A 60,948-nucleotide genomic window follows, 5' to 3' on the forward strand; every position below is an offset into this window, starting at 1 on the left:
GGCATGCCAGCCCATGTGGCAACTTGCCCCGATCTGCAGTTGATTTGCTCTGATTGATCGAAGTAGCACAGCCAGGATGAAACGTACCCGGGGCAGGGACTGCCAGGTGATGCCAGGACAGTCGAGGCTGCAGAGGCGGGTTGGAGTAACACTAGAGCAGAGAGGAGGACATGGGCCTTTCTGAAACCTGCCAGGGGAAAATCCTTGGCCCAGAAAACACCTTCTCATGTTCCCTTTGTGGATTGTGTTACCGTGGGGGACCGCGGCCAAGTCGGGGCACAGGGACACAGGTTGCTGCCATGGAAGCAGAGGGGAGGAGGGGAACTTGACACTACCAAGCTCTGGCTGTGCTGAAGGGCTCCCTGCCACGGACCTGCGGTCGGAGGACACCACCATGAGGACCTCAGGAAATTTGTGTCATGGCACCCAGTGGCTGAAAAAAGGAGGGAGGGTCCCCAAAAGAGTCAAAAAACAGCAATTCTGGGGTCATTCCTTGTAGAAACACCTGCTGTGATCCTGTTGTCCTCCCCAAACCCTGTCTTTGGTCACAGGACACAAATATCAAAACCCTCAACTGGCCACTGGCTTTCCAGAAGGTATATCTGAGCTGGAGGTGATCTCAGTTGTGGCAATAAAACAAATAAATGAAAACAGCAGCCACGGCAGTATCAGAGGTCGCATACTCCCAGAAGAGCTCCCTGCAGCTGCCTAGACCCTACGGGAAGGCTGCCCACTCTGAGCCCTGGTGACAGCACCAGCCCCACTCATTTTAAAGCGTACTGCCTCCAGACTGCAGCTAAATCAGCTCCTCTAAAAGCACATTTCAAATAAGTTTCATTTCTGCTGCTCTGCCTATTCCTTTTATTTATGAGCTCTGCCATTTTGTAGGAAACAACCCAAGACATTTGTGCATGAGGCATCTTTAAAGCAGAAATCACATTAAAAAAAAAAAAAAAAAAGTCACAGCCAAAAAAAAGTTGTTCAAATTGCAAGGTTGTCACACTGCTTAGTAAAAAGGGGTGCACCTTAACCATATCGGGTGTGATTTTTTCCTCTCAGTGAGGTGAGAAAGACATTTGCTATTCACATCTTGGAAGCAAAACAAATAGAATAATTATTTCTTTTCCAAGCAAAGGCAAATGCAGTTGAACTTAGAGCTCTGTGCTTTTTACTTTTATGCCATAAGCCAACACATTCCATTGCAAACTGACATTTGCAACACACCACAAACACGGTGCTATACCTGGCACCAAATTTGTGTTTGGGGTCAGAATTGAAACATTCAGATGATAAGGTGAAGAATGCTCCTCCTCTGGACACTCTGTCCCAGAAACACTGTAGCTAAGTTTATCACAGGATAATTCCAGTTTAATTCTTAGGAGGCCTTTTAGTGGAAAACAAATGTTTTGCTTATTTTGGGATCATTCTTCAAACATAATTTTGGACCCAAGCACCAGATTTCCTTGGTCCTCTTTTAAAGTTGCTGAGTGCCTCCATGTCTCACTGAGTACAGCTAGAGTCACTGGTGTTCACTGGTTTAGAAAGACAGGTCTGAAATGAGTGGGCACTGGCTGCATGAAGTAGGGTACGTGTCCAGAACACGAAAGTGATGACCGTATGTGACTAAACCCTAATCCTCCTCTGCACTTCATAAATCTTAGCCTGAAAATAGAAAATAGCAAAATCTCCTCTGCATTAGGCCCATACCTATCCATGTTGTGTGGGTCAGGAGCAAGTGCAACACTGTTTCTGCTTCTTTGTTGTGCTGCACAGACAACACCATACAACTGAGAGTATCAGCTACCATATTTCTGTATATCATTTCAATTTCACCTTCTGAGCAAAATGGCTTGAATTCCAAAGAGGCTGCATACAGGGGCAGCTGCCTCTCTGTGTGACAGAGTCAATGTGACATGGTACAGAGCAAACACCTGTGCCTTGCACTTCCAGAGCTGCAAGGTGCTATGCATTGCCTCCTCTGCACATGAGCTTACACTCGTCCTTTGGCTTTCATGAGACAGAAGTTTGAAGCTGCACCAGTGGGTGTCTGCCAAATAGAAAGTACATGCATGTGTACAGATACATGCAGTGTGTTTACAGAAAACGATAGAAAACAGGCCTGGGTGGTTTTTTAGGGGCTACCTGGAAGGTTTTGTCCCTGCCCATGGCAGGAGGGTTGGAATTAGATGATCTCTTAGGTCTCTTCCAACCCAAAGCATCCTATGGTTCTATGATCAGTTATCTCACCTGTGCACTTGTGCAATCACCACAAATATGTTTTTATTAGAAAACAAAAAGAGGCTGAAACTTCAGGTGTGTGCATCTTATTAAGCACACTATGCCACTTTAAAAATACAATTTAGATGGCAGGTGATTGTTTCCATATTATGGAAGGCTTGAGAATGACTGACAAGATCTGCTTTTGCAGCTCTTATTTCTGCCAACCAAATTACTGAGGACAAGAGTGAATAGTGCATATTTAGAAAATGTATTTTTAAAGTTGGGCTTTGGCTGAACAGTAACTTCATGAGAAAGTGAAGCCTCCCCTTCCCAACTAGCTGTGACTAAAATACAGCAAATGAAACGGGGAAAAAAGAAATGTAGTAAAGAACTGAAGCTATATAACCAAAATGAAGTTTCACCAGACATGCGCCAGCACCCTGCACCCTCTTCACAGGCTTGGGATCAAAGCTGGGTGCTCATATCCAAGGGCTGATTAACCCTTTCCTGATTAATTCTTTCCTCCCACCCTGGCTACCTCCCACACATCAGATCTTTGACAGTCCCCTCCTTATCTGCTTTTGCTGCCAGGTGGTCTGGCATTCACTTATCATGGCCTCAGAGGACTCTATGCAGCACGAGGGATTGGAAAAACAAACCAAATTCTTCTTCTGAGCCAGGCAGGTAGGTCCCAAGGTGCCTGTCCTCATTACAGAGATTGCTGTGGGAGCTGGATCCAGCTGGCAGAGGTTTCTCATTAGGATGGCAAGGCTGCAAATGTGAAGCTGGAGGGAAAGTATGTAGTTGTTGAGCAGAGGCGGCCTTGAGGCTGGGGTTAAAGAGGTGGTGGAAAGACTTTTACTCTTTTTAAATGAAGTGCTCAGCGTCGTGGGGTTCTGTTAGTTGTGGAAACAGCAGCATATCTTCGGGTGTGTTCAGGTTTGTTTGGATTCCGCCCCCCCCCGTTTCCCCTGCTCTGAAGACATTATAATCTTGCAAGTGTTAAATTTTGACTAGTTCTAGCATAGACTTAGGACAGGAAAAAGCCTGTTTTAGGGCTGCTGGAGTCTGGATCTCATGCAATATGTGGGAGTTGTGCTCCAGCTATTTTTCTATTAAGTATATGAGGAAAGGCAGGGAGAGTGGGAAGAGCTCAGACTCCGCTTATTTTTGTGCTAGCAAACAGTGTAGCTCTGGCAGAGGGGAAAAGATTTGAAGTGTTGACCTGGCATATGAAAGTCATGGGTAACTCCTGGCAGCATTTTCTGTCTTAGAAGTGTCACAGACATATAAGAAGGTGGTCGAGAACATGGGCTGCTGATACTGCCCTTTTGACTGGAAATAGTAGATACCAATAGAATAAAAATAGGGGAAATAAATAAGATGCGGGGCAACAACAGAAGCTTTAGGGGTCTTGGAGACCTCGTGCTTCAGGTCTGCCAGCCCTGCAGAAGCTCTTTCTTGTTTAACATGGTTGGCTCTGTTGCCTGTGTGACAGCTCCCCGAGCAGCTGCTGGGCTGCCTGAGGCACTTTTACAAAAAGCACTTTGTGGGGCTAGTTGTGAGCTATGCAGCACTCTTACAACTGCACAATATTTACTCGTTGGCATTGCTGGGCCAGCTGGACCATTATATATACAGCCACGCGTCTTCCCAGAAGTCGGTGAGGCATGTGTTTGCACATCCAAGGAAGCTTTGCTTGGAGTGCGACTCCAGCGTGATTATTTCAGTGGGTTCTCTCTCCCTTGGCTTTGTGCACAGAAGGAGATGTGTTCTGTGTGACTCGGCCAAAAATGGCCAAACTCTGCTCTACGTAAATTTCAAAGGATCAATAAGTCTAGCAGTTGCACTTACTCCGTGATAAATGGCGATAAACACTAGCTGAGGAAGCTATCATCTGTTGAGACAACGTCCTTGTGTCCACTGGCTCCTGGTATCTCTTATTGTGCTCTTTGCTCTGATGGTACCTGCCAGACCCAGCGTTGCCTCCATGCCAGCTGACCGCAGGATCTATCCATCCGATTGCTTTGCAGTAATAAATTGCTGTATCTGCTGCTGGCTGCATATGGCAGGCCAGTGGCGGTGCCTGGCTGCACGTGGTGAGTCCGCATTGCAGCTCCTGTTTTCTAAAGAATATGCCTGGATAGAGGGGATTTAAAATGTGAGAATAAAAAAAGGACATCCACACAGGTGAAATAATAACGGGGAGAAAAAGAGAGGAGTCTTTTAGTCCTCAGCTCTGTAGCTTAGTTCAGCCGAGGGCATAGGAAGCTGGGCAAACACAAATGAACGGCCAGGCTTCAAAACTAGCCCACCTCGCCCGTCCCTATCCCCGTCCATTGCAGGGAGGTTTAAAATCCCCATGAAGAAAAATGATTATCGTTGAGTCACGCCAATAGCTGCGATGCTGGCTGCCTGCCCCTGCCAGCCTGCTGCACAACTTGTGTGCTAATGTTTGGATTTTAGTGGTGGGAAATGAATGTCAGCCTGTACTCTCTTCATGCACCATTGAGCTGTGCTTATGGTTGCTCTTGGCAGCACCAAATCATTAAACAGATAAAACCATCAGTCTTTTTATTTCCAAACATTAACCTAACTGCTAATAAAGCACAGCCCATGTCATCCTTACGGACTCTGCAGAGCTGAGTCACATTGAAAACAGGATCTGAACGTGGGGAAACGCCTCGTCCTCCTTCCCCGCGCCTCCTGCGTGAGCAGAGCCCGCCTGGAGGAGCTGTGCCTCGGGGCTTTAGTGCAGGAGCCGCGTGGGGACGCTGGCAGAGCTGGGCTCCAGCTGTGTGGTGTGGGTGCCCGGCCTCCCTGCCTCTCCTCTCGCTCCCAGCACCCAGCAGAAAGCCCCTCTCGGCCCCCCAGGCAGGTGGGGAAGGTCTGCCGGGCCCGAAGGTGGGGAGGAGATGGAGTCATTCTTCCCCTCAGTGGACTTCGCCCTCCGTGGCTGAACGTCTTTTTCCCCAAACATCTCCCAGCAAAACCGGAGGGGTTTTGTAAATTCATTATGTCACAGAGGAATCTGTTTAATCAGCTGCCTTTCCCCGGAGGCGCTTTACACTTAATGAGACACTTGATGGAAGGAATCAAAATTGGTTTATACAAGTTGAGCCTCAAACCCCCCAGCTGATGTATTCCTGAGAGCGCTGTAATTTAGAGGAGCAAACTGAGAGGCCGAGCAGTTATCACTCCGTTTGTACAGTCAGTGGAAGAGGTGAGAAGTAAAACCTAGAGCTCTGCACTGCATCCTTCCTTTCCTAGGTGTCGTCACGATAAATAGCAAAGGTCTCCATGCTACCAGGAGCCTGATCTATGCCCCGGTGTAACTTGCCGAGCACTCTTCCTCCCCGTCACAGTTTGCCAGTTATGCACTGAGGCATATCCTCGTCTAGCTTACCTGTGGCTGAGGGTGTCCAACTAATTCAAAAGGTATCCAAACGAGGAATATTGCATGTACGTGGGAAGGGCATCAAGAGCCTTGTGAGCTAGGTAGTGGGACTACGGAGCTGGAAAATGTAGCAGTTCCCACTTTAGTCTCAAAATCCATTACTAAAATCTTCATGCATGAGGTTAATGCAGAAGGGAAGGGCACATCTTTGTTCCCTCTCCTTGTTTGCTTTCTCCAGCTGCCCATGCTATGCTGAGTCTTGTGTTAACTTGTGGCCTGCCTTCTTAGCATGGTGTAGGCTGGTGTGGCAGCTTTTCCACTACCAGGCTATGTGTACAGGTGCAGGGTCCTCAGAAAGCTCGCTCTGAAGGACCCTCTACAAACCTGTACATGATGTTGTGCCCTTAGAAACATGCAAAGTATTTTATTGCTGTAAAGTAATTCCCTTTTCCAGTATTTCATTAGCCTTCATCTTGTAGCTTTTTTTTTCTTATCCTAAGTAAAGACTAAATTATTTGGAAGCCAATTTTTCAGCAGCGTAATTGCTGTGCTAGCAACAGCAGAATGCTTTCCCTACAGAGGAGGGGATCAAGACACTCTGCCGGGAGTAGAGGGGTGGTTCATCCCTGGTTTTCAGACCTCTCAAGCAGCCAGCACCTGTGTTTTTGCAACACTGCCCTGCTGCACCCCTCAGGTGGCTTTCAGGGAGATGATAGCCAAAAGCCAGAACCTGCAAAAACACTGGCTGCCTTTTGATCCGCTCTGGGTGCTAGCACTCTGAATGTTGAACGGTCCTATATTATGAAGATGCTGTCCCGAATTACACCCCAGAGCTGCACTTATTGAAAAAAAATTTGGAATTTCACAAGGACGAATCCATTAAATTACCTGTCCAAGCATCCAGATGCACACCTGAGGCATCTTTTCTCTGTGGAATTCTGTTTAAAACTTTAGTGGTTTATTACTCATCCGTGCATAGTTTACAGTACAGTTCTGTGCAATTGCTTGTTTCTGGGTTGTAGATGTTTAGATTTTTGATACAGCTAAAATATACGGTTTGTTTGTGTTAACTTTTTAAAATAGCTTAGAATAAAAAAAAAAGTATTTTTCTCACAAAGATGATATGTAACGGATGGTAAAGTAGAAGTACATTCATCACAACGCATTTATTTTACTTTCAGCTGCTACAGTTGATAGTTTATGTAACGTATGCATATGAGGTTTTTTAATATAAATATGGGTTTGTAAGAGTGCCATTTACCATAGGTCTTTAACACATTATCTAGAGATTATTTATGGACCATTGGCATCTTTTCTTTTCTTCTTTTTCTTTTTTTTTTTTTGGTTAAAGTTTAAAAGGACTGAAGATGAAAGCATAATTTAGCATGGAATTGATTTTACATCATCTGGTTTTACAAGAAATAATATTAAGGTATTAAAGAATTGCATTGTCATCTCTTGCTGTGAAGTTGCATTATGTTCTGTAGCCTTGGCTCACTTTTAATCCCTCAGTAACGCACACTTAATTGTTCAGCAAATGACATAACATGTGAAGAAATAATACCTAGAATGTGATTTATATCATTTCAGGCAAAGACACTGAGAACTGGATTATTTGCCTTTGTTATTCATACCAGAACAGAGAAAGAGCCATAGGATCTGAAAACGGTGGTCAGTTCAGACATCAAACATATTCAAAACGCACCCTGGAAATAAAAGGTATGTCTGCTCTATCAGTCATGCTCAAGCCCAAACCTTGTCTTAAAACTAAACACACACACGATGTATTTACATAGGCATCCTGTGGAGGAGAGGTTCCTGGTGTCTGTGAACTCATGTATTCTGAGCAGGTCAAGCACTGGTGGGATCACCAAAGCCCAACACGGGTGCTGTACACTCACCAAAAGGAGCAGACCTACAGCCAGGTAAATACAGACCGATTCCAGTGGGATACAGAGACACTGAGGCTGCAGGACTTGTAGGGGGAGAGGGGAGGAGGGGCTGGATAAAGAGAAGTGTTTTTTACAACAGATGGGGTTTCCCACTATGAGTCTACCTGGAGTAGAGAAGCCACCTTGCCAACACAAGCATCGGTTCACAGGTTCCTAGATAGTGGCTAGAAGTGGTGGAGAACACAGTGTACTAGAAATAGTTTGAAACAACTGGTTCTCCCACAGCACAAAGATTGCCTCCAGGCCAATCCCAAACTTTGGCATGCCAGACTTTGAGTCTCCCCAAACACAGCATGAATTAAAGAGGGACTGCTGCTAAGATCAGTAGAGTATGTAAACTGTGTGGCTCTTTATAATTACATCTCCTTGTGTCTGCTCTCTGCCTTGGAGGACAAAGGGTACAGATCTTCTGGTGCAACCTGCTGTAGAGGGTAGAACCAGCTCAGTCCCTTTGTTCTCCCTTCAGCCTCCAGAAATAGCTCAAGTGCAGAAACCTGGTCTCCACCATCTTCCCTGATTGCATGAGTCATTTGTTTAATTAATTCAAACTCATAGCTTTTATTTTTCTTGCAACTCCATTGCACCCATTCCCCTTGCCTTTTCCCCAAAGTAATTAAAACAAACAAACAAAAAAATACACACACAACTTTTTTTGCAGAAGCAAATTAGGAGAGAGATGTATTAGAAATAGGACTGTCAGCAAAACAGGCTGCCAGGTATGCCCTACACATTTCACAGGATCAAGGCTTTAATGATGTTGCATATTAGCATTTTGCATGTGCAGCACATTGGCTTGCTATATCTTTTGGGTTTATTTGATTTTTTTTCTTTCTGTGACATTTTTTATTAGTCCCCTCTATTTCTCACCTTTTCCTTTTGTCAGGAAGAAAATAAGCACGCTGTATAGAACCAAGTGAAATATCCTGAGATTGCATGAAATGCTGTCCCCGGAAGGCACTCCTTGGAAAGTGTTAAGGCAGCGGTAACCTAGTTCAGCCAAGTTTCTAAAGTGTCTCACGTGGTATAGTCCAACTATCTGTAAGAGGTTCTAAGCTCGTTCACAAGTTCAAACCTTGTGTGCCATCTACACAGCTTTTGAGTCTAGCTTGGTTGCAGGCTAGGCTCTAGAAGATGTCTGAAGGGAAGTGCCCAAGCTCTCTGTTAGGTGTTCTGGATGACTCAGGCATGGGCAGACCACAGATCAGGCTACTAGCAAGTTCAGAAAGACCTGAGTTTCATTTGTAGAGTGTGAATGCCCGAAAACAAACTACCTACATGATATACAGAGCTGACAAAGTGGACAGTATAGAAGGAAGGTTGGAGGAGTGGATCACAGAACAAGCAATACTCTTCACCTCACAGTGCTTTCAAACATCATAGCGCTTGAAAACCTTTCGAGGTTCCTTCCCGCAGTATGGGACAGTCCCGAAATCCCATGAAGAATCCTTAATGTTGCTGATTTTCTTGATTCATCTGCTTTGAATCATCAAGCTGCATGGTATTGAGGAAGCAGGATAGTGAGGGTCTCTCATTTGATGTGATTCAGGTGCACAATTGCTTTTTACTTACATTTCTACGGGAAGCAAAAGTTGAGAATCTTTTGCTTACAAAATGGTGGAAAAGCAGAGATTAAGAGCCATGAGGAAATGTCTAGGAACTGCTGGCAGTACAGTTCAGGAAGGAAAGCACAGGGTGTTATGCTGTTCCTGTGTATGGTCATCTGTTGTATGAGCTACAAACTCTATGGACCTTAACGATGTCTCCTTTGAATTCTAAAATCCTGTAACTAATCTGAGTCATTTGCACAGCTGAACAGACTCAAGGTCTCTTAAGTAAATTGGAAATACCTATAATTCTGCAGGAAATTAGAGAACAGTTAGGTAGTCCCATAGCAGAGGAAGAAATAAAAAGGAGTCATAAAACCTCTGGTCTCTGGGAAAGCTCTGGGTGAAGATGAATTTCTAATAGAATTTTCAAAACTCTTTCAGTCTCACTTGGCTCCTGTCATACGGAAAACATTTCAGAAGACCAAAGAAAAAGGGTTCCATTTCAGCATTAATTGCAGTGTAGGGTTTTCTTAACTCTCTTTCCTAGGAAGTAACTCATTGATGCACCATTTGCAATAATTAAATTACAGGCCAATTCTTTTGACTAATGTGACTCAGAAGACATAGGTTAAAATAGCATCCAGAAAATTTCTAAACAGCATACCTTATGGATGAGAATTTAGCATATATCTTGAGGTTCACATTAATCAGAAAGCTGCTACAGAGTCTATAGGCCTGTTATTATAATTTGCTATTTTTAAAATTCTCTGAAGTAATCAGAAAATCAACCAGCTCAACATCCCTAAAGAGAGCTGCTTCCCACCCACCAGCAGTGGCTGACTTCACTGTTGACATAAAAACCATGAAGATCTCAGTCTAGTATTCTGCCATGTAATTGTATCCTTAATTTTGGCCTTGTTGAAAGTCTGCTGGAAAACTGAGCTTGTGTGTCCTCATTAGAAGCAATTCATATGTAAATCATTGAAGATTTTCTTTTAACTTGAAGAAAGAAAATGTCCCTGTGACTCAAACATTCTGCAGGCTCTTGCTCCTCTTGTGGTTCCCGTGTGGCTGTGACTCTTGGCAAATCCGATGCAGTGTGAGAGGGTTGCTGGCCACACTCCTGGCTGCTCTTGCCTTAGCTGCTGGGGAAAGCATCTGTCAAGAGACATTACCTTTTGACAACCTTGGCTTAGTCATTGAAAGGACATGAGGTGAACTACGCTATCTTCTGCGCTCTTGTGCCTGGCATATACCCACAGAAGGTGCTTCCTTCTCTTTGGTCAATACTAGCCATCTAGAATCAGCTTTTCTCCATATTAGAAGGCCTCATTTTTCCTCTTTTACATGCAAAAATAAGCTGAAGGGGCAGCTTAGCAGTAGTGGAATAATATCCTAGTGTTAAAAGGGAGTAATGTGGAAAATACATTAAATAAGAAATGGTGAGATGAGTTCTCTGGACAATAAAATTGATAAATATGAGGTAACAGCCAAGTGCTTGATAAGAGTACAGCTTTGATAAAGTTTGAGCACCTCTTTCTTCTGAGCATTTCTGGGTTTGGAAATGGAGGTTATCATAAGTATACTATTGAATATGTTGATATCAATTTGAAGGTGGAAAGGAATGGTGAGTCCTTGCCATGATTTCTGTGCTCTTCAGTTGGATGAGCTCAATCCATTCACATTCTTAACTGTTCCTGAAATATAACGTGTCTGAGGTATTTGTTTGTAAGAAAGGTGAGTCTTGTTGCTCATGAACAAATTTCAAACTATTGGTGTTCAGAGAATCCCTTTGGCATCTTCTTACTATAAATATAAAAAATGCAGAAGAGGACTAGGTAGCAGATGATGAAATTCAAGTAAATGAAAAATTGTGTGTCAAAACCTTCTGTTTCCTGTTGTATAAATAATTCTACATGAAAAGGTTAAAAACAAAAGCTAGAGTCCAAGGTAATCTATGAGGCAGGTAATTGTTTATTGTTCATGACATGTCCAGTTCATTGCAACAAAAAATTATGGCTGCTAAGAATCTGACCTTGTGCCCAGAAATTGTGTAAAAGCACAGCTGGCCCTGTCTAGGCTGGAAATCTTTAAAACTCATGGCAAAGACTTTATTTTGAGAGAGTATTTAGCTTTAAAAATGAATAGGGGCTGCATGTTCCAAATGTCACCTGTCAATTTAACAAATGGCAACTATATACGCATCTCAATGCCAGATTGCTGTTTCATTAGGCTCATTGTGGGTTATCGCTCTGTAGGAACTGGCATTATTCTAACAGCAGCAGCAGAAATACAGGAGGGCAGGGGCTCCTCATCACTGTTGCTCTCAGCTATATGGTGCGGCTGTGTATGGCTTTTGGAAGGCGGGAAGGGAGAAAAAGGGCACAAAATGAAAAAATGTGCAGCAAGACGGAGAGGGAGGCATGTGCTTCAGTATGGCTGCGTCGAACTCAGCATAGCACCAGCCACAAAGGCATCCTTCAGTTAGTTTTGTAGCTAACTCAGCATGCAGGAAAAGTCCTGCTGGCTGCTGAATAGCCCTGTCTAACAGTGGTCGGAAACATGAAATGAGCAGGCAGGTGGCTCGAAATGGGAGCATTCTGTAACCCTGTCTTAGGGTATAGGTAGCAGGAGGATTTACAAGTTGCCCTACCTTGAATACGCCCTGCAGGAATGAACCAAACGAACTGCCAGTACAACACAGTGAAGCGAACGAGCACTGAGGAAACAGCCATGGCACAGGATTCAGGTGAAGATGGGAAAGGGATTCACCTGAGCCGATCCACTTGGCCCAGCTCCAACCCACCAAAAGGCAATCCCCTAGCTGCCCTCTGCTGCACAGGAGAGCAACAGTTCTGCAAGGACTATGGAAATCCATACTTTAAAACTCCCCAAGCTGCAGCTGCCCACGCCAAAGCTGCCAGATCTTCCTGGTGGTGGAAACGCTACCGAAGTTCCCTACGGTGTAAGTAACCAGGGTTTTGTTGCCACCGTTGCAGAGAGCTTTCAGCCCTCCCTGCTGTAAGTGGCAGCTCAAACGTCCTGATGGAGCTCCCTGACAGGATAAGCGCTCAACTATTAAGAAGTGCACTTGCCAGGTGCCGTTCTGAGTGACTCATTCAGGCTGCTACTGCTGCTGCCAGCACAAGTGCTGCACAACATGACTGGAAATAAGTTGCAGAGGATGAGAAAATGGATTTCTTAGAAAAGAATTCCTTGCTGTCTGCAGGGTCAGGTTTAGCAATAACAGACTGGCCACGACACAAGTGGAGGGTTTCCTTGCTGGGTAACTCTGAGTTCACAGGTGAGGCCAGAGCACGGGAAGGCAGCTAGGTAATTTTGTTCCCAGGCTAAACCTACTTCATTTGCTTGTACCACAGCTTTCATGGGAGTTCACTCGGAGATTTGTAAATCACAGATTACACAACTTACTGTTGCCCTGTTCCACAGCACTCCAGCAGGAAGCTGCTTCTCCCTGAGAGTCCCCCTGCTCCAGACAGTGGTCGCAGCCACAGCAGCGGGGCCGCTGCCATCCCCTGCACGCCAACACGCATCCCGTAGGGCGAGGGGTAAGTGTGCTGCTGTACCGAGCACCTTGCTGGGAGTCTTGCGGGAAAGGAAAACTGCTCAGGGCCTTCACAAAGCGCTGGCCTGACCCATCTGTGCAAAGGCAGCAGAGGGGGGCTGCTGGGGATTCCAGAGCAGTTTGCCACGAGTCCACAGACTCTTCCAACTTCTTTTCTTAGTCAGACCAGGTGATAGTCAAATTTGTCGAGATGTAGGTGTGCAGGGAGATAGTATGTGGATACATGTACTTATTTTCATTTTACTTTCATTAGGTGTGGGGAAAAAGCTGGTAATCTATTGAACGCAGTGTCCCCATGGCTGGTTGTTGAAAAGCTTGCCTGTTTTTTCCAACTGTATAATTTGGCTTAGCAAAAGATATTGCCTCTCCCTACAAATCTTGTTTCTCTCACCCAATATGGCTGCACTGATAATGGCAGCTGTTTATAACCTCACAAATTAATGCAACTTTAATGGCTACCTCTCAGACTTCAAAAGGAGACAGTAGGAATCAAAGTCATGTCAATTTTTATTACACTGCTTCTTTTTTGTAGAGAAAGCTCTGAAGATTACAAAAGTGCCCCCCAAAACCTTCCACCATATGTAAATGTGAAATCCTGACACCATAAAAATCGGTGGCTGAACAATCCCTCCCCAACAGCACTAGCATCTGAGTCATTTCTTAATTTCAGAAACTGCCCCTACTTTATCTAGCAACTCGAGCAGCCCACACAAGCACCACACGAGCTGAAGCTGGCAAGGGTAAGTGCAGCTGAGGTCTCTGCGCCTCTCATCAGCGGTGAGGAGCCCAAGTTGCTGCTCTGGTTCCCCGCTTGCACAGACAGGGAAGGGCAGAGTTAATTACACCATGCCACACATTCAGGTCTGCAGAGCCCTTCATTTTATGTTATCGTCCTTTTTTAAACCGCTTAGATTTTCAAAAGACAAAAGTAAGGCACCATGTAAAAACATCGCTATGGAAACATCACAGGCTCACTTGCACTTGACTGCCAAGCGACTACCTAACTGAAGTTTTACATCCTATTGGATCACTGCTGGCCATCTGCTCTCCTTCAAACTTCTCTGAGTTCTTTATATCCCTGAAAAGTTCATTTTTAGAAAGGAAGGAGGAGGAGGCAAGGGGAGAATCCGGCATTCTTGGCTATCACAGAGCTATTGTGAAAAAGGAAGATAAACTCATTTTGGGGCAGCCCCTTAAAAAGACAAAGATCCATGTTTTGTGAAGTAATTTTGTAGAAAACACCCCATTTTGAGATGCACTCTAATGATAAGGGTATATATTGGCAGCCACAAGGCAAAACAAACAAACAGCTGCTTCTAGTACTCTAGCACTAATTGTCTTCCTCTCTCCTTTCTCATTTAGTGTCAAATGTATTTTCTTCTAAAATGTAACAGTTACTGCCTACACTGGAGTTGTTGGCTGCAGGCTCCCCAGTCTTGCTCCAAATAAAACACAGAAATAGATTTCCTGCCAAGCGCTGGGGAAGTTTGAAGACTTTAGTTTTTAAAAATATAATCTTTTTATCAGTGCCCCAAGCCTGCCAAAGGTAATTATGGGCCATGGCACATTTACATTAACGCATAGGACCTACAGACATTTCAAAAGCTTAATGGAGAAACTCCATAAATGTACATATTGAAAAATAAATTAATTAAACTGTCATGTAAAGATATCACTTAATTTTGCAGAGCGGAAGGCGCTCTTAATAGGAGTGGAATGGATCAGTGAGCATTTCAAAACCCAAAGCTATAATTTAAATTCAGCCTCTCTTCTAGTGTGCAAGTCACAAGACATATTTATTATAGCCTTGGATTGTCATTGTAATTGGTTTAGCAGAGACAAAGCCGTGTTGTTTTGCTTCCTTGCCCTCCTAGCTGGGTCAATATATTTTGATGTCAGACTATTGACAAGCAAACCAAATGCTGAAATAAAACCATGCATGCCTGTGATGAACTGGCAAAAATACAGTCCAAGGTAAATGTAATGCTGAAGCCTACATATTTATTTATCAAGTAGCAAGGGAAAAACTGTGATGTGAGGCATTTAAACCTCTTTAAGTAAACCAGTTGAATATATTTACTGCTGCTCTTGAGGCCTGCTATGCAGCAACAGACACAGATATAAATAAGTAAAAGCATCGTGAAAATGAATAGCAGCATTTATAAGCTGCTGCTCTGGGTTTTCCAGGTGGCAGCAACAATTAAGGTTGTTGCACTTGACACTCTTTTAGGGCTAGAGCCAAAGTCTTAGGTCCAGGCCCCTAGCAAGCAGACAGCAACACTTGTTCCACGTTGTGTATCAATCAGCTATTGATTCCTGGGGTGCCTCCGGCTTGGTTTGCTGCAAGATCTTGTTTGGTAGCAACAGTTATAAACCAAGCCTATGCTTCTGCAGCCATGAGCAACTGTCTCCTTCTTGCTAAATAAGCAATCCAACAACAATTTAATTCTTTTTCTGACATTCTTCTTTCTCTATTTCATTAATACTGTTTCTTGTAAGATCATTTTCTGATCTGGGCCAGCATAGCTGGTCAGCTGATCTGGTTGTAACAGTGGTGGCCACCTTCTACCTTCTTCCAGCCCATGTGTACAGGTTGGCCATGGAGATGTTACTCTGAGCCTGAACCGAGAGCTGGTTGCCCAGGATCTCAGACGTCCTTCTTGTGAAGCATTCAGGTTTGTGAATCTTACTCTGAACAACAAACTCGAAACTTACTGTAGAAGTTTAAGGGGGTTGTGTGCTCTGTCTTCTTGATGCATATTGCAGGAAAACATGTTTCTGATAGAGGGAAATAGGGCCAAACGAATTGCGGCCCTAGCTCGGAACAAGACATCTCGCTGTCTGGCTTTGAGAAGGCTCAGATCAGACAGAAGCAGTCACCTGCCCACAGAAAATAATTGGAATGATTTCCCCTTCTGAAAAGGCTCTCGGTCCACTCGTACTTAGGAAGAGCTGCAACATGTCTGAGACAGGAACAACTGCCCCAGGCACACCTCTGAAGGCAGTGGCAGGTAGAGACCAATAGGACCAGCCTCTCTGGGTGCCTGCCCACAAGAAGAGCAGCAGGAGCTGCCGCTACCATTGTGGGAGCCTGGCGGTTTACAGGTAGAGAGGAATAGCACTGAGGAATAGGTGGAAGAGAGAGCGAGAGGGCTGCACACATGCAAGTTGTCAAGATGTCATGCTATGGCTCTGCTGAGTGGCTTGTCTTCAAACACAAGTAGTTTCTCTTATAAAAACACCTGTGCATCTGCATTTGTTCTTGCTCACGTAAGTAGTAGGATGTTAAGGAGAATGGGCTGCATTTTTGCTTTCAATGTAATCTTTTAGCAGTCTGTTCCCTAAGATAGTTGAGTATTGTACTTAAAAACCATGCATCTGCATGCGTCTTCCAATACTACTACTACTACCGCAAATAGTAAACAGAAGAATCTTTTGTAAATTTTCTGTAATACATTTTTTACTTTGCTATGCTATTCTTTCTTGTCCATTATCTAAAATGCACGCTGTTATCCTTGATTGCTCTTCACAGAAATTTTTGACACCCTCTTCAGTCTCCCTGAGCTCAGAGCAGGACTTAAACTGCTTTTTAAACAACAGGTTACCACCAATTCCTATTAAAAAGTATTTTTTATTCCATATGTAAGGATTGTGGAATTGGACACAGCTTTTAAAATGTTTTTTCTATTACCAATAATGTCTGCTTTTTTATGTGGCTCCTACTGTCATAATATGCAAATATCAACACCATTCTTCTTTGAAACAACACAGTGGGGAAGGAAAGTGTTCTTAGTCACTCTGCAGAAGAATAGGTGCCAAGAGACTTAGGTTCTGGTCCAAAACAATATGTAGCTTCCATTTCCTACTGTCATTGGTGTCTGTGAGAGTCTAGAAGCCTAAAGTCTTCCTTTAATTTCAACTTCTTCAAGATATGGAAAAATTATAGTTCAGCTGAGAATTGAATGTATGTATCTGTATGCAGAAATAGCTACCTTGTATTACTAACCAAACACAGTAACCACAGGTGTGACCATTTCTTGGTCATCACAGTCATTAAAAATGGTCTTTTTCTAAATAGCTTTTCCACCATTCCTGTCTGTTTCATGAGCCCTTGCAGCTCTGAAGGGGAAAGAATCTCTATTTGTAGTCATAACTACTTTTCCTTATGGAGGGGAAAATATCTGAGTGTTGTAAGTAATGGTCATGGGGTCAGGAGGACAGGATAGGTCACAGATGTAACTTAAGGGGCTCACGTTAAAGGAAGAGTATTTCTAAACTCTGAGATTAGATATTACGGTAAAAATGCTCCTTTCCCTTTTCACTGTGTAAACAGTAAGTAAATACAAAAATATAAATTCTAGACTATTAGGAGCAATGGTGACAAAGTAATGATTTTAATGCTCTTAAAAAAAAAACTGAACAAACTCATTTGAAATATCTAAAAGGTTTAATTGTACTCAGTTTTTATAGTCATAGAATTCTAAACCACTCTTCCACATTAAAAAAAAAAAAGTTAAGGCATTTCTCAAATTTTTGAATATCAATGATTTAAACTACATTTCGTGTTTAAGATAACTATCCACTAAGAGCAACATAATCAAGATTGAACTGGGCTTGTATTCTTAATTCATTAGTGGAACTGCAAGGCCCTCTTCTGGATTATAAATTACTGCATGGCTAAGCAAAGTACATGGAAATGACAAAAACAACCAGCACTATGAAAAGATACAGTATCTCAAATATTTTATTCATTCTATTAGCAATTTCATGTCCTTGTTTTCACATGTATCTGACCATTTTAATTAGTATAATGCAGTAGCTGAGAATAACTCTTAGCAGATTCTTAATGATAAAGCATTTCTTGTGCTAATATTCATGAGAGGAGTGGATAGTCTGAGATTTCACATTCTCCACAACTTTGTATGAAAATGCTGCTGTATGAAAAGCCAAGTGATGTCTGTTTATGCTTATTAGCAATAGCATATGCAAATTGAAATGCGCTGTTTTGCATATATCCATGTCTAGATATCTATATGACTTTTAGAACTTGTTTGAAATTTTGGTGTACGCTAGAGGGGGTGTAAAAAACAATGAAGAACTGTTACAACAGTCTTATCTCAAATCTTCAAGGAACATACAGTGCCTTATAGTCTTTTGATTAAACATATGCACCAGGACTGTGAAGGCCTCACAAATGTAACCTTCCAAGAGATTTACGTACTTCCCTAAGCAAACATTTGCTATTGAAATGCAAGATGCTTCTCCAGGCAGAAGAAAATATCCTAGAATGTGCTGTACAGAATGGCTTCATTTTAGTGGGTCCATCTGGCTGTAAACATCTCAACCGGAACCATAAATCTTCCCCTCACCCAAGAAGAGTCACTTATTCTTCTGCTTGGTAATATATAATAACAAGAAATCACAGACATAGGCAGAGACGCAGGAACAGGTAGTATCTCCTTAGTAAAAACACCACATAGAACATATTTAACATAGTTTAATTTGACCATACATTCTGAAAAAGAAGGATGCTGAAGAAACCTTCACACACAATGTTTTTGTAAACTTCTGTTTCACATCAGCGTAGGCCTACTTACGACGGTCTTTTTTCCGTACTTTTGATTTTGGTGCTGCCATGAAGAAACAGAAAGGGAGAAAAAACATCAGAAGTGAATTGCAAAATATGAGTGCCAGCATTGCTTTAAGTTGGGAACAAAATAGATCCATTAATGTGAAACCTACCATTAGGATTTTCTTGTCTGTAGAAAGCTTTTAACAGTTCCACTGCTTCTTTGGCATAATAGCCAGAAATGCACTGTTCAAATTAGAATAATGTTTATGAGTGCATCTGAAAATAACATAGTCCATGCTTCAAAATAATGCCTTAAGTATAGAGTAATTGTAAACAACCGTACTGTCTATTCTGCTAACTTAACATGTGCCTTTAACTATTTGGGGGTCAGAAAATCATCTTTCCAGGCTGAATACCTAATATATTTTAAAAATACAATGTCAAGACTCAGTAGAATAAGCCATTTCCCTAGTAACTTAAAAGTTAGGTAAAACTCTCTTAAAAATTAATGCATAAAAATTTTACTTAAGTTACTTTCATACATTTTCAACTTACACCATATACTTGGCAAGCACTTGGAAATGTAAGAGATGTATATTTGGGTATTTATAGAAATTACCAGAAAACATTCTTTCACACACCATTTTTTATTCCTAATAGTCACCTCTTAGACCTTTTTGGTCCTTCCAAAATATTTTTCCCATCTATGAACATTAATGACAAAGCATTTAAATGTCACTAACACTAAAGGAAATCCCCATCCACAATAGAAAGGAATTCATTACACCTATGCATCCCATTGCAGCTGCCTAAAGAAACAAATGAATGATCTGTAGTATCATGAATCTTCTCCTTTCTTTCCTCAGAACATATAGAAAAATTAAATACCACATGCCAATGTTAGCAAATGAACGCTCCTGCAGTATGGACAATACAAATTAATTCAGATGATAGTCTCACAAACACCCTGACAGAAAGATGCTTACTTAATATGTTAACAGTAGACTGCCAAACTTAAATTCTTTCTGAACCTAGAGCCTTTAGTGTTTATTTACAATGCTGAAATGTACCACCTTTTACATTCATTAAATCATAACTGTTAAGTGCAGAAAAAAATTCTAAGAACTCTAACCTTAAATGACAAAGATGTCTCTTTCTCCCCACTCTGTTCCAATGCTTCATTATCCCTACGGTTCAGGAAAATTTCCTGATACCTAAACCTCTGCCGCTTTTGCGGTCCATATTTGTTTTGGGATTTGAACTATATGAAGTCAATCTAAGGTAATGCATTTCACCTCATGTATGAATAGACCAGAAGCATGAATGCAATCACTTCCAGTGGTTCAGCTAAAAAAAAAAACTAGTAAGTTGCTGCTACCTGATTTTTATTGATTATATGTTTATATATTCTACAGCTTAAAACAATTTTTCCCTTGTCTCCTCCTGCAGCTGTTACTGTTCTGAGTACTGCCCATCTTTTAGATATACTTATTCTTCACCTTGTACCATGAGTATAATTCTTTCCTCTCTTCTTTGATGCATCCTTTTAAATAATTTATGATTATCAGGCTTTCCCTCAATTTTCTTTTCTTTAAGGACTTACAGTTTTCTTGTTAAGTCAAGTTTACTTGACATCTGATCGTCTTTCATCTGGAACCCCTTAAACTGATCCATAACATTCTCAAAGCATAGTACCCTAAGCTAGGCATATTACCCTAGCTCTAAACAAAGGAAAACATTTTATAGCTTACTTCAAATGGTTCTCCTGTGTCTACCATATCATCAGATGAGATGCTCAAAACTGAGCCACAGCCTCCAAATCGCTCATTTTGACAGCCATATATGACCCGTGGAATTTATGTGAATGAGTTAAGGTATTAAGTGAAAACCAAGCAGGAAGTAAAGTAGCCTGATTAAAGTAGTCATTAAATTTCACTAAAATGTACTTGTGCTTTTCAAACTACATTAATCTGCACTGTAATTCCTCCCTCCTAAAATCAGAACTTATTTCTGAATAATCTAAGATGCGCTGCCGAAGATGCATAACGTTCCTCAGAAGCATGAATCCCAAAACAGAGACATACAAAGCCATGTTTTACTACCTCTTACACTGTTCAAAACTGAACACTGAACTGAGACTAGCTGATTTTATGTAATAGCAATTATTTCTAAAGTGTATTTTTATATCCCTAAGAGAAATCATTGTTTGTCGTAACTGCAACATTCCTCTTTTGTTCTTGAATCTCTCATTACTTACCATGCAGTAAATGGAGGATGGCACAGATTCTCAACCAATAAAATGGTAACCCTGTTGGCTTTGCCTGACAGTGTCCAGCCCCACTCTGTAGGCTCGCTACCAAACAACTAACATTTGGACGTGTGGTTTCCCAGCATGAAAACCATTAAAGGATACTCATCAAGCGCACGGCAGCCGCACACATGATACAAGGCTCTACGGTTACGTACAGTACTGAGTTTGAAAACACTTCCTCGTGATTTTTATTGTTTTGCCGGCACCAGTCCAGGACCTGATCAATTGCCACCATTTCTGCATGTCGAGTAGCCTAAGAGATAAAAATAAACATTTTCTTAAAAGTTTGTATTGATTCAGAGCTTTAAACTTCTCACTTATACAGACACAATGGAAATAGAATACAGTGTCATAAAATTATTCGTTCAAATCAAAGGCGCAATAGCCTGATGTCTAATTTATTAGTAGTGCAATTATTTTCACTTCTGTTGAAGAAGTAACATAAGGCTTTCTTGAGAAGTCCCATGTTAGCACACCACTTGGCTTGTCAAGTTGCAGAAGAGATTTTATGAGAAAACATTTTCAATTCTGTGCAGCCCAAACTGCAGAAGAAATACGTAACCCAAGTAAGAATACATTCAACTTCAATCTCATATGCAGCACATCAAGATCCAAAAGCACACACCTGTTCTTTCTTCTACCTGTTTATAGACAGAGGAGTCTGCTTGGAAATTCTCCTCTCTGTCAAGCCAGCATAAGAAAAGCTCTATTTGCAGATCACGGGACACACAAAGCCCACTAGAACAACTCATCCAGCCCACAGCTTGCTTCCAAGACCAAGAATGCAGGTCAGGTGAATTTCTCTGGCAATAGTAAGAAACTGCTCTTAGCTGGTACCTTTCCCTCTGACAATTTTAGTGCGCCTGCACAGAACTGAATATATTGTGACTACTTAATAATTTCAGTGCATTTCTGGAATTGATTGGCCTACTATGTAGGCACAGCACTTTCAGTTTGCATGAGGTTTAATACTGGTCAGGAATACATACATACACAGCAAGTCTCTCACCTAATAGGCAGGGACTGCAGCACATGCCTGATTACAAGAATATTGATTTCTCTTTCTTCTATCCAAGATGACTAAATGGTAAGTAGCACAGAGGTCATAGCAATAGGTATGGCACAAAAATGTGAACACAATAGACGTGCTGAATTTAATCGCAGATAGCCCCAGAACAATCTCTATTCTCCCAGTATTGCTCCGTAATGGCCACAGCAGCGTGTTTTGCCGATCAAATGTTGCAGTAAAAACATGACAAAGTACTAGCTATGAAAGGAGTCTCCGGTTACAGAGCCTGATATGTATTTGAACTAAGACTGTATTTTCCTTCTTTTTAATCTTCTTAGGAAAAGGGATGTTTCTGATCTAGGAGCTAGATTAAGACTTCAGCAATACAAATTCTACTTCTGCTACGTGTCTGTGTGATCTTAGATAACTTGCTCTCAATACATGAATTTGGGTTAGTTTCAGTACTGCAAAGATAAGTGGTGATAACTGCAAGTTGCTGTACACTATATGGCAAAGGACTCATGTATAAGTAAGTTAGTGGCAAGTTTAATATTGTCTAAAAATGTTTTAAAACTCCTACAGAGATCTATGTTGCCTGTGCCTACATTAACAACAGGAGCATGTCCACAGAGCAGAACAGTGCTGAGGACTTGACACCAATTCAAGGGAGTTCACACTGGACTAGCTCCAGTTTAGTCGCATGGAGTATATTCCCATCAACAGCTGCAGAGCATTAGGTATGCTCTTTGAGTGCGTCTTTTCAGTATAGCTTCAGCTGAAAGGAAGAGTTTGCTGTCTCCGAGACACAAACCAAAGCCTGGTAAGCACGCAAGAAATTTATTCCAGGCATGCACTTGTAATTTCAGCTAACAGTAATGAGCCCACTAGGAATAAAAACATGGATCTGAATCAATATGCAGACATGATTCCTCCAGACCTACTAGTGAAATGGTGTCGTGAAGGTTCCCTTGTTGAATAAATAGATCACATCAGCTGAAGTCTCAGTGCAGACACATTATGGAGATACCAAATGCAATGCCCTCCTGCAGAATGATCCCTCAGAACTACTACAGCTCCTGTAACTCAAAAGTGTAAGTTGAGGCTACTCTAATTTTGTGCCCCTCAAATCAGAGACGTAAACATCATGGTAGCTTTTCAACTCCTGAGCATGAATTAAAAAAACACAAGCAATCAGCCCTTGTTACCAGAGCACAACATGACTCCAGCCTACAACACTGCTTTGTATAGTAAGTAAACAAAGTGGCTTTTAGGCCTCTGCTGATCTTGGGAGCAAAAGTTAAGAAGAGCCACGCAGTCGGTGTAAGTCATACCAGCTTCTGTGGTAACAGAAAAGAGAGACACAAAAAAGATTATTGCATTACTATAACACAAAACATTACTAGTTCCCAGTGCAGCCACAACTTCAGTGACGCATACTGTTCTGCTGTCCTCACCTCATCAAGTTATGGGAGTGCCAGAACAGATTTGCCACAGGGTGGAAAAAAAAGGTGGTCAAAGTTGCAGAACAGTCTCCGAACAGAGACTAACGAGACTATGTCTCTTAAATCACCAGATGACACCACTAGTTTTCCAAGTAAAGAAAACTATGGCAGAGGTTTATAAAAATAATGAAAAATGTGGAAAAACACAGTAAATTTTGATCTATTAATTCCCCTAACAAGTGGGGACCCAATGAAATTAGCAGGCAGCAAATTTAAAACAAACAAAAGGAAGTACTCCTTCACAAAGCTCGTAATTAAATTGAGGAACTCATTCCCACAGGATGCCATGGAAGCCAACAACATAAGAGATTCAAAAAAGGTTTAGACAAATTCATGGAGGATATCTGCACAGACAGCTATCAGAAGCAATGATCCAGACACAGTCTTGGGCTCTGGAAGTCCTGAAGCTATTCACTTCCAAAAGTGCAAAGGATATGCAAGGGAAGACTGTACACTAGTCTTTCTTGTTTCTTGAGCTTCTTCCCTAAGCATCTGCTAAAGGTCACTCCTAAAGACAAGACACAGGGGGAAAAAAATGGCCTTCTAGGTCTGTCTTAAGGTTTTAATTTATATTGAGCTGTGTCTAGATACTCATTTTTTACTGACATGCTGTGTGTAAAATAACATATGAAAAAAGATGATTTTCATCTTGAGTCACTGACTCAGTTCAACGTGTTCTATAAGCCCTATAATTTTTTAATTTGCCCCAGTCTTTTATGTTACTGTAAAGCCAAAACGACAAAAGCAGGTAAAAGTAGAAAGGGGAAAAGAAAAGAAAACTGTTAGAGAGTGGTGAATGGTGTTCCAAGGAGGAATGAGAAGCTGATGTCACCAGGGAAAAAGCCTTGACACTATTAAAATAGTACCCCAAACTGTACAAATGTCTTTACAGACAAATAAAGATATCGTCAGCACCCTCTGAAACTCAGACAAGCATTAACAAGTGAGAACAAAGGGGGCCAAAGCTCCAATTTCTATATTGTCCTGCGGCTTCATTAGTAATTTAAGAGTGCAAACAATACTTAATTTCCAATTATCATGTACTGTACATGCAAGATGCTGTGGGCAAAGACATATGCTACAATGACCCAACAGGAGATAACAAAGATGAGAAGCCTGCATGTATCAACAAATGACCTAGAAGAAAGAACATTTCAGTGAGAAACATACGATTGCAACATACATGGAAATAAACATACCAAAAGACAAAAAAAGCTCTAGTTGGGAGGGTTCACATACATTATAAGGAAGAAAATTTTAAGGTTGGTCTGAGGCAAGACTGCGAACAAGCAAACGAATGTGGGAGCTGCCAGAGGGAACACAGAACTGGCACAAGCTCAAGAACTATCGCCAGGCCGTTGAAAACGAGCGTCTTACACAGACATTCGTTGCACTATTGCCCAGTAAATACAAGTAGTGACATGCCTAACTATTTTGAAGTGCTGACGCCACAGCCATGCTCCTAAATAAATAAATAAATAAATAAAAATAAAAAACCAGAACTGTATGTAAACTCCCGTCTTCCAATATCAACTTTTTCCAGAAGAGTATGATGATGATCAGTGATTTTGAAAATTACTCCCACAGAGTAAGAAGTAGTATCTCTAATGTTAGTGTGTTCTGCTATGGACACGCAGGGCAGAAAAAGTATGCAAGGTGACAAGAAACAGACTGAAAAAATCTGAAAGCTTTCAGCAACTACACCTTTTTGACAAAACAAGCAGTTTAGGAACTGGATGAAGGCGTAAAGGAGATACTACCTGCACCTAACGCCAGTCAGTTACATCAGAGGACGCAGGGACTTACAGAAGGATACAGGAAGATTATCTGACACAAACCTTAGTCGTAATTTGACTTCTGAGCAAGGGCAAAGCTGTAGGGAAGGACTGCAGACCTAACTGGATAAATGACTCTTTTTTCAAACGTGGAAAAAGTTTTCTAGGGATGAAGAATGCCATCATGAATCTACATTTTGGATGTCAGCAAGCAAAGACTAAAGTAAGAATCACCAAAAGTCGACCATGTAATATAAATTATGTAAATAGTAAAAATGTCTTGAGACGAAACATGTAAAAAGGTTAGAGCTACTATAGTGACTTTGGCGTGAGACTCAAATATAACACTACTCCAAAACAAAATTAATATTTTGGCTCTTCAGTAAAGACGACACTGAGAATGGGGTGGAAAGGCAGAATAAGAGTACAGAAATTACAGTATGTGAGATACAGAACTGAGACATTAAAACGCTGAAAATACCTGAGGCACAGAATAGGGGCAAAAACCAAGTTGACAGATCATATCCATCACAGAAATACCAAAGAACAGATGCAAGTGGCTGCCAGTCCATAGCTATGCTTTTAATACATCAAGGGAAGAGTATCGCATCACTGAAACCTGTCAGAGCAGAGAGAGTCACTGCAACAAAAAACAGGAAGGACAAACAATTCTGACGACTACAGATCCGGGCTGGTCTCAAGAGGAGAACAACCAACGCAACAAACTTTGAGCATATTATAAGGACTAGTCTGTAAAAGGGAAACAAAATAAAATACAATGTGGATTTGCATCCAGTAGTTGGCACTAAATTAAACTAGTAACTTTCTCTGACAAATGTTTTTTTCTAGGCAAAAGAAATATCGATCCCTACTCTCTGGGCTTCAAAAAAGTATCTGGCATAGCACAACATAAATAAGTATTGTCAGTCTGGGGAAAACAGCACAGTATGAAAAATCTAAGGTGAGCAAGCAAAGAAGAGAAGTTGCACCGAGAGGGGAAATCTTTGCACAGAGGAAACTTATCAGTAATGACGCTCAAAGACTATTTTGATATAAACATTTTGATTATAAACATTTTCAGCTGGGACACTGGCATTAACTGGAAAAACACCTAGATAAAATAGCTAGCAACATGTGATGAAGACATCATCAGAAGAGACAGTGTCAGAGTATCACTCAAGAAGTGGATGGTCTTAAAGACAGGAGTGGGGAGAAAACAATACACTAAGTATAACAAAATGGCACTAAAGACAAAGGCAGCTCCAAAAAAGAAGGGCAGACTTACTTCCAGGAAGAGTGGAAGTATTACTGCTATCAAACAAGGCCCAAGAGAAAGTCCATCTGGAATAAAACATACAGTTCTGGTTAACTGAATTCCAGAAAGATGAATCAAAACTGGCATGGATGTACAGAAGAATTAGAATGAACACAAAAAGAGAGCTTGTCTTCTCAGAGCCTTGGGAAAAACAAAAGCTGAGAAGGGTTATGACTTTAAATACATCCAAGCTATGTAAAACAAAGGACGATGCTGGCGGGAGAACAGATATAAATGGATCTTAAAAAGTTTAAACTGGAAATCAGACGTTTTCTAGCCATCTAAGGAATGATGTTCCGGAGAAGTCCTCCAATATGAGATGAGGCAAAAAATTAGATTTAAAGTGGAACTTGACAAATTTATGATGTCTGCTGGAACTGCCTCAGTGGTTCCAAAGTTGTTTTTTTTTCCCCCTTCCTCTCCAGGATTGTTCCTAAACAATGCCAGAAGTCCTCACGAGAAAACTGAAAACACTTTCCCACATCCACATTTCCCAGTAAGTGCCTCTCTGGAGCTCACAATTTCTTTCACACTATACGGAGCAATTAACTGCATGATCTGAAACTTGGATGCAATGAGCACATCCAGCATTTCCTGTCACTATAATGCAAATGTTTATGAGAATTAAGTTACAAAAGAATTGCAACTTGAGCTAAACAGAAACTTAAAACTGACTTGGCTTTCAAAGATACTAACAGCTTACTGTTTCCAAAATGCAGCTGGAATTTTTGAAATCAGGCCACTTGGATTTATGTATGTACATTCAAGCAAACCTAATGCTAATATAAAAAAAAAGGCAGAAAACTTTCCTAATATTTTAAATTGATTATGATTTTGTTGTCGGTCTCACCAGTTATGTTCTGCTCATTTATTATCATATGATTTGTATGCAGCAGTAACTCTGGCACAATTTTCCCAAAAAGTATCTGCTTTCCTATGGTGTTTACACGGACAGAATCTGAAATACCTATCTTCTATGCCACCTAACTTTCTTGAGTTGTAAAAAAAATATTTTAATACGTTATGAATGTCTTATAACACAAATTAGTATAATATTTCATCTTTACTGGTATATTTTTGAACCTACAAGACTTATTTGCACCTTTTATCACATTTTGAGAATAGAGACATTAAATATAAATTTCAGCCAGATCCTGCAATCAGATCCATTTACACAGATCTTCCAGCTGCACAAAATCCTCGCTGACTTTAACGTGTCTCTCAGCATGCATACGATCTAACTTTATAGCTAAAACTGCAAGCATCGTGTCTAAAATCTAAAGGTAATACTTTTCAAAAATAACAGCTTTATGAAAGGAACAAGAGTGGAAATCAAACATCAGGTTTTGTTAGCCTATGCGCTCTGCAACCGCACACAACTTCCCAGCTCCTTGTCTTCTCCTTTTCCCCTCCAGAACGATTCCTCTGTTTGTACGGGAGTTTTCCTAGAAAAGCAAGAGAGCTGGATTTCCAGTTTACATTTCATGACCTTTCAAGAAGCTTATAGCGTAATACGAAACTGGGAAGCACTTCTTTGCGGAGAGGCAGTGGAGCAGGAGTCCTCGGGTCCCCGGACAGGCACGAAGGGAGGCCGTTTAGCGACGGGACCCGGCAGGTCGGGCTGGCGGGTGGCCGTGACGATCCCGGAGGCCTTCCCATCCCAGACGACGGCTCGGTGGCACCAGGAGGCCAGCCTGCCGGCAACACCAACCTCTCCCGGCCCCGCTGGGGACAGCGTGCCGCCGGGACGGCCTCGCAGCCTCCTCCCCCCGACCCTCCCCGGCCTCCCCGGGACGCGGGGCCGAGACCCCCCCGCTCCCCCCTACTCACGTTTTTGGTCTCGTTCACCTCGTTCCTGCCTTCCCCCAGCACCCGGCCTTCGTACACCAGCAGGCAGCCCACGGGCACCTCCCCGACCTCCAGCGCTCCTCGGGCCTGCGGGGGGACACACACGGCCGGGATGAGCCGGGAGGCGGCGGGGGGGGGGAGCACGCGGAGCCCGCCCGGCCGCCCCCCGCACCGACCACGTCGAGGGCCCGCTCCATGAAGGCGACCCGCGTCGCCTCGTCCTCCATGGCGGCCCCGGCGCAGCGCGGCGCCGTTTCCGGGGGACGCCCGGCGAGGCACCGCAGGCGGAGCCGGGGCCGCCGCCGCCGCCACCTCCCCTTCCGCCGCCGCGGGGAGGCGAGGGGCGGCCGTGCCGAGCCGAGCGGGCAGGATGCTCCGCTCCCTCTGGAGTTTCCTCAAGCGGCACAAGAAGAAATGCCTCGTCCTCGGCACCTTCCTCGGCGGTGAGCGGCCGGGGAGGGGTTCGTCCCGCGCGGGGGGGAGGAAGGAGAAACCCCCTCGGGTCCCGCTGCTGGCTGGCTCCGGGCCCCTCGGAGCCCTCCCGGCCGGCACGGGGTTATTGGTAGCCGGGATCGGGTTTGGAGCGGCGCCTCGGGTCTGTCCCTGTGCCGTGTAAACGTCTGGTAACGGGGGGGTCTCCCGAGACTGGGCGCTTCTCACGAGGTACAGCCCCGGCTCTGCCTGCTCAGGCGTCACCTCTGCGCGTGTTTCCTGCGAGTGGCACGGGTGTAAATGTTACTGAGCTGCCGAGGAAGGCTTGGTTTGCTTATGCCCCCCGGAACATGCCCAGGGGGTTAAATATAGGGGGCTGAAGTATTTCTGCAGCACATCTTGGCTCTCAGCTTTTGATTCAGGTGAGGGCTCTTGTGGAGGTGACTGGATGTAATTCTGACTCCCCGTGGCTGTTGTGGCCTCCGCAGCCTCTCAGCGTGAATTCCTTCAGTAATAAGTTAGGCAGTGGTTACTGAAAGTAGCTGTCGAGCCCCTTTACCCCTTCTCCTGCACGTTTTCTGGCTCTACAAGTACAGCAGAAAGTAATATTTATCAGCTTCTGAGCCACCCCGCTTACAGCCCACTGTGGCAAGCTGAGCTGATTTACTTTAACGTGACAAGCTGAAGACTGTGCCTGCTCCCCTTAACTGCCCGTGTGGGAGTGCCAGGTGGGCAAATGGGTCTAGTAAAAGCATAAGTTGGCCTGGTTTCAGCTAGCCAACGTGCAACAGTGTCTGGATGGGCAAGCAGATATCATGGGGCTGATGGCTCTCAGTAGTCCTGATAGCCAGAAATCCTAAATTCATCACACATAAGTGGCCTTCTGTCAGCCCGGGAACCATCCTAGTGTCACTGAACTTGCAGTTTTTTGCTTACGATGGATGCTGTTGAGGTACAGTTTGGTACGACTGTCACTGACATGCTATTGACTGTGTGAAGTACACTGAAAAGATAAAAATTTGGGACTCTGTAGTAAATTGGAGCAACCACGAGCAGGAGAACATCGTTAGCTGCCATCAGCTGCAACTTGCACTATAATGTTTTAAGGCAACTGGGGAGATGGAGGGATTTACTGCAGAATGCTATACTACACTTGTTTTGCAGCTGAATCACGTGTGCTTTGGCCATCTGTATGTTAGTTATGGATCAGACCTTAATCTAACTCGAGGAGTTATGTCATGTCACTGCTAACGAATGAGAACCCCAGAATCCACAACTGATTCTTCAAAAAACATTGCTTAATGCTGAACGGTAGAATGCAACTTCACCTGATTACTTTTATTTAAAGACATAATATTCCTAAATTGGCTGAATGATGTGAGAAAAGCAGCCTAATCATCTGCTGATACAATGTCAGAGAGTGGAGGCTACATCTCTCTGATGTATTTTTCTTAAGAGCTGTAGTTGCAGTTTCTGGGAAGGAGGATGTAACAAAGGAAAATGGGACATCGCAAGCTTAATGATTTTAAGTCTTTGACTGGCAAGCGTTCAGAGATTGATGTGAATATTTAATTATTCATTAGACAACACAGGAGAATCTCTACATTATTACTGGTACAATGTTTTATCAGTGTTGCATTACTGAAGAACCACAAACATCTGAGTTGGTTGGTACCTTTTCTCTGCTTACAAATTCCATGCGTGTTATCAGTGGCTGTTGTTCTTAATGTAATTTGTGTGACTCCCAACACTCATATCTTCATAAATAGAAAAATCTCTTGCAAAACCCTTGAGGTAAGAGCTCAAACTGATGGAAAAGCAATTGAACTGTGTGTAATTTTCGCTTTGATTAAGAAGATCTCAACTTTGCGAAGACCTTAGACAAACCCATTCTTCAGGGGTTTGTTCTTTTAGCAAGAACATCCTTGAATCTCTTCCAGCAGGTAAAAATCTAGTGTTCAGGGATCAGAAACATTATTTAAAGAAGAGAGAGTTAGCATGTCTGAGTTCCAAGGACACGATAGATTCACTTGTTCTTGATGGATGGGTAGATTTAAAGTGGTTTATATGTCAGTGCCCAGCGCTGAAGGCAAGTTAAAATGGATACTACAAAATGATTCACTGTTTAAATCCTCGTTGCTGTAGAAGAGCAAGTTCAGCGTGTTCGAAATGCATGGTTCTGATTTCAATGGTGAATGAGTTGTTACTCAATTTCATCTGTTGCAACCTTCAGCTTGCAGAAAGGGCATTTCAGTTCAGATGTCTGTCTGCTTGCCCAAGACAGTTGCGTTGGCTTGTGAACGAGTGAAAGGGCATTACATGGGTTTTGGTAGAAGTCAGTGGTGCCAACAGAATAAGGCTTTGGTGCTTTCCTGTTTTATACATAATTTTTAACCATAATGAGATGATTGTATGTCAGTTGATGCATGGTCTACTTGAACATAAGAACAAGCCACAACTTAGGGAGCTGCTGATGTTCTGAAAGGATCCAGGCTTCTGTGTGTTAGCACCGTTTCTAAATAATGAAATTGTTGGAACTGAATTTGGGGGGTACGGGAGGAGGGAGATATGGCAGCGAGAGTGAAAGTTGCACAGGGGCAGAAGGAGATTTCCTGAAACTTGATGCCTCCCAGTTGCTGGTTCCACTCTTCTGCTCACCTTTCCATCCCACCTGTGAAGAAAGGAAAGGGCTGAGGGAGAAAGTCATAACTTACACGATGTAAGAGAGATCCCACCTGTTCGAGGCCACTGGCATGAACATGTGAGAGCTGGTGGATTTTGTAAGCTGCTTCCGTTACTTATGTTTGAATGGGAAGAAACTACACAGCAGTGATAATTATCTCAGTTCGCTGCTAAGAGGAGAAACAAAGTGTCACTTCTGCAGAAGATGGGTATTGTAGACCCCAGATATTCATGTGGTGTAGGACAGCCAATACAAACGTAAATGCATTTCACTTTGTAGATCAATTTGAGTTCAGTGTGAAATGTAGTTGGAGAGCCTTGCTGAGGTTCCTGTACCTGAATTCATCGATGTCAGCTGCCATAATCCTTGTTTGTATTTTCCGAACCGTGCGTGGTTCAGAAATGCTGGGACTACAGTTGTTTGTGTAGTTCATGAAGAAGAAAAAAAGATTTACGTAGAAATTATCCTTTGCGCAGTCTCATCATTGCTCAATTTTCTTAACTCCTGGTTCTGTTTGGGTCATAGGGGAAAGGTACTGCAAGAAGTTCTATCTGTACAGCTGTGTAGCTAATAAGACATGAGCAAAATGTTGCTGCTGATACTTTTTGCTGAGTTCCTATCCCATACTGAGAGGTAAAATTGAGATGCCTTACCTATTGTAAAAAAATGGTGTTTCCTCTGCTCTTAACAGAGACTTTCAACATGTCAGTTTAGTTTCTTACCATCACGTTAGCTGATGTTGACGTTATGGCAGTTCTTAGGACGTGGCTTCCTCTGGTCCCGCTTCCAACTCTAAGCGATGGTACCGTCATGTAATGCATTCAGCCTGGACTTCGAAGTCTGCATGATTTTCTCGTCTTCCGAATTACTGTTCTGTATGTCCACACAGATACACACAGTAGTTCTACAGCAAAACGTGAACACATGCAGACTCCCAGGCTGGCAGTTCCTTAGATATCCCACGATCAGGAAGCTTGCAGGGGCTCTGCTGCTGAGTGCAGGCAAGAGTGACCTGTGTGCAGGCATCCCTTGTCTCGGGGCTGGAATTTCCCAAGTGCACTGTCAAGTTCTCCCAGCTGCTCGGAGGCGCTGAGGAGAGCCCTTCCAAGCCATGCAGTTAGTAACAGACTCAGCTTGCTGCTCACATGCATGTTGTGGGTTTTTTTTGTCTTTTTTTGTTTTTTTCCTTAAGCTGCATGCGTGATGCAGCTTTGCCCTTGGCTAGCTTATAATGTGTTGCGTTCTCAAAGATGAAACTGGAGTGTGTGATACCGATTAATGATGGGTCAAAGTTACCACTTCGTTCTGGGCAGGAGGAGAGAAATGCAACTGCCGATATCTGGTGTTGCATCACTTGAACTGAGTGTCTTTTTTTCTGGAAACTCCTTGTTAAACCTGGGCGGCTGCTAATGCAACTTTGGACCCTCGTGAGACGCAGCAGCTGGTAGTGCAGAACACTCTCACTGCTTTAACAATCAACTGTTAAGCAATTAGCTGTCTCAATCTTAATTATAAAGGTGCTGCTCCAGCCTATCTCTCTAGGGCATGCGCATGATTCCTCTCCGGTTGTTTTGCTTCTTGTGGTCTCATGACTGCCTGTGCCCTGTATACATACAAGAGCCTTTTTTTTTTTTTTTAAACCTGTGTAACCTTTCTGCCAAAAAAATGGAGGTACATGATTTATTTGGGGCAGAAAAATGAAACGAATGTTGTCTTTTGGATGAACGGTTATGTCTGAATGCATTGTGAAAAATGAGGTGGAAAGAAATGATTGGAAAATATTGTTTTGAAAAACTTTGCTTATACTAAAAAAAGCTAATCGTTGCTGTTTCAGTAAGCAGCAAAAATAAAATCAGTACACTGAAGGTCATGTCCAAGATACACATTCTTGGCAGGAGTGGATTATTCTTTGGAGAAAAGTAATTGTTAGTTTTGAAGTCTCGTTTTGGTTAACAGTTTACAGTGGTGAAATTGTATTTAATGTCTATGGAGCCGTAATATTGAGTTTGTGTCTGATGGGGTGAATCTTCCACTTGTGACAAGTGGTCAGTCTGCTGAAAGGTTGAGGCAGGAGGGACTGATTTCCACTTCTTTTTATTCTGAGGCTTTGAGAAAATAAATGAAAGTGATTACAGTTGTTCTGAACCGATCTGGTTTGTAGCTGCCGATGAGGAAGCACACTACTGACACAAATTACCAGATTTGTTTTGTGACCATAAATATTAGGGCACAGAGTTGGCAAGCCTCTTGAAATACTGATGATAGTTCTGGAGAACATATTGAAAGGTTTTAATGATCTAAAAATGTAGCGGAACTCAAAATTGGGGGTGGTGGTGTTAGTTTTTGTGGATCGGGTTATAAAAATAGTTCCATAACTTCCAGGGTGCAGTAACTGTTAAAAGCCACCTTCATTCAGATAATGATTTTGGATCTTGAAAAGTGGATTTCAAACTGTTTATGACTTTTGAAAGTGCTTGCTGGACAAAAAAACTCAATTTGATACTCGGATTTCTTCTATGTAGCATAATTGACTTGAAAGAGTCGGATCTGGCACTCTGTGGAGGGATGTCAATATTTAGGGGATTGCCCAACTTGTACAGCAGCCTTTTCTGCTTGTTTCTTTTTCTCCCCTTTTTCTCCCCACCCTCTCTGCAGCGGGCAAAGGTGCTGATAGGAAGCACAGAAGGCATAGCGGCACCTCGAGGGATGGCTCAGAAAGGGAAGTGGAGATGAGGAAGGATAAGAGGGCTGCGGGCCGGCTGGGGACGCCTGCAGACCCCCAGAGGTGTGGGAAGAGCGGCTGGGGGAGTCTTCAAAGGGATGTGTGGTGGGAGGGGAGGAAGTGAAGAGCAAATATTTTTGGTGGGTCTTTGTGGAGATTCATAGTGAGGGTGAGATAGGGTGATTAGATCCTCAAGGGTTGCAGGAGATTGGAGCTGGAGAGTAGGAAGCAGGCATGGTAAGAAGTAAGACCTGAGGATGGGAAGAGGGAACGGAGGAGTCCTTGGAGTTGGCGGTGCGCTGAGGGCCACGCTCAGGCCCTGCTAGCCAAGGTTCTTCCTATGTACACATTACGGACCAACACTTCCTCTGTTTGGTCCTGAAATGTTTTTCTTATGTGATTTTTAAGACTTGAGTTTTATCTTTAACTTATGCTGCTAATTTTAGAAAGATATCTTGCAAGAAAAACCTTTCTTTTCATCCTTTTCCAGGCTTGTGCATTTGATTTTCTTTTCTGTTCCTTGTTTCTGTTACCCTACACCTTTCTCTTCATTATATTTTCTTCAGTCCCTTCAATCCTAGTTGCTCATATTGCCGTAGTACCAAAAATACCTTGTTTGAAAGGAAACATATCTCTTAGAAATGTTTCTTATACTGATTAAAGGCCTTACCCTTTACATTTTACTTCATTTTGAAAATGCTATTTCTGATTATTACCTTTGCTAATTACCGTAAAAATACTTGAGACTTGCTTATCTCCCTCAAAAACACTCACCCTTATGGTTTAAAACCAGTGAAAAGGGCTGAAGGGGGGGCTTTGCTCACGTTTTTAAAGCAGGTTGTAATCTGAAAATCTCTCTGTAGGAGTCTATTTACTGGGAAAATATGGACAGAAGAAAATCAGAGAAATCCAAGAACGAGAGGCAGCTGAATACATCGCCCAAGCACGAAGGCAGTATCATTTTGAAAGTAATCAGAGGACGTGCAATATGACAGGTAAGATAAGGAAATAGTTACTGTTCTCAATAGGTGGAATTATTTGGGGATTTACACTACATAGGGACAGGAATGAAGAAGAACAAGAATTCAAAATCTTCATTAAATACTAGTACATAAATATAGTCATCTTACAGCATCTTACCGAATCTGAAGAACAGAGGATTGAAGAGATTTTGGGGGGTCATGTCAACCCTTAGCTTGAATATCCCCATTTATAATACATACAAATATACATACAGGCTACGATTTTTGTCAGTTAAAGACCCTTGGTATATTGCCCTAAACTGTACATAGTATAAGGTGTGAAGCAGCACCCAGAATTTACAGCACAATTAATTATCGTATTCATTATAGTAAATTGGTAGTAAGCTACACAGAGATCTTGGTGGGTAACTTTTATTTACAAATAAGAAGCATATCAGTCCAGTAAATCCCTACGCTTGAACAGTTAAAAGGTACCTCACTATATATGAGGAGCAAAAATGAAAAGTGATTTTATTCTAGCATTTGTCTTTAGATTGTGGAGAGGACATGGGTAGAATTAAAATAATAATAATAATAATAATAATCCCTGTCATTCTTACAAATAGTTTTGAATGGCTTGTATTTCTATAAAACAAATTGGGCAGCATTTTCTTCTGTTGGAATTTGTAATGGCTTCTCAAGTGGCTGCAGATGGTTTCTGTGTCCCTTGTTTACCCTGACCAATTTGTATTTCATTTTTATCTTTTCCATTTGGTAGTGCTGGGATTGATTTTACTGCAAGGACTAAGTTTTTCTTTGCCATTCTTTGTGCAAAGTACATTCTGTCTGGCAGCATGTATTCTTGTCAAGATTTTTCATATTTTGTTCATAGTATTTATTATGTTACCTGCATGCTTATTTACTGTTTTCTGTTTCCATTGTACAACAGCAGATGAGACCTTGAATCTTCTGAAAGTCAAGGACTTTATCCCACCAGCTTTCCTTTGTTTAAAATGTATCTTTCTTGAGTTTTCTTGTTAAAAAAAAAAAAAAAAAAAAAAATAATAATAATAATAATAATAATAATAATTTAAAAAAATCAAATTTTTCTTCCCATTTGGAGAAATGCAGCAGTGTAGATTTTCACCGGTTTTTCTTCAGCAGAGTTGAAGGCATGTTTATGCAGACATGCAGGATGTGAGCACATATCTGCAGACAGACTAGGAAAAGCTATGTAGCCACATAATGGCATCATTGTGCCCAAAATGGTAAGAGGCAAGCAGGTAATTGCACTTCTGAGTACTTCCAGGACTTCCGATGTTGCTTGTCCTCCCAGCTTTGCTTGTTGAGCAAATAGGACCAACGCTGTAGCAGCTATTGAGAGAGAGTGGGGTATGGATTTATGATTTTTTTTATGTTGACTGATTTTGGTTTGTTTTTTTTGTATTTTTTTCTTTTAATAACAGTGCTGTCAATGCTCCCAACATTGAGGGATACCTTAATGCATCAATTAAATTCTGAGAGTCTCACATCTCTTCTTAAAAATAGGTAAGACTGTCTCATTGTGTTAAATATAACTTGTTTTGATCACAAGATCATTTTTTTTTCAAATGATGTATTTATAATGTAGAGAGCGTGAAGCATTTTGTTCTTGTGTCCCACTGAATCACGTAAAATATTTTGAAATTACCACATAAATATTCTGTGTCATGTTAGATAAAGTTTGATGTATGAAGTATGGCTGGCATTTTACAAACATTACTGGAAATAATTGTTACTTTAAGATGCTGCAATGGGAGCCATGGTTTTTGTTGAGTTTATTTAGGATAGATAAAGTCCTTAAGGCATCTAGTCTTCTCTTAAACTGTGTCTTGACTGTGTTGTTGTTGCATTTGTAAAAATGTTTATGTAATCTCATCGAGGTCAGACATGTGAGCAGTAGTGGAAAGTATCCAAAATGAGGTTACAAATGGAAGTGAGCTATAAGAAGCAATAGGGGCATGTCATAACTTTATACAAATCACTCCCTGTCAGAAAACACCTTTGTTCTCATTATAACTGCAAGAACAAATGGCATATTTTTTAAATACATAAAATGCATAATAGTATACCTTAAATGCTGCTTGGCATTTAGCAAGGAGTAGAAGTGTTATGTAGGAAGTTAACACAGGGTTTCTGACTCACTCAAGACTGTCTTTCCAGTTTACCTCCCACTAACTTATTTATATAGCTTTAACTTAATTTATTAAATGCTGGACAGATTACCTGTCCTATCATTGTCTTTTTCAGTCAAAAAAAAAATCTCTTACAACAATACAACAGAATGTGATATTTAAAATAGGAGTTAGAGCCTAAATTATGTTTTTGTAATAGTGGATCTAAGAAGTGGATACTGTAATTGAGGATTATTTATCCCAAACAACAAGAAGTTGGAAAAAAGTTAGCTTCTATGGAACATTTGTTTACCAAAATAAGAATTTTACTTAATAAAAAATTAACCTGAATGAACGAGAAATGTTGTGGATGATCAAATTTGTCTTCTGAACTGTACAGCAAAATATTCTACAAATGCTTGTAGTCCCTTGTTCTCTGGTAAAGACAAGTAATGGCTTAGTTTATTTTCTGTAGCATATATTCTTTTATCAAAATATATCTGGTATCTCTAACTTGTTTGACTAGTTGGAGCAGTTTACAGGTACAGTGACACGCTTCTGAATTCCAATAATACATGCAGCTGAGGTCATGAGTATCCTGTAAGTGTGGGCATCCATTTAGAGTCCATCTTAGAGTTTGTGTCTTAATGCTTCCTTTTTTGACGTACCCTTAGAAAGTTGTAAATAGATGCTTACCCTTTTTGATCTGAAAGGGTAAAAAAGAGGTTGAATGAAACGAGGCTTCAGAATTAGCTTTAAAGTGAGTCTTTCAAGGAGCCTTCTTGTGTTACACGTGAAGGTATAGATTTGTTTTCTTTCCACTTTGATTTCAGAAGATGAATCAAAGGGTTCCGGACCCTTCCAGTGTCAGTCAATATATAAAAGGGTAGATGTGGAGATTTACCTTTCTTAATGTCTCTGAAGATACAGTCTCTTTGTTATATTATCTATGAGAAGATCTTATGTTATGCCTTAAATCAACTGCTTTATCCTAAAGTCCTTTCAGTTCTTAAATTTAAATCCTTTTTACATTGTTTTAGTAATTTGGTATGGCCAAGGTTAGGCTGGACATTGTCAGTCTTCCAGAGAAATTTTTAAACAGGGAGCACCACACAAGACCACTGATGTTCTTGCTCTGTCTGCCGTCCTCCTCTTCTCAAAGCAATGTTATTGAGTGAGATCAGGTGACGTAGTTGCTGCTGTAGTCTTGCGGGTGTTACCTATCTCCCACTTACTCAACACTAAGCTTTATTCCAAACCTCTAGTTTATTTTTGCATTACTTCCTGCCTTGCTTCTGTAGCCGATAATGGTTTTCCAAATAAAGAAATGTGAAATAAAAGTTGAGTAGCAGCTGAGTATTAGTCAGTTGCAGCAAATGAAGACTAAAATATCCATTTCCACTTAGGCTTAATACTCACAGTATTAAGCTGTTACCTGGTTGTTGCCTTATGTTGTGAGGAGAAACTTGGTAAGCATGAGCTCTAAATATGTTTTGACATAATGGGTGGAAATGTAGTTGGCTGATATTGATGTATCGGCTTCTTTGTCTTGCTTCAGTTGGCATGGAAAACTTACCACTTATAAGTAAAAGGTGTAGTTTTGAGTCCTATCATGTGTTTCACCTACAGAAGTATTACTGTATCTTCTCTTTTTTCTTTTTTTTTAAACTCTTTGTTTGGCTTTTGAATGGCTTTTAAAACTGTTGATTTTGCTTGCATAATGTAAGGTGTGTAAACTGTCCTTGTACGTGCTATGGATCCTTCTTGTATCTCTTCTAGCTATCTTTTTTTGATCTCTCTCTACTTTCTGGAGTTTAATAGTGCTTTAAGAGATTTAATAGTTTATAATATCTGTTCATTTGCTCTATTTGATAGCAATGAGCTTAAAAATTAATTGTTTATGTAATTGATATAATGGTCAAACGAATGCCAAAGTATATATGTTTGTTTCAGAAAGATAAAAGCATTCCTTAATGGTTAACTGGGCCTGTAAGGACAAATGATTTCTAATGAAAAGTGTGTTCTTTTAATAAATTATGTTACTGTACAATCTAAGCACAGGTTAATCTGAACCTTCTGTGCTAAGTATTTAAGTATTACTTCTGATCCCAAGAAATTACCAAATGTTTCCCTAAATTACTTTCACAAATTGTTTCCTCCACAATAGAGATCCAGTAGCCATTCTTTACTAACAGTGCTTAACAGAAGGGAATGGTTGATTAAATTTCTTGGATGGTTAGCTTGCTCTTACCTCTGCTACTGCTGCTGTATTGTTAAAATTGTGTCTGGTTAGTAGTTTTAAATATGTCATACGTCTTAGGTGGTCCAGATGTCTTTATACACACACACAGTAGGGGACAGGAGGCTGGAGAGCAGCCCCACAGAAAGGGATCCAGGCGTTTTGGTTGACATCAAGTTGAACGCGACCCAGCAGTGTGCCCGGGCAGCCAGGAGGGACAACCATGTCCTCGGGTGCTTTGGGCACAGCATGGCTGGATGGTTGAGGGAAGGGATTGTGTTTCTCTGTTCTGTGCTGGTGTGGCCTCACCTCGAGTGCTGTGTGCAGTTTTGGGCACCACAATACAAGAAGGACGTAAAACTGTTAGAGATTGTCCAAAGGAGGGCTACAAAGATGGTGGGGTGTCTAGAGGGGAAGGCACATGAGGAGCAGCTGAGGTCCCTTGGTTTGTTCAGCCCAGAGCAGAGCAGGCTGAGGAGAGGCCTCATGGTGGCCTGCAGCTCCCTCACGAGGGGAGCGGAGGGGCAGGCGCTGAGCTCTGCTCTCTGGGGACAGCGACAGGACCCGAGGGGACGGCATGGAGCTGGGACAGGGGAGGGTCAGCCTGGGGGTTAGGGAAAGGTTCTGCACCCAGAGGGTGGTCGGGCACTGGGACAGGCTCCCCAGGACAGGGGTCATGGCACTGAGCCTGACAGAGTTCAAGCAGCATTTGGACAATGCTCTCAGCCATAGGGTTTGCTTTTTGGGTGGTCCTGTGTGGAGCTAGGAGCTGGACCCAATGATCCTTGTGGATCCCTTCCAACTCAGGATATTCTTTGATTCTATACAATCTGCAGTCTTGCTTTTTGACTGCAGAATATATATAATCTTAGGAATCAGTCAGGTCAAAAAGGTAAATGTTTTTCAAGAGAAGAAAAGAACAAACCCTTGCATTTATGTGGGTAGTGCAAGACTCCTTTTCCACAGATGGTCATGATCTATTTGTTTTTAGGTGATCAAGGCTGAACTTCAATAGAAAGCCAGGCAATGGTAAATCCTGTAAGAAAATAGGATAGAAATTCTGATCCTGTGCTGCTTACGCACAAGTAGATTACCTGTGCATACTTACTGAACCGAAGTCTGTGTTAAATATAGCCAGGATCAAGGCCCCAGAAAAGACTTACCGCTTTGTACCATCAGTGGGCTTTTTCTAACTGCTTAACGTAGGAACTCAAAATTGATAATATAACTGTATGTAATTGGCATCAATAAACGCTATACTTACACATTGAAATGTGAATATTTTTCCTGTGACTTCATAATGCATAGTTTATATACTGTTTTCTTGAATGAGGCAAATCAATGTAGGTGTAATCTGATGTGAATAATTATAATAGTTAAATTAACTTGCCTTAGAGCACTGCAGTTATTTAATATGTTTATTAATTTCCAAGTAAAATATACAATGGCTAATATTTGCGTTTATTTTTCCCACAGGCCAGCAAACAAGTTAGAAATATGGGAGGATTTAAAGATAATAAGTAAGTGTAAATAAAAGATTACATCTACATAATATCTAATATAAATTTTAAAATCTTTTATACCCTTTAAAATGTGCACTTCACACTACAGTGAGTCGTCCTTTCAGTAGATACGAAGATAATGTAGCATACTACATAGCAAACTCCTCCACGCTCTGCCAAAGCTCCTCATTAAGGATTTTTTTTAATATCCCCCAGGGAAATCAGATGCTCAAAAACCACCTTGAAGAATCTTATTGGCCCTCATGTTATCCTGCTCAACAAAACTTTGTGCAGACTTTCTGTACCGCCACAGAAAAATCACATCTCTCAGAAATGCAGGCCGGCCATTATATGGCCAGTGGTTTTCTCTTTTTAGCCTGTTTGAGATAACCACCACAGCAGTGGTTATGAACCCTGCCGTTCATCATCTTATGTACTGGCTGGTGGAAGCAGTGGAAGGAAAACAATAATAGCGAAGTCAGATAATTATGCAGTGAAATATTACTGAGATGCTGTTATTTTTTTTGTTCACTACTTTTGATTCCTTAGTGCCATTTGTTATCCCCGCCACCACCACTGCCTCTCTGGTTTTCTATCCTTCCTTAGAGTTATCTTCATTTCACAACACACCTATAGATCCTGCTTTTGATCTGGTTTGTTTTTTCCTGTGTCCTTGCTACTCAGCGCTCATCCAAATTTATTTGTTACTTCCACACATCCTTTGCTATCTGGTGGCTGGTAGCTGATGCTCATTTTCATTTTCTTTATGCAGATATTATCTGCTTCTGCCTTAGGTAACATTTTTCTTTCTCTGAAACTGCTGTTATGCCTTCTGTGTCTTGACTGCATGATGAGGGCTAATATGCTCTGTGTATTTCGTGGCCTAATGACGAAGGAGGATTTGACAGCACTGCTACATGATGCACCTTCTGGAGCAGCTTGTATGGTGTTTTTTTTTGTTTTTTTTTTTTTTCCAAAATAACTTGTGTAACATGCTAAATTATATTAATGTAGGACTTTGGGGCACTGGTACAGGCTTCCCAGGGAAGTGGTCATGGCAGCAAACTTGATGGTGTTCAAGAAGTGTTTGGACAGTGCTCTCAGACGTAGTCTGATTTTTTGGGTGGTCTTTGTGGAGACAGCAGCTGAACTAGATGATCCTTGTGAGTCCTTTCCAGCTTGGGATATTCTATGATTCTTGGATTTAAATGGAACAACACCTTAGCTGTAGCTGCTGTGCACGTTAGACTCATGAACATTTTGGGTATGTTATGAAACTACGTGTTATTACAACCAATGAGAGAAATTGCTATGTATTTAAGAATCATTAGCACTTCTTGCGTCTTGGAGAGTACTCTTCCTCCTGACTCACACTTTTTTCATTGACTTTGAAGTATTTTTTGTCTCTTTTCAAGGTTTCACAAGAAGTATTGTAGCAGTGTACAGTACCTGTATGCTAGTAGTTCTTTTGCGAGTCCAGTTAAATATTATTGGCGGTTACATCTACCTAGATAATGCTGCAGTCTGCAAGAACGGCACAGTAAGTTTCTTGTTTTGTTTCAAAAGTTGAAATTCCACATTCTTGGAGGTGAAAGAATTACTTTGATAAAAAGGGCATAGCTTGAATGAAACTGCGAGTTTTCTAAGAGTGGAAGATGTGAAAGCAGTACTGATAGTAAGGTATATCGATAAATTATTAGAGTTTCTAAATTTGGATGATTTGGTGATACTGTTGCTTACAAAATACTAGCAATATCAAATAATACCTTTTTGTCTGTATTTGTATTGCTTAAAGAAGGCTTCTTCATATCTGAACGCCAAACTAAAATAATTTTTGCTTTCATTAGTCTTTTGTGAAACAGTAATACTCTATGAATGATCCAAGATATGTAAGCAAGTATGTATAAATGCTTAGCTCTTCATAGCTTGCACATTAATTCCCCCAGTTATTTTTTTTCTGGAGTTAAAGAAAAGCGTTGTCTTAGAAATTTTGACTAGTTTTTAACTCCAAAAGGTCATTTACCTAAATGTTTCTTGATGGGGCCAAGCAAAGTAGAATGGGTTTTGTTTACATGTTGTGCCTATTGCTTAATAACAGTAAATCCTAGAGTAAGCAAATACCCACAGTAAGATTTGTAAATTATTGAACAGATCACCTGAAAATAATGGGTGCAAATCTTGATTAGTTGTCATATGCTCCTCTGTGATACCTCTTGCTGAGAGTCAAGGAAAAGCAGCATGTGAAGGCAGGTCTGAGGGTTTAGAAAAGCTTTCATTAGGGAGGCCAGAGATGATGGAGGTCATGTTTCATTTTGTAAAGTCCGAAAAAGCTTTTTTAGGCAAGAGGATCTGGAGTAGAAACGTTTCCTTTCTGTCACTTTTCCAGTAGAGGAGTGGGTTGACAGGATCAACTCTAAGGCGCTCTGCTGCAGCAAGTTGGGATCCTCAGTTCCTGAAAGCTGCTTTTCCGTCAGCAGATTTCTATGGCTTTGGTTAGGGTTGAGCTTAAATATCCTATTCCACCAGGTTTAATTCTTAGCATGATGGAGGGTCTCATTCTACTTGCAATACAGTTTTTTAAGAGACTTTCCTACATGAATGAAAAGTGAAAGAAGATTTTTAAGATTCTGTGCTACAAAAATGGAAGAGATGTCTGTATAGTATGGAAGAGAGCAATGCGATAGAACTCAAAGACCTACAGGTTGATGGCAGGAAGGGAGAATCAGAAGCTACAGCCTCCAACTGGTGAGAGAGGAGATGATTTGGGACTCGTCTCCCAATTCAAATATGACAACCTGTAAGTGCATATCCGGATCTTCTGAAAAGTGTCCTGCTGTTCCTTGCGGTCTGCTTGAGTATAATGACAAAGTTGGTAGGTGGATGGGCAAGTGCTTGGCCATTACATGTCTGACTGTGATGATTCAGGTGTGATTGGAAGGATGGCCACAGCAAACTGACAGGGAAGTCATGATTTATTTTTGATGTCCACTTTCTAAATTTTTCTTTTAAGAAATTTTTCATCTCCTTATTCTGTTTTGAAACTACTGTGATAAGAAGGAACCTCTCTTTAGCAGAGAAATCAAATGTAGTTGTTTTCTAGAGCTGCATTGATAACGGGGGAATCCATCTGCTACATGGTATTAAAATATTAAGGAAAGTGTTTGCAACCTGTTTGAAATTGATTTTGTATTGTTGTCTACTGTTGATGGGTCACAGAACTTTTCTTTTTCCCCACAGACACCGCTAGCTCCCCCTGAAGTTCAGCAGCAATATTTATCAAGTATTCAGCACCTTTTAGGAGATGGTATGGTGCTTACTATAAACCACTACGCTTACAAAATGCTACTTTTTTTTCTAGACTTGAGTGAAACCTTAGAATAATTCTGACACTTTTCTTGTTCTAGGACTGACTGAATTAATAACTATTGTTAAACAAGCTGTGCATAAAGTTTTTGGAAGGTAAGAGTCTGTATTTTTCTGTAGTTAACTTTTCATCTTTACTGTGATGACAGTTCCCAAAACAATGAGTTTTATTAGAATCAAAACCAAGGGAGGCATTACTGACTTTATTCAGGCAAAGATTTTGGCAGGCTGAGAGCCTGACATTGCAAACCAACTTTGCAGATTGGGATCCTGTTATTTGTGAGCATATTATCAGCAGATAAACAATGTATCATTACAATGTTGGCTGCAAAATTAACACTTTTTCCTTTCCAGTATTTCCCTTAAGCATGCCCTTTCTCTTCTGGAGCTGGAACAGAAACTTAAAGATATCAGGAAAGTAGTGGAACATAAAGATTCAGATCAGAGTGCACCTTATTCTCCCTTATGTCATTATCTGATGCCAGATGAAGAAAACCCCTTGGCTACCCAGGTACTTGTTTCAGTTTTTCATCTGCCTTTGTTTATTTTGAAGAGGGAGGGGTGCATAACAGTCCTCCAGTTGCACCATGGTAACTGAATCCTTAATAAATGACCGGGCCTCCTCCTTTGCAAGTGAAGTGTCCTTCTCTTACCTTCTTCAGACTCGATTGAAAACAAGGGTCTTCCTCAGCACGTCAGCGATGAACTCAGGAACATAGCCAGATTAGTTGCTTTCAGTCTGTGACGTATGCTGTAACATAGTGCAGCTTAATGTAGTCCTAAGCCAAATTGTATTACCTTGTACTTGTGTACCAGCAAAGAGCGTGGCCAATTGTAGCATCTCTGAGAGAGATGCTTTGCTGGAAGAAAGTGATGGTGTGCTGGAGTCTTTGGTTGTTTGGGGCTGGAAAATGAAGTCTTGGAGTCAAGAGAGAAGTGTATCTAATCTCAGTTGTAACACTAATTTCTGAAATTTTCTGAAGGTGTTTGTCTCCAGCCACATCACTGATTGGTGAAAACTTGTTCTTAATTTGTATTATTGCTGGTATAAAGATGAAACTGAGGCTTCGTTGTGTGACCGCATGCATTAATCCATTAACTTATGCTAACATGCAGTGTTTATGTCAGTTTTGGTAGCCAAAAGTAGAAAACATATCCTGCTTGATCAGTCTGGCATTTCTTGCTAGTACTAAAAACCAAAAAACAAAAACAAAACAAAAAAAAAAAAACACAAAAACCACAGCAATCTGTGCACATGCACAAATTATAAAGAATCTGATTTACTATCACAAATCTTTTCTTTTAAATATATTTGACTCATCTCGACTTAATTCCATGGTGCAAAACTATTCTACTTCTGCTCTTAGAGTTGCCAGTATATTTCTCACTAAATAGCATCTGTCTTTGCTTTTTCCAGGCCTGTGGACTCACAGAAAGAGACACTGCTACAATTAAGCTACTTAATGAAACTAGAGATATGCTAGAAAGGTATGCAGAAATACTCTTCATGCATATTAAACTCCTCCTTGCAACTATAGTTTATATAAGACAGTTAGTTTCATATAAAAAGCTGGTGAACTTTCATTTGCAAAATGTGACCGTTCAGCCACCGTGCTGCATTAAATATTGATTTATATTCACTAATTGCAGGCTGGGATTTTCAAAATATGAGTGTTCTGAAATTCATTTATAAAAAGCAATCCTGCCTTAATAAGACCATGAGGACATCTTTCCCCTTATCTCCTCCTCACATTTTCTGTACTTATATAGAAACAGAGGAGTACTTCTCTTCTGTTATACCAGGGTAAATTGAGAGTAATTTTATTGCATTTACTTGCTCTGATAAAATGAACACCAGTTTTGGCTTATCAGAATTTGTTTTTAATGCACGGTTTTATGAATGGTCGTATGCATCCTTCTACAGAAGCTACTGCAGTGAGGCTTTTATGGTAAGCATTGAATAGGAGTGAACTGAGCCAAAACATTCTTAGAATTTAACTGCTAGAGATCTGGGGCATTTTAAGGACAGGTCCCTTCTATGTTACTGCATAGTAAGAAATAGAGAAGTGAGGAATGCTGTAGGTTTATGTCTTTTAGTGACTCGAGGGTACAGTTTAGGTTGTTGACTGGTTTGCTGTGGAGACACTTGGGGAGCTGGTCTCTCTTGAGATTTGCAGGGTTTTTTAGTTTGGAAAAATAAATCCTAGGAATGAAAAAATGAATCCTAGGAATGAAAACAGCACGCACTTACTTTTTCAGTCCAGACTTCAGTACAGTTTTGAGCACGTGTTTAAACAGAGGATTCAGTCAGCTGCTGGACAACATGGCGGAGTTCTTTAGACCTACTGAACAGGACCTGTCTCAGAACGGCTCTGTAAATAGGTAAATGTCTCCTTTTGTTGTGGTTCTTACATGGTAATTCTTTCGGCCTCATAGTGAATTCTAAAAAGAGCTAGTGATTTTCTTGCCTTGTTGAAGTTCTCATGCTGGAAAGACTTCTGTTTCCTGTTTTTCAAGACTAAATACCATCCCCTCACTTCAGTCAAGCAGAGACCTAGGAGTTACTGCATGTTTCTTCTCACCCATGAGCTTGCTAGAATTTTCCTGAGGTATCTTCCCCACCATAACTTGCAGATGTAACAACAGAAATCGGAAGACCTATACTTACCAGTGTTTCCTAGTGCTGTACGAGCAGACTGCCTTTCTAGGTTGGAGGATTTACACCACTGGTGGTGACCACTGAAAGATGTACTTGTAGTACTCCCCAGTGAGGCCAGGAAGAAAGATAGCTCTATATGCCCCACTTTCTGACTGTTAATTATTGTAGTTCTCAAGGAAGTTGGGCATATTCTCCAAATATATGTAAGCATAAGTACCTACAGAGTTTTTGTTTTCTGACTGGTATGCTGAAAACAATGCTAACATTCAGGATCTTCTGCCTCTTCCCAGAAGACTGTAAAAATGTAGCTTTTATTCTGAAGTTAACTTGCTTTTAAAACAGTACAGTGTGCTAGAAATCTGAAAGCTGAGTTCAAATCCTAGAAATGTAATTTCTAAAATATTAAAATGAAGACTTTGAATAATAACTTGCTTATATATGTTTATTTTAATAACTAATGGCTCTTGAGTCATAAGTTTGTATTTAAATGTAGACTATTTGCAATGCTTAGAATATCCAGAAGGCTTTAGGTTGGCTCTCTCTTGGTTTTGAGTTTGAAAGAGTGTGAGATTGCAAACTGACACTTCTAACAACAGTTTACACACACACACACACAGGCTGCAGCTAAACCGTGTTTCCCTTGCGTGCAATGCAAGCGTGGGACTGTGTGATAGGAACACGAACAGGCAAGATAAAATTTGCTTCGGTAGTTCTCTGTATTCAATGAAAGACTTAATAGGGACAAAACCTTCATTTGTATACTCCAGTTTGTGGTCTATGCAAAAGTAAGTTGTTCCAACTTTTACTTTTGAAGTAGTAATTATTTACAACTGTAATAATCACCGTTCAGTAGTTTTACTGATACCAGAGCGGGTCTAAGTCAATATCTTTGTTCTCTTCTAGTCTTTCCAGTGTCAGTCTTCCTTTAGCCAAGATAATTCCAATAATAAATGGACAGATCCATTCAGTATGCAGTGAAACACCCAGTCACTTTGTTCAGGTAAAAATCATACTTTATTTAAAAGATCCCAAATAAAATTTTGAGATGTTGCATATTTCTTTTTAGGTAACATATCACACTTCAATTTCAATGGCTTAGGAAAAAAAAGTAGGAACTGGCATAACTTAAACTTTTTGTAAAGTTCTATCTTCCAAAAAGATGTTTCTTTTTTCTCATGGAATCTCTTCCTTGTACTAAACTGTGCAGAAGCAAAAAACAGGTCTCAACTTTGTTCTATTTGGAGTTCTCTTCATCAACCTTTCTAATGCAAGAAATCTGAGTTAAATCTCTGTGGGAGTGCCAGGTGTTTTTCTCATGATGAGTACAATCATGTACTGCAGCAAAACCAGAGAAGTGGCTGTGTGCTTTTGATTAAGTGGTGGGTGTGTTTTTGATTAAGCAAATTTATTCCTTAAATTTCTTCCAGGACCTATTGATGATGGAACAAGTGAAAGATTTTGCTGCTAATGTTTACGAAGCTTTTAGTACCCCTCAGCAACTAGAGAAATGAGCTGCACACTAATAGGAATATATCATGTATTTATAACACAGCCCGTGTGACTACTGATGAGATTTGGGTTAATTTTGTAATGGTGTAGGAGTGGTAGACCAGCAGAAAGAACATACTGAAAAAACTGGGAGCGAGCCCGTATTTGTTCTATCTAATAGAATTCTGTTTCAAACACCCATTAAAAATATTCTTGTTGAAAGAATCACTGTATGTAAAGACTTTTCTATTAAAAAGTTGTTAAACTCTTGCATAATTCATTTGATTATTTTTATTGCATCTGGAAGGCATCTGGTGGCAGTATTACAACAAGATATTTAGGAAAAAATAACTTGTTTGTCTGGGATGTGTTAGGTTTTGGGAAAAACACGAATGACGGTGATCTAAGAATAGCAGTATGAAGTATGGCTTTTCTATTCTTCCGCCAGATTTTTCTTTCTGTAAAGAAAAACTCTTCTTTCCTTGACTTTACAAATGTTATTCCAGAGGGTTTCTCATTCTTCAGAAAGCCTTTGCCAACGGATGCACGTGCCTCTTGAACAGGCTGGGGGGGGGGTGCTCTCTTTGTTACTGAAAAGAATGTGGATTTTTAGAAGTTCTTGTTTATGCTGTTGAAACAGCTACACTGTACACATTAACTTGTAAATATTTTAGCTTAATTTGTATTAATTTTGAGCCCAATTGTCTGTATTGTAATAAAATATTTTAATGTAAAATTTGTGCGTGTGATAACGTTACTAGCAGAAAAGGCAATACCTTATTAGCCCATTACTTAAAAACTGAAATAGTTGGGCATTTATTAACATTACTCAGGAAAATAAGTCTACGCAAAACTATTCATGCTTTTTGTTGTCCTGTATCTCCCCCTTTTTGCAAACCTCACATTGCAGGTCTACAATTACTAATCCCGACACATGATGAGTTTGGGAATTTTTCAAATTGGACACAATCCACTCTCTGCTTAAGATGCTGTCTTCCTGCCAAAGCTGAGGATTCCTAGCAACTCCTCATTATTTCTCAAAAAAAAATATTGTTGAAATATATGGGGGTTTTGATTGTTTAGTAGTCCACAGAAGGCACCCTGGTAACTATAAAAACAATGGATGTAAACAGGAGTCAGCCTTAACCTATGAAATTACACAAAACAGAGAAAGAACTCCCCCTTTACTCAGTAGACAGAATTACTCAAAGGTAGGAGTGTGTAAAATTAGTGATTCTCATGATAAAGAAATTAAAATGTACATATGCATTGCCTTCATGCGTTGGTGATGAATTTCTCACCTTCGTAAGATTGTTCTTGCAGATGCATTATTCAGCTCATCTGAAACTACCAGCCACCGGTTGTAGCAGACAATGGGGAAGTTCATTCTTTCCTCTAAAACTGACAGGTTTTCACAATGCAGTTTTGTGGAAGTTAGATTTCTTGCTTTAAAGAAGGTGTACAACTAACTTAGGTGTGCAGTTGTCTGATCTGTTGAATATGAGCTCGATTTAGCTTTTGTTCTTTCTCATCGCTTTAAAAAAAATCTACTGCCCTTATTCTTCCTTCCTTTTCAACTTGACCTCTTTTTCTTTTGGCCAGTTTCTTGGCAAGGTAGATGCTCAGTTATTCACACAAGTTCAAAGAAGCAAGTTGTACGCAGATATAACGATCTAGTGCTGGATTTCATTTGAGGTCCATTTCATTCCACCTTTTACAATTTATTTATTTTTTTAATAAAGATAGACTGTTACTGATATTTCTCAGTCAAGCAAGTAAGAATTAAAAAACAGTGCAGCGAAGAAGATGGGCAGGAAAAAAACAAACCCTACTACCTAAGGCTCCAAGGTATGGCTCACTTTATGTCAGTCAGTTGCAAGGTCCAGCCCCACTGACATGGCAGTTGTTTAAGTGTTAACTGAGGTAGAGCTATCATCAGTCCCTTTTCTCCTAATGCAATCCATTTCAGTGGCTCCTGGTAGCCAACAAGCTTCACCTGAAATAGGAACCAGCAGTACAATTAGAACAATGGCTTTTCAAAGTACGTATAATTGCATTTTCATCAGGGGAAGCGTTCTTCCATCACTACTATTTGATTATCCATAAATGCTATTAACAACCAAATTAATGTAAGACAATGAATAAAAGTAAAGGAAAAGGATTTGTGAAGTAGGTATGTAAGTAATAAAGCTAGTGATACTTTGTCTAAATCAGTAGTTAGGTCTGTAAAAGGTACATAAACCTTTGTCAGAAGTATTTGGGATGGGATTTGGGTCTCGGTAGGTAAGTAGGTAGGTTATGAAATGCCTGTTTCCTGTGGTGGAGCTTTTAGTTGTGAATAAGCATCAACATTTCTTAGAGTGCAGCCAGACATTTCAAAGCTGACCTGAAGAACCTGCCCCACTAAAAACAATGTTTTGCAGGGACACTTGTATGCTAGCTAGTGTGAAATGCTAAAAATAGTGGAGCAGCTTAAGAAAACAGTTGAAAATGTCTCTGCCCCTGAGGAACATTATTTTTTTGTGCACAGATAGTCCAAGTGCCTCTCCAAAATGCAAGATACATCTACATTTGTATTCTACACGATGTTTGGAGTGTTCTTGAAGTGACTCTCTTCACCTTCTCACAGGGCCATCTCACTGAAAATTAGGTATTTTTTCAGATGACACTATACGAGAAGCCACAATGCATTTCAACAGCTAGTGGGCATCCAGTGCATGAGACCAGAACTGACCTAAGCCAAAGCAAAGCCTTTAAGTGCAGTAGTGTGGATATTAAGTCCTGAGCACCACGTGTTCTGCTCTATAATTCTGCTTCTAATGGGTCAGGCTACTTGGAGGTGTGGTATCAGCATCCTCAGCTTCTGACCCCTGCTTGCTCTGAAGTGCACATTTAGAGTCACATCCAGTAACTGTTTTATACTCCCAGGCAACCGAAGCCTCTGTGTGCATTCCCTTTGTGCACATGAAACTACCAGACCGTTACAGCAATTACAATATCATGAGTGGATATTTATAAAGAAAGGTCATCCTGGGGTAGATTCTACAGTGGAAATGAGAGAGGTGGCCCTGTTGTTTTCCTGCTATTTAGCTTCTTTTTATGATCCTTAGTTTGAAAGCTAAGCTATATCCCAGCAACAACTCAGTCTAACTTTAAGAAGAAACATCCCACTGGGAGGACTATGACAAGGAAGGTCCCAGAACAAAAAACAACATGTTGCTGGGTCTCTTCCAAAGTACTCTGTATGCATTCCCAAAGATGCCAGAAACTAAAATAAACACTGATGGATCATGACAAATCCCGGAGTTGTTTTCCACATCCCTTCAGAGTATGTTCATTTCTCGTAATGTGTTAAAAACCTCACTGTTCTAAACACAGGGTGGGAAGAGTCTTTTTACCTGTGTTTCTCCAAGCTTAGCCTGTGGCTCACCAAGTTCCAGAGTCCCAGAGATTGGCCAGTTAAGGAAGATGGCATTAACTTTGCCATCTGTGGGTCTGAATGTGTACCTGGTTGGAAATGGGGAACAGAAACACGTTTCAGTCTTTCCTTGTAAGTTTTCTGAAGCAATTTATATCATGCTTTCAAGACTGGAAAATAAATGATTTGCAAAGTCAGCATTAATTACATTTTCACATGCATAACCTTCACTTCATATGGTCTATACCCTTTAATAAAGTACTATTCCTTGAAAACACATGCTGACAAACTGGAGGTAACAGATTATTAAAGAAGTTTATTTAGAAGTAAACATCTGTAGTAACTTCAGCAAGCTTATTATAATTCACTGCTGCCTAGTCATATCAGAAAGAAGATCTGGGGGGTTAAGGTGAATCATTAACAGATACTTGTGGGTTATATTCAGAAAAATGTTGTAATTCACATCTATAGACAAATACACAGATTTTACACTGAAGAATTTCCTAGGAGCACGTGCAACAACAAAGCTTCCACTTGGCATTGTTATTTTTTTAAAAAATGAATTTCAGCAGACATTATCCACATTATATCCTTGTATATCTTGCACCATACGTTTGAAATATTTCTCCCACCTTCCTTCATTTTAGTTACATTTTTTTTTATTTTTCTCAAAAGTGGTTCTACTAAACCTTCAACAATTTCAAGGCTACGGCCAGATAGCAAAAGCTTACTTGGAGCAGGACTAAAGAAAGCCAAGTGAGGCAGAGAAGAGGGTCAGAACAAAAGCCTCATGGATCACTATGGCGCTATAGCAGCTAGGAAGCACAAAGGCACAGCAGAGCTCAGAGGCTGGCTGAGCTTTTTACTGACCAAACAATTACTATTATTTTCCTGTGTGTTTTTACCTTAAAAAGAAATGGATTTTTCTAGTTTTCTAGATTTCTAGTTTCTCTCCTCTCTAAAGATAAAGCATTCCTGTTATACAGATAAACACCACTTCATAGCAGTTTTGTGTGTCTGGATTTTTTATTTATTATTTTTTATTGTTTCGGATTCCAGCTCCACTAATAAGCACAAGATCATTAAGGAAACTCTTGCAACCCTCCTTTCAGCCCTGGCATCATCCCAGTACTACATTCTCTGACACCCACTGTCCACCTACATGTTTATACACACTTCCATGCAGTTTCTTAAATAGACAAAAGGGTTCATTTCTTCAGCGCACACAAAGCAAGCTGGTGATTTCCGTAGTATCACACCATTAAGAATTTAGTAATTTCCACACACACTGCTGTACACAGCCTGTATATTGATTCAGTCGCCTTACCACACGTCTGGTGTGACCGTGTCGTTCTGCGCTCTCCACGGCTTTGTCCCATAGATGGCGTCTCCGTTGACTTTCAGCCAGGCACCCATTTGCCTCAGGCGTTCCTCAAATACAACAGCGATGCGACCATCGTGAGTGGGCCCGATATTCATCAGGAGATTTCCTCCGCAAGACACTGTTTCTACAAGTTGCTGAAATGTTTTTAAACACATACGCAGAACATATGGTCACGGCAAATGAAATCATATATTTGAAGTTCTTACTAAAGCCTGGTGTGCTGCTTCAGAATGATGGATTGGACTAGGTACGTTACTGCTGCGTGCTCAGACTTTGGACGTCATCCCAACAGTCGATACAAAATTGAAGCTCCCATAAAACAAAGCTCTACTGTCAATTTGCATGGCAGGAAGTGGCCCCAAATACATTTGCACACCAGTACGTCTGACTGAATCTACATTAGAATCAGATCCTACAACTTTTTAACATTTTGACTTCTCAATTTCATGAAAGATTTCCCCATAGAACAGTTATAGCATTATTTCTCTGCATGAGAGGAAAACAGGGCTAGTAGATGCCACTTCATTTTTTACTGAAGCAGGGAAAAGCAATTTCATATTCTTCCTCTGTTTGATGCTCTCCCTGTTTTATGGAGACATCTGTAAAACACTATGAAGCTTTACATATTTAGTACAGTTTTCATAAAATATTCAGAAGAAAATGAAGCGGTCTCAATAATTTATGCAGAAAAGAATAAATCTTGTCTCTGAGAGTACTATTAGGATCTTCCTAGTAGTCTACCTTTTACAAATGGAGCCAGTGACAGAACGGGTGTTCATTTTTATGCACAGTAGTCATAGACATTAGTGCCTGTAAAATTCACATTGTACGTAACTATTTCTGTAACACACAATGCACAGACTGGGATTCAAATGAAATGTTCCTACCATTAAAAGAATGGGATGGAAGAGGATGAAAAAGGGGGTGGAAGACTGAATGTGTTTTCATGTCTGTGCACATGGTAGTAATAAAAAAAAAATCCTATTGAAAATCTAGATTTTCAAAGGGTTCATTCATCCTGGAGTAGAGCTTTTCCCAGACCTATTAATCCATGAAGCAACTTAAACAAAAAGAGGCAGACAATTTTACTAATACTTTTTTTTTTTAATCTCAGCCTCTAAAGATCACATGTTCTAGCACTGAGTCTACACTAATGCCATATTATGAACTTGACAATCTGCAAATAGATTGATGATCCTTCTAGCGAGTCCATAAATGTTTGTGTTTCCATCCACACTGCCCTCCAGAGATCAGCCTGAGATACACAAGTCTGAGGAACAGACAACTGGAGACAAGCTATTGAATGAATTTAAGACCTTCTCCTCTGAAGAAAGGTTACTTCAGTTTGAAATTATCTTTTGCAAGGACAATACAAAGGACAGATTTGGATTAAGCAACAACAACAATCTTCCTCTTCAGTAGCTGAGTTTTGCAATTAAATGCATTTTATCTGAAAGATAAGTCTTCCTTTCATTCAGTTCTTCCAAGCTTCAAGTCTTCTTTTTTAATACCTTAGACTAGCAAATTGAATCAATTTTCCATTAACACAGGCTATCTGTATTTCTGCGGGCGTTGTTTTCATTTTTCTTTTTTTTTTTTTTTTTAAATATGAAGTAGAATGGAAGGAACGTTTCTAGCTACCAGATAAAAGACTGTTAAGGGTTATAAAATGTTTCTAGCTAGAACGGGGAAAAAGACATAGCCTTCAGACAGGAGTCTCTGTGCAACTGCAGCTGTTTGCTTCTTGTCAACTCAACAGTGCAGTTACTAGAAAACAAAATCCTAGAACAAAGATTATCCAAATCGGTCTTTGACCAGTTCCTCACAGAGGAAATAGCTTCTAAGAAACTGACTGAATTTTTACTAGATAATATTTTTCATAGTATTTTCTATAAAATCAGTAAGAATTACACGGATATTCCATGCTGCCATTGTTAGGCTGCAAATGAACAACATTATTTCATTGCTTCATTATTTAATTAATAATTTTCCTTAAAATAGATGTATAATTGAAATGTACAGTCTAACATAATAACCAGCAGTTGGAGGCAACTCCTTTGTCCCATCATACCTTCACCAGTTCCTCGATTGTGAAGTAATCGTCAAGCTTCGCGTTCCTCCTGTACCCCCAGGACCACTTGTCAATGGTCATGCAGTTCTCCCACTTGTGAGGCAGAAGGTGTCCGGGGTTGTATCGGTCACTGCACGTGTAGAAGCCACCGTGCTTACAGATGCTGCCGACTCCCCAGCGGTCATTGGTCACAACGGTGTCCCGAACTGGACTGAAAGCAAGGAATACTTAAGTTTATGATTTTTATTCTAGAAATTACAGTCACGGCTAGCATAATCTCTCCCCACCACCACGTCCCTCCCAGAAACTAACATTCTGATGAGTTCTGCGCTATTAATTCACTACTATTAGATTAAGTGCAATTTCAGGAATCCAGTTCTCATCCTCTGCTAGTAAAAAGTCCAGATTGGCATCGTTGGGGAAATATGCTGCAGACTTTCATAGGAGGCCCGCCAGAAAGCAGTCTGCACTTCATACCCACTGCCAGATGTTCAGTGTGTGTTGACAACAATGCACCCCTGTTCTCAAATTATCCCCCTATCCTGTTTGCCTATGCAGCAGACAATACTTCGGAAAGAAAATGACGAGGTAGAATAACCATTGCCATCTTAACTGATGAATTTGCAAATGTGGTTAAAAAAAAAGTACAGAAGTCTTTTTCTAAAGCAAGCTTCAATAGTTTTAGGGAAGACCTGGATTCTTGGCACTCTGAGTTTCAAGAAAATTAAGATTTAATGAAGTCCCCATAAGCAGAGTTTAAAGGTTCTACAAAATATACAGAGAACGAGACAAACTAGACACAGAGCAGAATTTCAGATTAGGAGCTAAAATAGCATCATGATACACCTGTCATTATACAGCCAAGCTAGAAAGCCAGTGCTGTTCCAGTAAGTATCTGGTGCATTTCCATCCCCATCAGACCAAACTATTTCTGGTTGGTACTTGGTCACAATTTCATAGAGTTCTGGTAATGATTTACTGGTTGGAAACTTTCTTGTCTTGAAGACACTGGTGGCATCTTCACAGAAGAGAGGATTAAACCATTCAAACAAGGAGTGATACAACCCAAAACGCAAGTCGGTCCTGTTTCTAACAGATGTTGCAAGTTCGGCCACAAGATCTCGTTTTGGTCCCACGTCAACAGCATTCCAGTTCCAAGAATATTTGGAACCCCACAAAGTAAAGCCTGCAAAAAGAAAATTAAAAGATAAGAAAGAGAAGCAGAAGAGGGGACATAACGGTTCTTCCTTCTGGGAAGTGATTTAGAAGTATGTTGCAAAAGAAAACAAAATAATAAAAATAATACATGTACTAATATGGTTATCATGGTATAAAGCATGCCTATAATCTGTTCATGCACTGTGGCAGTAGCCATAACATCAGAATACAATGCCTGATACATTTATAGATTTTATACATAAACATGCATTTTCTAGTACTGTACTGCTCAGAATAATTATTCCTTCCTCTTTAGTTGTTCACTCCATTCAAATGTCCCAATTAAATTAACCAAAACTACAGCAACTTCTGAGGCAACTAGAGTTTCACGGAACGCGGTAAATACGAACTCTGAATACACATTCAACAACTGGAAGATGAAACACTCCCTGTTGCAAAATACACAAGCTATCATTTGCGTTCAGACTACTCTCCTCCCTTCTGTTTACATCTTATGCAAATGTTCGCTAGTCATTTGTCTCGATATTTAGAACAACTCAGTACATGTATATAAGCAGAGTGCAAAAGCTCTTGAAACAGCTTTTAAAATATCAGCATTAGGTATCAGGAGAGATTTAACTTTTCAGGCGTTTGGCAATCCAGCCTGAGCACTTCAGGTACTACTGCGCCGCAGACTTAAACCACTGCCAGAGGAGCTCTGCTCTCACCCTCACGGTCATTGCCTAATGAATCTTGCAGTATTTTTGTGAACTGGAAACGTGTAATCTTATCAACCAGACAAACAAGCTAAAAATTCATGCCCAAGGCTACAGGACAGACTAAACGAATCTTGGTTCTTTTGAAGTCAGTGGGAATTACACCACTGGCATCATCAGGATCAGGATTTTGTTGGTCAGAGATGGGATTAAAATTCACACGTTACTAGCTGCAACTCTTGAGCCCACATCTCCCCAACACATTCACTAAATGCACCCTCATATTGCTGCTTAGCATTTTACACTTTCCTTTGATATTATGTTGCCTTCTAACCACTTCCTCTTTCTTTACTTTTCTCTGCAGAGCATCTTGACTCCTGGAACATACTGCTAAATTCCCTGGGGAAACCCACAAAGCTAGTTAACTGCCTGTACACAGCAGCTCTCTGTACATGAAACAGTGCAGGATGCACTTTTGTGCTTGCTTGAGCAATAAATTACACAACAATCAGAAATTAACTCATCTAGTTAATTCAGAAATTAACTCGTCTAGAAGCTCACCCCGCTTGCCCCCACCATTTCAGGCAGTCTTAACCTATAAGAAGAGAAACACGGCACAATCTACTCTTCCTTCTATGCAAGCTTCATGACCATAGCTTTGTGTATGCATTTTCCTGACTCTAACACATTTCCTAGGCATTTTTAAACTCTCTGGCTGGGTTGGGGCAGGTAACTCTGTAGCTTTCTCTTTCGCTCAGCAGGCCGGGAAGTCATGGGGATTTCTCTTCAGTTAACAGAAATGCAACAATTGCTAACATTCACAAGCTTTCTACTTACCTTCATGATGTTTTGAAGTTAAGACCACATATTTTGCACCTGAAGCCTTCAGAATATCTGCCCACTGGTTGGGATCAAAGAATTCTGCTGTAAACAGTGGCCCAAAATCTTCATAACTGAACCCAGGTGGGTAATTTGCCTCCATAAATTTCACATAGGGCTCTCTCTTTTCCTTCTGCCAGTACCACCTACAAAATACAGATAAAAACCACATATGTTGGTGATGTTTTAGACAAAGGAGAGAGAATTGAAATGATCAGCTCTTACTTGTCTTCATGCTGAGAGTCATGCACACTGGAGGCATATGACACTGGCAACCAGATAAATTGCTTCAGAACACAGCAATATTACTAATAAAAGACTTCCTTTTCTCCGTCCTCTTTCCCCATGCTCTGCATCCTTTAGTCATTTCACTTTGGAAAAGTCACAGAATTTCATTTGTCAAGTCCTGGTCCAGTAATGTCACTACTCCAACTGTTCCCATCCACAACAAGATTTGGAGCTGCTCTGTGGCCTGATGGTGGTCTCTCACCCTCACCATGGGCAAAGCTCATAAACTGCCAATACAGCATTATTTCTTTTTGGACTGCTCTCTCTCTCTCTCTCCCCTACCTAGCAATGAAAGAGGAATTCTACAGACAGCATGCAACAGTCCCTACAGAATGAACAGCCTTATTGCTGGAGGCCTTCTAACAATATATGTTGTGACTGCTAATATTTAGGGGAACAAGGTTTGAAAGCATTCACCTCCCTATGAATTAAGCCAAGCAGCAAAGCTCCTGTTGGCAAATTAAGGCATAAATGAATACAGTTTGAAAGTGAGAGAAAGAAAAGAAAGAAAAAAAAGAAAAAAGAAAAAAATGAAAAAGGGAAGAAAAAAATGAAATGAAAAAAAGAAAAAAAAAAAAAAAAAGAAGAACAGAATCTGAATGTTTCAGATTGTGCTTCTCTCTCCTGTCCTGAGCTGGTCTCTGACCTCAGCTTTGCATGACCACAGCAGCTGCATGAACTTGTTGTAACCTTCCCAAACAGACTTCAGCATAAGCAAGCAATCTCTAGCAGCCAATGAGATAAAAAAAAAAAAAAGGAAAAAAGAAGAGGCTGTGACAGTCTTCCTCCATGCAAGAACCTGAAAAAAAAACACCTCTGATTTTAAAGTATGTAATTGCATAAAGAGAGGTAACATCCTTCCTTCGTTTGTCAACACTTCTGCTCTGACAGGATTAAGTTTTAGAACTGTACTGACCAAGACTGTGCAGCTCTGAAGGGAAGAAGGCAGACTGAGTGACTATTGGGGTTTTTGACTTTCCCTTTGAAGGTGTCAGCAAAGGACCTCAGCCACCTGGCTGTGCATGCTGCCAGAAGGCCCTGGAGCAGCTCCACACCTATACATATCTACGGATGGGAGGCAACAGGGACATAAACAACTTTATCAACTAAAAAGAATCGGGGATTGCTTTTAGAAAAACAATAAAAAATTAATATTTGAGCCTGAATCCGTGTACGAATCCTACTCTGGGAGCACAGCACTCAGAGTAAGGCTTGATCCAAAACTTAGCTTTTTTTCACCCCACAGTCATTACTTAGTAAATAGAATATACATTAAAAAACTCCTGGTACCCTTAAACATAACTCTGTAAAGAATAAGCCAAATACTGCCTTCAAAAAAGTGGTTTGCTTACAGGGAAGTTGATTTGTTTTACAAATGTTGCATTTAAACTTTACTGTAGCTCTGCTGGAGAGCTGTTGTTAACCTTCATACTGTACATGATGCAGGGCACCTCACTCCAAGTCCTACAGGAAGTATTTGGTAGAGCACGGAAAGAAGGTGGCAAAACAAATGGCTACAGCCAAAGGGCCTGACCCAGCGAGCACTCAACAAACCCAAGGTTTCATCCAGCCTTTGAACTACAATTACTTGAAGGATCTGGGCTTTCGGTTAAGTGGATAATACCACATAAAACCAGCACCAGCACAAAAGGCGAACAAGAAAACAGGAGGCAGTGTGCCAAGCAAGGGAAGCAATGCGGGGAGCGACGGGCTTCACAAGGGCTGCTCGAAGCCCTCTCAGAGGCTGTGGGGATCTGCAACACCTGTCCTGCACAGATCCTGGAGCAACCTGCTTCTTCTGACCCTTCACTGTGGCACCTGAGTGGTCTCCCTCTGATGCTTTATCTCCTTCACGAACATTGCAGAAAAAGCATGCTCCAGCTCTGGTCCCCCTGCTCACTGGGCTGACGCTAGCCCACCCGCTCAGCAGTGCCAGGGCTGCACACACCGCTGGCCGCATGTACCAGCCTCAAGCCCCTTCCTAACCGGGGCCATGAAGCCCGAGGTCTCTCTGCTCGGCCCCACCTGGGGTACAACACCCTTGGGCTGTGACCCCCGTCCCCGAAGCGCTGCTCCCCGGGCAAGCCCCGTTACCCCCGGCGCGGGGGCCGCCATTTCGGGGGCGGGGGGGCGAGGCGGGGAGCTCACCAGAACCACTCGCTGCCGAAGCTGGGCACCGAGAACACGCCCCAGTGGATGAAGACGCCGAATTTCGCCTCGTCAAACCAGGCGGGCAGCGGCCGGGCATCCAGCGAGCCCCAGGTGGGCTGGTAGCGGGGCCGCCCGCCCAGGAGCCCGGGCAGCCCCAGCAGCAGCAGCAGCCCCAGCGGGGCGGACATGGCGGCGGCAGGCGGCCGGGCGGAGGCCGGGCACAAGGCGGGGCCGGGGGCGGTGGCTCCTGCCCGCGGGGCCGGCCCCTGCCCGGAGCGAGAGCCCGAGCCCAGTCGGGGCTGATCGGGCTCGAGCCGGCCACGGTCACCCGGGTGTGTGCCGGGCTCCTGGGTGGTTCCTGCTGCTATCTGCGCACCCCTCCCAAGCCTTGCTCCTTCCCTGCCTGCCCCCAGGCTGGGCGAGTGAGCCTCGTGGTTCTGCTCTTCTTGTGTGGAAAAGCACACGAGTCGAGGTGTTCCTGCCTGTCAGTACTCCTTCACTTGGCTGCTCTATCAGCAAGGGTTGCCTGAATAGGAGGATTTTAAGGAAAAAAAAAAAAAAAAAAGTAATTGGCTTCTGTCTTGATCGACATCCTGCCCTTCCTCTTCCTCATGCCCAGGAGGATGGCTGCATGCTGGAAGTGCCT

The 60,948-nt window shown here is 41.2% G+C and overlaps 3 protein-coding genes across 3 annotated transcripts; 1 reads left to right on the forward strand and 2 right to left on the reverse strand.

The window, feature by feature from the left end:
- Nucleotides 1-17,428: 17,428 nt before the first annotated feature.
- ADAT2 (adenosine deaminase tRNA specific 2) lies at nt 17,429-28,385 on the reverse strand. The gene is made up of 6 exons (XM_040553362.1): nt 28,211-28,385; nt 28,017-28,121; nt 20,688-20,838; nt 20,026-20,132; nt 18,445-18,517; nt 17,429-18,332 (listed from the first exon to the last, which is right to left on the reverse strand). Exons 1-6 carry the CDS (start codon nt 28,259-28,261, stop codon nt 18,292-18,294), a joined length of 528 nt encoding a protein of 175 aa, XP_040409296.1. The 5' UTR covers nt 28,262-28,385; the 3' UTR covers nt 17,429-18,291.
- On the forward strand, nt 28,352-48,973 carry PEX3 (peroxisomal biogenesis factor 3). Its single transcript, XM_040553361.1, has 12 exons — nt 28,352-28,477; nt 34,735-34,866; nt 36,300-36,381; nt 40,702-40,745; nt 42,143-42,267; nt 43,965-44,031; nt 44,132-44,186; nt 44,445-44,601; nt 45,508-45,578; nt 46,350-46,472; nt 47,653-47,749; nt 48,177-48,973. The coding sequence occupies exons 1-12, from the start codon at nt 28,405-28,407 to the stop codon at nt 48,258-48,260; spliced, it is 1,110 nt and encodes a 369-aa protein (XP_040409295.1). The 5' UTR covers nt 28,352-28,404; the 3' UTR covers nt 48,261-48,973.
- Nucleotides 48,974-49,947: 974 nt separating this feature from the next.
- On the reverse strand, nt 49,948-60,529 carry FUCA2 (alpha-L-fucosidase 2). Its single transcript, XM_040553360.1, has 7 exons — nt 60,300-60,529; nt 57,822-58,009; nt 55,957-56,296; nt 55,111-55,321; nt 52,983-53,173; nt 51,636-51,744; nt 49,948-50,233 (listed from the first exon to the last, which is right to left on the reverse strand). The coding sequence occupies exons 1-7, from the start codon at nt 60,488-60,490 to the stop codon at nt 50,093-50,095; spliced, it is 1,371 nt and encodes a 456-aa protein (XP_040409294.1). The 5' UTR covers nt 60,491-60,529; the 3' UTR covers nt 49,948-50,092.
- Between the last annotated feature and the right edge of the window lie 419 nt (nt 60,530-60,948).

This window comes from Cygnus olor, chromosome 3 (assembly GCF_009769625.2).
Source record: "Cygnus olor isolate bCygOlo1 chromosome 3, bCygOlo1.pri.v2, whole genome shotgun sequence".
Classification (NCBI taxonomy): Eukaryota; Metazoa; Chordata; class Aves; order Anseriformes; family Anatidae; genus Cygnus; species Cygnus olor.

Excerpts from the sequence above, each read along its gene's own strand:
- FUCA2 (XM_040553360.1), bottom strand. The coding sequence starts at position 60,490 with ATGTCCGCCCCGCTGGGGCTGCTGCTGCTGCTGGGGCTGCCCGGGCTC. Across the intron at positions 55,322-55,956 it reads GCTTGGCTGTATAATGACAG|TCCAGTTCGGGACACCGTTG; the intron begins GTGTATCATGAT and ends CCTTGCTTTCAG. Across the intron at positions 51,745-52,982 it reads ACGGTCACACCAGACGTGTG|GTACACATTCAGACCCACAG; the intron begins GTAAGGCGACTG and ends ATTTCCAACCAG.
- ADAT2 (XM_040553362.1), bottom strand. The coding sequence starts at position 28,261 with ATGGAGGACGAGGCGACGCGGGTCGCCTTCATGGAGCGGGCCCTCGAC. Across the intron at positions 28,122-28,210 it reads TGGAGCGGGCCCTCGACGTG|GCCCGAGGAGCGCTGGAGGT; the intron begins GTCGGTGCGGGG and ends GTCCCCCCGCAG. Across the intron at positions 18,518-20,025 it reads ACACAGGAGAACCATTTGAA|TGCATTTCTGGCTATTATGC; the intron begins GTAAGCTATAAA and ends TAATTTGAACAG.
- PEX3 (XM_040553361.1), top strand. The coding sequence starts at position 28,405 with ATGCTCCGCTCCCTCTGGAGTTTCCTCAAGCGGCACAAGAAGAAATGC. Across the intron at positions 42,268-43,964 it reads CAGTCTGCAAGAACGGCACA|ACACCGCTAGCTCCCCCTGA; the intron begins GTAAGTTTCTTG and ends TTTTCCCCACAG. Across the intron at positions 46,473-47,652 it reads CAGAACGGCTCTGTAAATAG|TCTTTCCAGTGTCAGTCTTC; the intron begins GTAAATGTCTCC and ends GTTCTCTTCTAG.